Raw genomic sequence first — 72,089 nt, forward strand, 5'->3', positions numbered from 1 at the left:
GTTTATGGGAATTTACGTCCCAAAGCGACTGAGGCTATGAGGGACGCCGTAGTGAAGGGCTCCGGAAATTTCGACCGCCTGGGGTTTTTTAACGTGCACTGACATCGCACAGCACATGGGCATCGACGATTCCAGCTCTAAAAAGAATAGAAGTGCGCGATCCTCAGGCAAACCATAAACACATACAAAAAAAAGGCGGCAGAATGGCATCGGTGTATCACTGTACACGCCCCAGTAAGTGTGTCTACTGCCAGGTCCATCCAGATTGTGTTATGGAGTTTGGAACTGACACCCTGTCCCCATATTTGGCACACGTCTACCTGAACAACGTTCTTCACAGTCAGGGAGTGAAAGCTGGAGTTTCATCAAAACCACACTAAGACAAAGAGTCCGTTTACCCCACACTCATCGCTGTGAAGAGAAAAACAAAGAACTATTTTCTATGACAATCAGTGCGTACCGATCAACATCCTCAAGGAGAACTTTCACAAAACGTCGTCCGACGTCCGCTCCGCTTGTTGAGACCACAGCTGAACTCCTGTCCGGTTATAAGTGCATTGATGGAGCGCGGGGCCTGTCTAAGCAGGAGAGGGAGGACGGTTCGCGAGAGTGGAGGTAAAGTTGGGTGGGGGTGGGGCATGGGGCTTGTGCGTGTGTGCGTGAGTGTCTGCGCCGGCAAAAAGCGCGCGCCGCATTCGTGTGTGCTTGCAGAGGGCTTGCATCTCGCGTGAGCCAAGCCGGCGCAAGAGGTCCTTTCTGCCCTTCTACACCCTCCCCCACACTGCCTCCGTTGCGGAGTCTGTTTTTGGGGTCCAAAGGGTTCCGCAAAAGGCTGGTCCGTAAAGGGAGACGGGTCGGCTTGTATTGGGGAAGCGGGGGTCGAAGGGAGGGGACTGACCGTGCCGGACGGCGGGCAGTGGACGACGGATAGTGCGTCACTCGGGATATCACTCTAGATGGAGAGGTCGGAGGGCAATCGGGAGGGAATCAACCCGCGGCTGGGTGAGTGGCGAGGAATATGGGATGGAAGGCATGAAAAGAAATAAGAAAGAAGAAAAGCTTTTGGGAAGAGGTAAAAGGAGGAGAGGGAATGTTAGCGCAGCTCCGTTTGGAATGACCCGAGTGGGTGAGTGACCGGCTGCTCCTTGCTGTCCACCCGCCTCCCAGTGTGATGATTGAAGGGGTTAAAATGGGAGGAGAAGAAATGTGGACGCAGCAGCATTGGGGGGGGGGGGGGGGGGGGGGGGGAGGACACACCGGTGTGGTATATCTGTATGTGCATTTATATGATTCTTTTCTGAGCAGCATGAACGATCTCTGTGGAACTAGCCCGTTTCTACGTACATAAAGATGGCGCCATAGTGTCCTTGAAGACAGTCACGAAACGGAAAAGCTTTGAGACTGGTCTCCGTACCAAGTTCTTTTGTTCAAAGATCTTGGCAGCATGAAATGCACGCTGATAACTAGCCTGTCTGCCCTTGTTAGGTGTCAAGTTCTCTGGATGGTACTAACAAAGGTAGCTTACAATCGCGGTCAGTGTTAGCTGCAACGCACAGTACTCAATGAAAATTCACTTTGCGAAACAGCGCCAAGATGGCACCAGGGGGCATTGATTTCTTATTAAAAGCAAAGCCGCTGTACGGACATCGTCACCGTGTTGTAGGTTACACTAAGCGCGCTTATATACCTTTAGCTCGCCCAGTCAGCTTCGCCTTTACTTGTCGCAAGCTTATTTGCAGGGTCGTATTTCCCGTTTCCACACTATATGTAAATGAGCACAGTTTCACGAATGAGTTTCACGATCTATACGCTGGCCTGATATCACTTAACAATACTTCGTATATACTTCTGTGCAGCTATAGTAGCAGCTGTTCATAAGGTACACTGCGATGTGATTCAGAAAAACAAATTTATTTTCACAAATTTCGAGGAACCACTCAACGGTGCTTGCTTTTACCAACATAACGGCAAAGATATGAACAGGAAAACGGGTCATGTGAAGTGTAAAATGGTGCCTACCTGTACACTTTTCGGGCGTTTGTTCCAGCAGCTCCACAGACCACCATGCACAGTCGCTGACGCAGTCACCTTCATGAGCAGTCCGCCTTGGTGCGTAGCGTGCTTACGGGGCAGAGTCAACTTCCCGTTGTGTAAAACAGGACTTTCGCCGTCATCTTGGTATCCGCGGTGAACTGCACCAAAACAATTGAGAGATTTAGCATAGCGGAGACATAAACTAGATTTCTTATAGTGGTAATCGCGGTTAACTACATCAATACAATTGAGAGGTTTAGCATAGCGGAGACATACACTAGAGCACTGCACGGGCCTCAATCTGAGGTCCGAGCCCGGCCCGGGCCCGTGACCACAAGCCCGAGCCCGGCCCAGGCCCTCGGCTTTAAGCCCGGGCCCGGCCCGGGCCCGCTAAATTATCGCTCTAGCAAGCCCGGCCCGGCCCGTGAATCCCGGAGTGAAGCCCAGCCCGGGCCCGGCCCGTTTCACAGTAACGCTTGAGGTATACTGCTCACTCTGAGCAAGTAGACTACTACTACACCGATAAGGAACTGGCCGACAAAGGTTCTGAAACCACAGTTTCGCTTCCAGAAAGTTGTTTATTTTTAACCCAGAAGGAAGTGATTAAGAGTAGTGCTCACCAGGCCCATCATTTGGAGAGTGATCTCGTGCAGGTGGGCAACGATAAACTCGGAAGTTCCGAGTGCTAAATAAAAAGGGCCGCATACACTCGTAGTAGTCCACTTTGCGTTCCCCCATGATTTTAATCAGTTATATTCTACCGCCCGCGAAGTATTAATATTAAAGCTGCCTAGCAAGCAGTAGGATGACATTTTTTTTAGTGAGCGCGATCTCACAGGTTGAGCTCATAGCCGAACTGGTCTCCGTTCAGCAGAAACGACAAGCTAAAAGGCTTGAGAATTTCACGGTATGCATTTGAAGAATATAAGCGACCTAAGCTAATACGTTCTTCCCGAATGCATTTCTCATAGTGTATAGGTATGTTTAGGGATGACGAACGATCAATGGCGAATTAAGGCCGGATGAATTTCACTCTTACTGCAACGCGGTGTGGAAATAAGAAAATAAATCAGTCAATGAATAAAGCTTAGTTTTTTTCTTAGCGCGTACTATAACTCATAGCTCATCCGTGTCGCTGCTTCAATGCCGCAGTTGTGTACTTCACTTTGCAATAGAGAATGAAAGGTCGGACACCAGCCGTTTCTGTACGGACCCAAGCCCGGCTCGGGCCCGCAGCTTTAAGCCCGAGCCCGGCCCGGGCCCGCAACTTCAAGCCCGGGCCGGGCCAGGCCCGGCAAAACAAATCATGTCCCGGCCCGACCCGGCCCGCGGGCCGGGCCGGGCCCGGGCTTTCGGGCTGGCCCGAGCCCGTGCAGTGCACTAACATACACTAGATTCCTTCTAGTGGTATCCGTGGTGAACTACATCAATACGATTGAGAGATTTAGCATAGCGGAGACATACACTAGATTCCTTCTAGTGGCATCCGCGGTGAACTACATCAACACAATTGAGAGGTTTAGCATAGTGGAGACATACACTAGATTCCTTCTAGCGGTATCCGCTGTGAACTACATCAATAAAATTGAGAGATTTAGCATAGCGGAGCCATACACTAGATTACCGGACGCCGTCCGCGCAAGTGCACTGGCCACACAAGGCCCAGCGCCTGCCACTGCGCGTGCGCAGACGTCGTCCGGTCATCCGCTATACGTCTCCGCTAGTACGTCTCGGCTATGCTAAATCTCTCTAATATGTGCTGCCCAGAGCAAGAAGTGGAGAGGAAGGCCATGCTCGCTTCTTCGAACAGCACAGAGCTGTCACAGCTATCGTGCACTCTAAACAGTAAGGAGTGAAAAGGCAGCAAGCTGACCTCTAGCGGACACCCTTTTATGAAAAGGTGTGCGCTAGAGGTCAGTTTACTCCCTTTATACTCCCATATGGGTGTATTTGTGGTTAGGGTGTACTGCGAGAATTTCGAAGTATATGTTAAATCTTAAGTGGTTAGATCGGCTATCGGAGCTAAATATGATGTCACTCGCTCAACACCGTTAGTTAGGCTTAGCAGTGTATTTTTTTTAATTCAGAATGCCGGAAATTGTAGCTTAAAACGCCTTCATATGTGCTACTACAACGTTTTGGCTGTACCAGGCAGTTCAGGCGGGCAGTTCAAGTCGGACAGCCGTGGAGAACAAGTTCATAACGTCCAGTCTCAGTTATCTCCGCTTCGCCGAACCCTTTGCCCCCCCCCCCCCACCCCCCCTTCCGCAACATCGTAACACTGACCCTTTGAGCGGCCTAAGAGAGCGCAGTGGATTGATATTTGCCTACCCCGATAAAGCCACTTGTGTGTACAGTGTTTACAACAGCACGACATGCAGCAGTGCCGCATGAGCGTAGATGCACTCTTTCCGCGATAACACGGCGAGTTCTCTCGATAAGCAAGCCGCTGTTATTGCGGCAGCATGTGCGAGCGTCCGCGTCGTCCAAGGACGTGCCCCCCCCCCCCCCCCCCCCCCCCTGCGTTGCTGCTGCCCCAATCAGGGCTTGGCTTTCGATAGCGACACGGCACTCCTGAGGTTCGAGACTTGTCGAACACTAACCGCCTCTAACCGGCCCGCGGCTTGGGGCCCCGTAGAGCCACGAAGTCGTGTTGACACGGTGATAGTGCTGATAGTGAGGCAGGCAGCGGAGTTTCTGACCTTGAAAGTGGAGTCTTACGTGCTGTGAGGCACTCTGGGATGGAGGGAGGAGAGGGTTTTTGCGTGGACCCCGAGGCCTGGTGGCCTTATCTTTCGGGCCAAACCCAAGAAACAGTTTCAAGGACGGAACCCTCTCTCTTCCTTTGCTGATAGAGAATGCGCCGTTGGAAGAGTTGGGAGCGGCGGAAACGGGGCTTGTTCTGAGAAACTGTGTGTAGAGGGTTTAATGTTCGGACCGTGGTGATAAGATTTGCGTTCGATTTACGCCTTAGTTGCCTCTCGGACACTTTGCTTGTTATTAGGGCCATTTATTATCTTTGTTTTCAACGACGGGACTTTGGGTCGAGGCGCTGATAAGCACCGGATAGTTCCTAAGCGGCTGAAACTTGTAGATTTTGCCGCGAACTGTTTTCATCGGCAGCTGTATAGCTATGCAGCTAACGGTAAAAAAATTGTTTCTGATCCACGTTAAGCGCAATGTTTACTACAAATCCGCGACACAATGAAATGTCTTAAAATGACTTTATACAAACTGACTAGTTCCGTCAGCGGCGCAGCGACGCTGTATTTTGTAGGTTCTCGTCAGTATAAAAGCAAATGGCTTCAAATCTAGGCTTGATTACGAACAAGTAGTGACGTATAGGGAACTGGACTCGTGACTTTAAATCGAATTTGTGAAATTTGAAATTAAAAAGAAACTGCTGATAATAACCGGATAATTTTGGAATGCCAACTGGCAGCAAATGAACATCAAAGGATCGACTGCAACAAGGAATCTTTTATGTAAATGAGAACACCAAAAGGCCATACGAAGCGGTTACAAAGCAGATAAGCAGCTTTCAGTTGTACTCCTATGACAACAAAAAGTCTATTTCCAGAGAACGTGGAGGGACAGTTGCCAATACTCTGCTTCTTTTAACCATGTAATCTAAGCGTCAATAGATCCGCAGAATTTGATAATGAGAGCGGTGATAGCCAGGAAAAAAAATCTTTAGGCGATCCCCGGTGGACTGTTTGAATGCGTTTGCAGATAGGCTTTCGTTATATCCGAAGTATGGCATGAAGTTCTTTAAATCCGAGGGCGCACATTAGGTTCGTTACATTCGGGGTTAACCCACTACGTTCTTTACACTCGGGGTCCAGAAACGGAAGTTCGCTATATCGGAGGAGGCATACTAATGTTCGTTATATCCAAAGTATTACACTAAGTTATTTCGTAGCCCGGTGGCAGGTTGCCAGACAAGAGCATCCAACTGGCACTCGTTTCATGGGCCCTGAAAGTCGCCCCCACCTGGGGGCCACACCAGGCCCACCTGCCCTAAATCCCGCCAGTCTATGGCAATAAAGTTGTTTCTCTCTCTCTCTCTCTCTCTCTCTCTGTGCCACCTTACACTGGCTACTTACAGACAGCGTTCTCCATGTATGCTTGCTCAGACCCTTCCAATGATTACGGATTGATAATTATGGGAAGGGGAGCGCATTTGGCAGGTATTGTATATGGTCGCTATCAGCTGCATTACCAGTAGCCCTCAAGAGAAGAATATACGTATATAACAACTCCATCTTGCCGGTACTTACCTGTGGGGCAGAAACCTGGAGGTTAACGAAAAGGCTCGAAATTAAATTGAGTACAGTGCAGCCAGCCATGGAAGAGAAAATGATTGGTGTTATGCTTACGAGACCAGAATGGGTTACCTAAGGCCAAGCGCGAGGTAATGGCATTCTAGTCGAAATCAAGAAGGAATGGTCTTGGGCACGACATGTGATTCGAAAGAAAACATAACCGATGGTCGTTAAGGATAGATAACACAGTGTATAATCCAAGAGGAGGCAAGGCTGAAAGATAGGTGGGCGGATGAGATTAAGAAGTCTGCGGAGATATATTCGCTGCAACTGGCACATGATCGGGTTAATAGAAGAAATATGGGTGAGGCCATTGTACAGCAGCGGTCGTACTTCGGATGATCATGATGATGACGACGATATAATAGTGTCTTAGCACTTATAGCGGGTATTCCCCGCGTTTAGCCGTTTTGGGTTTTTCATTTTCATTTCATTTATTTACCTTAAACGCCCCTTTCGGGGTATTACATAAGAGGTGGGGTCATCAAAAATTTGTGCATTTTTTCACGATGACATATGAAGTTCAATGTTGGCGTTGAAGAGTGATGGGCAGGTGATAGCAGCAGCGGAGTGGGAGAGGCCGTTCCAGTCTGACGCGGCTCGTGGAAAGAAGGAGGTGGAAAAGATTACGGTACGGGCACGTGGACGAGTAACATGAAGGGCGTGACCAGTGCGATGTGATATGCGCGGCGGAGGTGCGCAGATGTATGGTTCATGGCCGAGTGAGCTGTAATAAAATTTATGAAAAAGAGATAGGGCTGCGATGCGACGACGGCAAGAAAGACTTCGTAAGTTGGACAGTGATTTCAGGGATGACACACTGACTTCGTATGAATATTGGGAGTGAATGAAACGGGCGGCGCGATTTTGCACGGCTTCAAGTGCATCGATTAGATATGCTTGACGGGGTCTCCAAATGGGGGATGCGTATTCTAGTTTTGGTCTTACCAATGATGTTTAAGCGAGTAATTTGACCTCTTTTGTTGCGTGACGTAAATGGCGCTTCAGATATCCAAGGGTTCTGTTTGCAGATGAAATAACATTAGTAACATGTTGCCGCCAAGTTAAATCATGACACACAGTGATACCTAAGTATTTATATGAATGAATGTGCTCTATTGGATTGTTAGAAATTCTATAGGTACAGGAGAGGCAGTCTGTCTGTGTGCTTGTTTGTTTGTTTGTCTGAAGCTTGCTTTTAGACATGCTGTTCACCTCCCCACAGTAGTACTGTGAGCAAACTGTCCTACGTGGCAGGTGTCAGCTCAGTTAATCGCGAGAGGTTGCTCGGGAAGAGCAACCTGGGTCTCACAAGCATCTGCACCATTGCAACGCATCTGCAACGCTGCACCATTGCGCCGTGAGGACTGCCAGGGGTCTACACTGCAAACAGAAAGGAGTAGAAAAGAAGTGCGTTTTATACGAAGGGAGTGTGCTATAGAGGACACATCACTCCATTTTTTACTCCCGTATAGGTGTATTCGTGTTTAGAGTGTATAAATGTCAAGTAGAGAATGTCCAATTTCACATATGTGGACATTAAACCATTATCGCTATCCGAACAACTTTCATCGATTAACAATGGATCCGAGCACCGCAGCCGAACTGAAAACCGAAGCGCTAGCGCATCTAATTCACATTTGTACTAACTGCGCAAATCGACCGCCAACTTTTAGTGCGAAAGCACGGCTTCACGGGGTAAAACCCAACCAAGAATCTTGTGTCGTCCCTGATCTTGAGGGTGCAGGAATAAAATGAGTACCCGTGACTGGGTTTCGAACCCGCGGCGGCGCCAGCAGATCAGCTTCGGTGGCAACTGCACGAGAGCACTATGCTATTGTCGCAGCAGATCGCGTCTCGTGTTGTTGTTGTTGCCTCAAAAACGATGGCACATACCCGCGGTGGGAGATTGGTCAGGGTTTGGTGCAGATCCAAACAGGAAAAAACTCATCCAGGTTTATCCCAAGCGGCTCTTAAATATGAATAGAGGAATCTGTGAGTTAAAAAAAAATTCGCTGTGGCTTATAGCTTGGTTAAGCCCCGTAATTGCGAAAGCAATATCCGTACCTACGCCATGGTACAGCTGGTAGTGTAGCCGGTGGTGGTGCTTGTGGTTAGACTTGTGGTGATTCATCGGTTATACAATCCAATGCAATCTAATCTAATCTAATCTAATTTAATCCAATCCAGTCTAATACAGTCCAACCCAATCCAGTCCAATCTAATCCAATCTAATGCAATCAAGGTCAAACGAAGGTCAATGGTGGTCACCGCCGCGGCACGGCAAAGGCGTGAAAGTGCAAGTAGTATTGCTTTCGCAATAAAAAACACGAATTTCGAGAGATCTTGAGGAAATCGGAACGACAATCGAGGAAAGAAAGCTGCGTGGGTTGAATAAGTAAATGTTAAAGCAATAACCAGAAATAAAATAATTTTGAAAGAAAAGTAAAGGCATATAGAAGTTAACAGAAAAAACTCCCGGTTTCAATAATATACGTGTGAGGAAGCTGATACATCTGATACATCTGCTACAAGGGCGTGCCCTTGGAGGTTGCACCGAAGGAGAGGAGCACGGGAAGAGTAAACGGCAGCCCTAATTGAGCGAGATGATTTTGCAAAAACCGAATTAAACTTCAACACACTCTCGCCCTGTGCACTGCACATCGCCGTCTTCGTCAACTTGGTTTTGTTTATGGGGTTTAACGTCCCAAAGCGACTGAGGCTATGAGAGACGCCGTAGTGGAGGGCTCCGGAAATTTCGACCACCTGGGGTTCTTTAACGTGCACTGACATCGCACAGTACACGGGCCTCGAGAATTTCTCCTCCAAAGAAATTCTACCGCCGCGGCCGGGATCGAACCCGCGTCTTTCGGGTCAGCAGCCGAGCACCATAACCATTGCGCCACCGCGGCGGCTTTCATCAACTTCCATCTGCGGCACGAACGGATCAGATCAGCTTAACCGCAATTAAAGCTTAACATGAGTATGACGTAGTCTCCAGACATGCCGACGACCTAGAAAAGCCAAATGATTACAATCCCACCACTGACTTTTTGGAGTGACTTCAATTTTCTGCTACTCTCCTTTCCCTTTCTTTTTTTTTATCCCCTCAATCCTTTCCCCCCGTGTAGGGTAGCAAACTGATTATTCTTCCGGTTAACCTCCCTGCCTTTTCTCTTCTACCTCCTCCTCCTCCTTGGTAGTGGTCGCTGAGGAACTTACAGTATACACCTGTTGCTATCACCTCACCAAGGGGCCGGGACGGCAAAAGTTCTGATTCTTTTCATCGTACCCGTGGCAGGTTTCGTATAACGCGATAAATTAGCCCATCATTATGCATGTTCCGGTCTTATTCACTTTAATAGTTTCCTGCGTGGGTCACCGCTGTCCACGAAAAGCGATAAAGCACGGCTCCACCGTTGCGGTGATTGCTTTTCCGATAAGTGCTGGCCAAGCTTCGAAGCCGGCAACGGGGTCGCGTATCGCATTTTCACGACAAAAGATGCATTTTTCGGCTTGCTCTATGGTGGGCAGTGGCGGTCCTAAGGGGGGGCGAAGGGGGCGGTCGCCCCCCCCCCCCCCCCCCCCCCCCCCAAAGCCTTTTCACGCTTTCCCGAACGTCCGTTTTTGGGCTCTCATAGGGCGAGACGTAATTGTTGACGTAGAACTGGAAAGCTATTTCGTCCGTGATGCGTCAAGTAGTCCCCTACTTTGTACGTTCACCGTTTTAGCGGCTATCTTATTTCACACAATACCACGTTCCACGTTCGTAGTTATACGAGCACAATTCGTAGTGATTGTCGAGGTATCGTGTTCCTGCCGTGCCCCCACCGTTGTCTTGCCATGCCGCCGGCGCGGTAACCACGGCGACAGCCATGGCGGGATAACTCAGCCGTCGGCTTGTTACCCCTGGTATTGAAATTAATATTGCTCGCATAAACGTTAACAAAGAATGGGAATTGGTATAACATCTGTATCGTTCGCCATTTATTTTTTAACAACAAAGCGCACAAACATTTTTGAGTAAATAAAAGAAGTAAAAAAAATCGTTCCTATTTTTTCTTTTTGGTATAGGAAAGTCCCCCCCCCCCCCCCCCCCCGCTTCTCCTAAAACCACTCTCTCGGACCGCCACTGATGGGGGTTTCACGAATATCCAATCCGATGTGCTGCATGAAAGGAGCGCATTGCGGTTATAAAGCTTATAAAGGAAATATTACAGAGAGGCAGCTGTATATCCCTGTATTCACTGTACTAGGTAACTTCATTTCATTGATTTATTATTAGCTTGTTCCTTCCTTTACTCGAAAGCTTAGCGTTCAAACCAGTTGCATTAATTAAGTTGGGACACAGTTCCTTGAAAATAATGCTACAATGTTTATTTATTTATTTATTTATTTCGATACTCTAAAGGCCCTTGTGGGCATTACATAGTGGAGAGGGGGAATTCATCAAAAAACATAACAAATTTGCAATACAAAGTAAACAGGGCTGAAAACAGGAATAAGTAAGTGAGAAGCCAGGTAGAAATTAAAAAGAGAAAGGAAAAAAATTACAGTTATTTCTAGTAGTAGTACAGCAGCAGTAGTAGCACCACCGATTATTAGTGATATTTTTGTATATTGATGTATTGTTACGCTCGTAAAGTACGCTTCGTTAAAGGAAACATTTTTATTTGACTCGACGTTTCGATCGGAGGACCACTCGAAGTGGCTGCTAGTAGTGGACCCGGGAGTTGAGCGGTCAGCTACAGAACGTGAACTGCAGTGTTGCCAGCGCTCTACTTCCCAAGTTCGGCATTAGACCAACAACATCAGCGTCATCGTGAATCAGAATACGTCCAGTTCAAGACAAAGGGCTTGCCAATCAACCTGCCTTCTGACTTTTCTTGCGCAAGACGCGGACATCTTATTCCCCAAAAATCTCTTCCCAAGTCCACAGGTTCCTTATAGCTCACTAGTTGTGGCCGATTGATTGATTGAAAGATTGACTGAAAGATTGATTGAAAGATTGATTGAAAGATTGACTGAAAGATTGATTGAAAGATTGACTGAAAAATTGATTGACTGACTGAAAGATTGAAAGATTGACTGAAAGATTGGTTGACTGACTGAAAGGTTGATTGACTGACTGAAATATTGATTGACTGAAAGATTAATTAATTAATTAATTGCCTGATTGATTGTCTGATTGATTGATTGATTGATTGATTGATTGATTGATTGATTGATTGATTGATTGATTGATTGATTGATTGATTGATTGATTGATTGATTGATTGATTGAAGGATGGAGCGACCCGTCTGCTTAGACGACTACCTAGATACAAAGATATCACACGGCACTACAAGTTAAGTCGAGCGGTTTACCCGCCGGCCGATAGATCACTAAACAAAGAGCAAGAGAGTGTTTGGAGACTCTTACCAAGAAGATACCCCAACTCCCTGCTCATGAGTACATGGTACCCAGGACAATATAAAGAAACGTGTAAAAGGTGCAGAAACACAGCAGACATAGTTCACATGATCTGGACAGGCCCAAGCATAAAGCAAACACATGACGACAGTTATGGCCGAGGATATGCCGTACTCTAGCCGCATATGCCGAGGATATGCGGCCCAGCGACGGCAGCGCAAGTCTACGAGGCATACGCGCTGACATGGCGCCGCACGTGGTACTTCCACCGCCCATAGCGTCGTAAAAGCGTGCGTGAAGTGGAACAATCGAACCGGCGAAGGAAAACTACGAAGACACAAAAAAAGAGGAGGTGGAAGTGAAAGTTAACGCCATGCACGCCAGGCCTGAAAACGAGAGTCGGAAAAAGAGAGCGCGCCTCCCACGGAGCGGGGCGAACGGGAGGAGGTTGGCCGGAAGTCCTGGTGGCAGCTTCCGGTTGCCCCGTGCCACTTCCCCCCCCCCCCCCCCCCCCCCCCCCAACACCACATCGAAACCCTCTACGCAGCAGCTCGCGTGTGAACCGGAGGGCTGCAAGCATTATTACACCGCATCAGCTTTTAGCGCTCAGCGCGTCAAAGGTCCATTTGCTAAGCGTGACCGATGGTTGCACGAACCTCCGCCGCGGCCACAGTCACTGCGCACGGCGCTGGCGTCGCTTACGTGCCGCGTGCGTGCGCGTGTCCGTACGTGAGACCTAAACGCACGCCGCGTTTTCTGAAACGTGTCAGAAAATTATACGTGAAAAAAAAAAGTGCGAGGTGATTTTTTTTTTCTTTCACGCTCGATAGTGGCGTCGGAACGGGGTTGTTTCATCGATTGTTTCGTTCGTGGTACCCGCGGCCTCTTGCGTTGCGTTAGAATGTGAAACGAAAAGATATCCCGGGTAACTTGACCCACACATGTTCGCTATTATTTTGGCATAACTACATGTGAACTCGAGAATTCTCTTTTGAGACTCAATGGTCACAATATGCACAGTAGAAGGTATTTCATGTAGTTTCGTCGTTTCCTGTAGTGGCTTCTCTGAGACAAACTTTGTTGTTTAAGAAAAAAATTGAAAGTATAGATTCGTCAAAGAACTGGGAAGGCCTCTGTGTTGATTCACTAAGAATTATTGAGGAGTGAGCGTGGGATATTATTTATCCATAATTAGCACCCAATTCTTTTCATATATTTACTTCTGCATCGCCGCATCAGCTGCAATCAGCGGCATAGTAATGAGTGATTCTTGGAGGGCGTGGCTGAGTAGGGCAGGTGATCCAACACTTAACATTTTATTGCTGAAACTTTCTTCATCGAAAAATAGGATTTCAGGTGTTTTTTCAATTTAGAACTCCTTATTTAGTAGAGGCGCTACCCATCCCTTCCCCCATCCCTCACCTCGCCCCTTAAATCCGCCCCTGGCTGCCATAAACACTCATCCAGGACTTCCGAACACATTCGTTGACTAGGAGACCTCCTTCTGTATAATATCTTGTTCACAACGATTCCACATGTTATTAAAGACAGATTCTGAAACCAACCGATGCGACTGGTATCGATAACTTGAAGTGGGAATGATAGGGTAAAAAAAAAGTGCTATTCTTGTCACACAAACCATTCGTTTCAGTTTATTTCCCACAAGTACAGGGCATGTACGAGGTGTGGCGAGGGTGACGGAATAAAAGCTGCGTCAAGGGCAGCTTGACTGGCCCCGTCTCCCCGAACAACATGGCAGCAAGCACGACAGTTCGGAAGTACATCAAATATATATGATGGGAAGAATAACAAGGAACAATGGAAAAAATATACGAACAAGATAAGTGCAAAAACAGTGAATCAGTGCATTAGTTAAAAAATACAATCAAATCTTACAGTACGGGTTAGTTAATAATCCCCGATAGCCCTCACAAACCCGTACGCGCATGTAGCGGACTGCAAAAAAATGTAAAAAATGTAAATGAAAAATGTAAAGACTGCTTCCCCCATTTGGACAGGACTAACATCTTGTTCTGTCACCCAGATAAGACCTGCAGGGAGTTAGCTGAGGCGTTTTTGATAAGCCAGGAGACTGAAACATGTGTCGCCTCGCCTTCCATTAATCTCGTAGATAAAGAGATTCGCGCTCTCGGGGATTGTGTGGCGACAGGATGATTGCAGGGTCTTGTCATGTGCTAAGATGCTGAATGGCTTTGTTGGGATGAGGCGGTTTTTGCAGTCCGCTACATGCGCGTACGGGTTTGTGAGGGCTATCGCGATGTGTCTGTGCTTTATCGTTGTGTTTGGTGCGTATATAACTAACCCTTCTAGAAATAAAACTCAGTTGTTAGATTGCGCTCGTGTCGTCTCTTAGTTAATAATGTCGAATAATTTTTTCTTGGTTAGAACCTGCAGCTGCTCTTCCGTTAGCTTATATTTGTTTAGTGTACTAGGCAGCCTGTTTCGAAGCATCTGGAGACCGTATATCCACCGCCCCTATATCCAAAGAAACTAATTCACTGTGAATTAAGTGCATAGTGAATTACTTTTTTTGCGCTTTTGTCATTATTAGTTACTGCTCGGGACGTCAGGAGTTGAGGCGAAGAGGCAAAGTCGTTCGCCGGAGAAGGCGCGACTCTGCACGGGAAAGAAGTAAAGGGATGGATCGGGGAAAAAAAAAAATCGTAAGGAGATTGGCCTCGGGTGTTTCAGCGGACACAGCCAAACAGCAAATGACAAAACACCGCGCCAAAGAACAGCACATGAAACAAAACAGTACGATGACAAAAAAAAAAAAAACAGCGCTTTGAGGGAACGACATATATCCGTTTAGCCATTCCTAAGCTTCTAATTAATTCTCTCCAAAGCCTATTGCACACAGAGGTAGCGTTGCGCTTCTAATCCCAGAATGTGTTTTTTCAAAAGTTGAGTTCAATACGACAAATATAGGAAAGCCCCGTCAGTTTAAAAGAAGGCTGCAACTTGGCCGATGGAGGTTTTATCATTTGTTGCGCGTCGGACGATACGACAAGCTGAGGTTTTGGCCTTTTTTGCTATTTATTTTTAAATGGGAAACCAAAACATGACTAGAATATCAGGCATTTCCGTGCGGAGATAACTGAGCCCTCAATGACCACTAAACATGATGCTAGAAGCATTAAGTTTCAATTCTCAAAGCCACCCTCAGCTGTATGCGTGAAGGGCGGGGGGGGGGGGGGGGGGGGGGTGAGTGCCTGTGAGGAAAACCGGCAGCGGGCTCAACTCAACTCTAATCTCACTCCAGATTTGCTTTCCTCCTCAGTTAGAACGAGACAGAATGTTGTTCCCAAGCACATGTTTTCGCGTAGGCACGGGGATCGCAGCCGTCCTGTAAAACCCGATGCCGAGGCAGCGCCCCCCTGTTGCTCAACTGGTAAAGTTGATCATTTAGTGCGAAGCGCCGAACTGGCTTGCTTGGTAAACATATGGCTTGGTTTAAGTTTGCCGGACCTCGATCACACTCTGCTAACTCTCTTCTCTACACTCACGCAGAAAGGAAGAAAAAAAAAAGGGGGGGGGGGGGGGGGGGGGGGGCTTGTAATCTTTCCGTGTCCACCGCATTCCTGCCGCGCCTTTCTCCGCATCCGTTCACTTTGTCTTCTCCCGTTTCTGTTCGGGGCCCTCCTAGGACGAACAGAAAGCTATAACAAAAAAAGAGCACTTCTCACCCCGTTAGCCACATGTGTTTCGCGTCTCCGCAAGTGGAGAATGCTTTCTACGAAGCCAGAGCGCCCTACTCAGCTCTTTGAGAAACACTGCCCATAGCCGACGCCAGCGCCTCACAGCGGGGAGTTCGGCGATTCCGCGGGACACGCCTACGGCGCTGTCGTCTGCTTGCGTTTTCTGCAGGGGGCGTTTGGAAAAACACGCCAAGACCCCCCTCCTCGGACGAATCCTCTTACTTCTTCGCGAAAAACAACTGAGCGGCGACCGGCAGAAGGAACCAACGAGTGTTAGCAGTGCTGCATGTTTTGGCACACGCAGTGGAGCGCAGCTTTTTCGCCATCTGCGCGGGTCTTGTGTGCCAGGAGCGGTGGCGCCGTTGAAGGCGGGACTAAAGCGCTGGCGCCCGCTGGGTTTCATGGGTGAATACTAAGAGCACTTGGAAAAAGAGTAACGAAAAAAATTTCAAAGGAGACGGCGATGCGAGCGTTGGAAAGTGAAGCGATTAGCGCGACGCTCTACAGAAATGACTCTCTCTCGTCAAAAAAAAAAAAAAAAAAGAGAATAAAGTGTTAAACGAACTCCGAAATTACGGGGATTGAATTGGTTCCCTGTTCACAGTAAACGCTGAATGGATTGGCCGTGACTTATAGGTTTATATTTGATAGCTTTACGAGTGTTGTGTTTATTTTTTTCGCAGCTTTAGGAGAGAGAAAGAAAACGGAAGCAAGGATTATGTAGCAGGTGAGAGTTAGAGGTGTTCTTGTTTACATTAAGGCAATTAACTTAACTTGGGCAGGACGCTATGGCGTGTAGGGCATGTAAGAGGTTACCGTTAAGCTTAAATCGCGAAGTATATACCGAGGGAAGAGTCGGAAACAAGGGTCAGATTTTTATGTAACTCTTGGAGGGAGCGGCCCCCTTTTAACCATCTGTTTCATGCACTTTTTCTAAAAAAAAAACAAGAACAAAACAGTAGGGTTCAGCATGGTCTTCCAGCCTAAAATTTTTCGCTTGAAAAGGGGTGACTGCGCCTCTCCACCCCACTCCCCCCCTACCCCCTTTTCCATAAATGCGCCCTTGCAGGAACGTTTGCGCAAAACATGATGTGTTGTGTGTTTGGCTTGCAGGGCGCTGAACAGGGGTAATTATGATGGATCTTTTAATGATGCTTTTGATATACCTTATCTACGTTTCCATATTCCTCGACTTTCGGACTGAGTGTGGTTATATCGATGTTTTTTATTACTTTATTTTTTATCATATGGTACGAGTACGAAGGTATTGTCACGACCAGAGGAGCCGTGAAGGTAGGCGTCGGGAAGAACCTAAGACTGGGAGCCTTTTTTTATTTATAGAACCAGCTTCCACGACACCAAACAGAACAAGCGCTCCGCGAGAGTTCACCGCCGCTTCGTCGTCGTCTTCGATTCAGCGCGGAGGCCGCGCGGCGCGTTAGGCGCGTGGCAATATTTCTCTGTTATGTGTGAGGTTTACTTTGTTGGCTGTTCAGTTTTGTATATCTATTGCCGTGTTATCATTGCAAATGAAACTGTTAATACAGTGTCTTGTTGCCATGGCGATAATGACGACGCTTTGTTATCGGGTGTATGGAATTCCCGAGTTTCAGCAGTTTTTCATCCTTTGTGGCTTCCGTATCTTTATTTCGTGAATAAAGAAAAATACAGTTTTTTGTTTCTTGCAAGCTATACATACTACATACGACTAGCCTCATTCTTCGGATACTCTGCTGAAGAAGCGCTGAGATGAAGTTTTCATTCCATTTTCAGGTCTACTCATCGTGGAGCTTTGCTGCTCCATTTAAGAGTATACACAGAAGCGATAAGGATACCAGTTCTACATTGGAAGGTTGTTTGGTAGCAAATATTCAGAGTATGGCCATCTATTTCTCGCCAACTTCATTTTATCCAATAAAGGAGTTCAGTAATTCCTTTTCATTACTGGGAACGGAGAATGCAAGCCAAACCATGTCCAAGGAACGGCGGCGCAAACGGATGCCGCTTCTTCATTTAAAGCCGATTGCCACGCGCTGTAAAACATCTACCCTTTTCTGTGGGCAAAAAAAAAACAATAATTCAATTCAATTAAAATTCTATTTCAATTAAAATTCAAGTCTCTCGACTTGACGCTACAGTGAAGTCGAAAGGCAGTCAACCTGTTTAATTACCGTCAAGTCGAGAGCCTGTATGGAACTTTCACTTTTGGATAAAATCTGTTGGAAGCTGGCATAGCTGCTTGTCTTCTTGTTGTCGCATCTCTATTTTATTTCATTGTTATAACTGCCGTCACACTAGAATTAAGATAGTGATGCTCCCAGGAGCTGCTTATTAATGCAAAACTCCTTTAACAAATCTAAGCACCAAGTTACAAAAGAAGCTGCTTTATTTAAAGACTGAAAGGTGACAAGCGGAGGTGTCACTCGTTACCCAGTACTGATGGAATTATGAAAGAACATAACAGAACATAGCAGATCAGTACACAACACAACACAACATAACACAACAAAACACAACACAACACTACACTACACAACACAACATAACATAACACAAGATAATATAACATAACATAACAGAACGAAGCGGAACGGAACGAAACAGACCACAACAATAATAATAGCACTAAGATAACATCGTGGGCTAAGAAGCATTAGACCACCATGTTATCGCTTATTCTTTAATGGCTGAATTAGTTATTCAGCTATGCAAGCAATATGCAGTGCACTCGCTTGGAAGCTCGCTCGTTACGTTACGTTATACTTTGTACAGTCGGACACTACTCCCAACACATGGAGCCCCGAAGATCTTATTTGTCTTTTTTGAGCATTAATTTTCTTGCCACACGATTCAGCGTTATTTACCCCTTCTTAGTTGTTTTTATATAGAAGTCATTGGTGTTACTAAAAGGAGAAAGTGAGGCCCTCAAAAGGTGGAATGAAAGGAGGATTTGTTATAACTCTACTTGCAGGAACAGAATTAATTTGTGACAAAAACTTTTCTTTCTTTTTCTGAAAATTTCAATTATTTCGAAAATCTTAACCCTTGAGATTCCTGATACTTAATGGTCGACTGGATGCTGACCTGTTTCCCAAGCCTTTCACCCTAAAGAAGCCAAGCACCAGGCAGGGTAAAGCTTGTGCCCGTTGTATCACAGATGGGCACCCGGCGGCACTGGGGATCAAACACCGCACATCCCGTATGCGAAGCGAATGCTCAAACGACTAGGCCACCGCAATGGCAACAAAAGAAAATAAAGGCAACGTTGCCACTGAAGTCGGCATCAGTCAAGTAACTATACTCTCAAATTTGCACTGAAAAGAAAAATCGCAAAAGTTTTATCTTAAAATTTATTCTTGAAATCTTATCCTTCTTATCTTGAAAGCTAATCCTTCTTATCTTGAAATCTTATCCTTTATCTTCAGGATGCCGTTAAGCCCAAGCAAGGGCGTCCGCAGAACTTTTTCCAGGGGGGTGCACCCGATGGCCGGTTATGAGGGAGGCGGCAGCTGTGTAGTTGTTTTCTACTAGTGCACAAATGATATCCGTAATTCCAAGGGGGGGCAACTGCCCCCCCCTTCCGGACGCCCATGAGCCCAAGACTCGCAAACTTCCCCTTTAACAAATACTCCTTCGTTACGCCTGTCCCACCCATGTTCATCGTTTCGGGTTTTGTCTGTTTTCTGTTATTTGCTATTCCTCTTGAAAATATCTGCTTGCAACATGATCACACTCTAGTCAGCGTCCACTTTAATACAATATATAAAACAATACATTTAGTTCCAATCCGAGACCGCAGCCTGTTTCGAACGGGCAACAGATTTGACAACACGTATAGATTCATTTCGATTTCAGCAACAAAAAAGCAACAAAAAAATAAAAACCTTCGAATAGCGGCGAGTGTGATGCATATTAAACCACGGCTGGACAACTTTTGAGCCGCGAGTGAGAAAGTCCGTATAGCGTGACCAAATACCGTGTGCGAGAGAGAAAAAGTAAAAAGTCGCCTTTTTTTGTTTTCTTTCATGTGTGTTCAATTGTTTCTGCAAACACGTTGCATTCATTTACGGGCGCCCCAAATGCTTGAATGTGTCCCTTCTCAACACTCCTACTCACTTTTTTTTGTGTGTTTTTGTTTCTATCTCTCTCTCGCTGCCTCTATAATGTGATGCCGATCGTTCGTCAGGAGCAGCGCGAACTTTGATTTTACTTTGCTCCCCCCCCCCGCATTAAATACGCGAAGGCAACTTGCGGGGCGTGGGAACCGAGACCCGTGGCGTGAGCGCGGCGAAGCCTAACAACGGCGTATGCCGGTCAATAGTTCGTGCTTGCCTACAGCTTGCGCGTTTTGTGTGCGTGTGTGGTGTACGAGTTGAGAGCCGTGAAAGAAGGAAAAGGCCACCGGAACTTTGACATATGCACGGCCTGGGCTCAAACGCGGCGTTCCACTCAACCCTGGAACACTTTCAGCGCATGCGCAATTAGACGCGTTCAAGTGCGAAATGCGAGTTAGATCAGTGGTGCCCATATAACGACGCAGTGTGAAGTACTCAGGTGTGGCATACTCAAGTCGATGTCGTCGCTGCCCAGATCTTGCGCAACCATTCTCCGTGTCTGCATGAGGGAGCGACTTTGACGTTCCAGTGAGAAAAGGTAATGTGTTCTTCGGCCTCAATGTTTTTTTATATTGTCACGAAACCAAGGAGCGAGTCACCGGTCACCAGCAGCGTTTCCAGAAAAGCTCTCAGGGCGCGTGAGCCAACCTTCACCTCCTTGTCTTCTGATCCTACCTGGGGCCACCGGATGGCAATATGCTTTATGAAGAAGAAGGCAGAACACCGAACAAAAAAATAGACTTTTAGATGACGTTTCGGCTCCCGCACGGAAGCCTGTTCACAAAGCGGTACAGACGTGAAAGGCTGGCTATTTTTTAAAAAAAATAGCCAGCCTGTACGTGAAAGTATAAGCTGGCTATACTTGCGCGTCTGTACCTCTTTGTGAGCAAGGCTTCCGTGCGGGAGCCGAAACGTCATTTAAAAGCCCATTTTTTAGTCGGTGTTCTGCCTTCTTCATGTACACCCCGACCAGACGGGTTTGCGTTAAACCCTCGACTTCGTCAATATACGCTTTATGGTTGCTGAAGAGGGGATTCTTTTCTACACCCTTTATGATTGTTTATAAGTCGGCAAGCCATGCATTTTGACCAATTTATGCGCCTAATTATTCTTTCGTTCACTCTGACAGAGAGCGACCTGTAATGAAACCGCTCGGTATAAATCTTATATATGACCTGTTCCCAAGCACTTCCGGCGAGAACTTTTGCTTCAATGGATTGTGTAAACAAGATAATGCTATTTTACTAATAGCTAAGGATCGTAGAGATAATTCTCGAAGTCTGATTAGTAGGATACAACTTTAAAAAACAGCAGTTACTAACACTGGGCCGTGGTCCGCGACGTCCTGCATTACTCCGCTGGCCAATCGCAACGGTAAACGAAATTAGCTTTTTAATGTTTGACTGTATCAAACAATCCACGTATCAAAATTCCAGAGCGCATAATTTTTTTTCTTGTGACAAGCTTCTTGTTTAGGTAACAGAAACGTTCAAGCAGCGGAGGCTGAATGTGGGCGGAGCTTCACTGCAGACTTCAGGTGTATCCGACTTCAGTATGCATGAAGGAGCACAGTGGGTTAAGTTAAGCATTTCTTTCAACGAGGTTCTCCTATCTATTCTTGTAGGAGAAACTTAAGCCCTTTATATGGGGATGGAAATGTTTGGATGATTTATATGGCTTTCATCCAATTTTATTGGTTTGCTAGCTGTCTTTGGATTCCACTAGACTGCTGTTTGGTTCTTTGCGCTTCTTTGTATTATGCTATCTTCGGTTTTGTTTGGTTCTGCTTGGATTTATCAAGATTCCCCGAGAGTTATGCAATCGTTCCACTTAAAAAGCTCCCAGTCGAAACTCGGGCATGTCTCACGGCCAGTTTCTCGAGGTTAGGCGACGGTGGTGCCTCCTGTGAACTGTGCATGCAGCTGATAGTTTCCTGTCCGATGTTTTTGAACAGCTGCAGCAGTTAATTTGACTGCCGAAGGTGGCGTGATAGACCACCTCCGCGTTTCGGAACAGTTAGGGTGGCGAGTTATCAAAAAACTGTTGATTCTTTTTGTTTTCGGCGAGAGCCCTTACCCCATTCCGAGTGGCCTTGTAACTGAAGCCCGTTGTGGCTGTCGTAGAAATGGGCATGGCAAGGAGAGCAAATCTAAGAGCCAAGTCAATGCAAGAGAGAGAGGAAAAAAAAAAGAGCAAGGAGAAGAAAGAAAAGTGAAGAAAGACACAAGCCAAGCCAAGAGAGCGAAAGGCGGAAAACGAAGGGGTAAAAAGTAGAGGGACATCACGCATCTCGCTGAATGCAGCTCAGCTAAGCCGCAACCTATACTTGAGGTTTTTTTATCCGCCATTCTCGGTTTAACCCAACCTGGTGCCCACTGGTTATTTACAGACCCACCTGTATAAAGATTCCGCGATTTTGAAAATTGATTATCATCTGGTGTGCCATATCCTAAACTAAAGCATCGCAGATAAGAGGAGAGATAAGGACGAGGCTGAAGTTGGCCTTTCGTAGAATAACCTGACGTATACCTTCAAGCAAGACGCCGCGGTGGCTAAGTGGTTATGGCGCTCGGCTCCTGACCCGAAAGACGCGGGTTCGATCCCTGCTGCGGTGGTCAAATTTCGATGAAGGCAAAATTCTAGAGGCCCGTGTACTGTGCGATGCCAGTGCACGTTAAAGGTCCCCAGCTGGCCGAAATATCCGAAGCCCTTCACTGCGGCATCCCTCATAGCCTGAGTCGCTTTGAGACGTGAAACCCCCTAAAACAAACACCTTCAAACGGTTCTATTCGTTCCAGATACAATAAGGGAACAGACACTTAACAGGAACTTATGTGCAACCCACTTAGCCTATGTGGAACCGAGATTAAGGCTGATATAAAAAGAGGAGTGGATGCGAATCATTCTCCTAGCGGATACAAGATTCAGCCCATAAGTCACGGTCATGCCATGACTCGAGGAAGAGCTATAACCAGCCACGCTATAAAGACATCGCATGTGCGAACGTGGCTTGCTCTTTCGTGATGCAAGCAAGCGCCATGAGTTACGGGGAAAAAAATGAAACTCTGGTCTCTCCCCCACTTTCCCTTTCTCGGTGCTCTATTCGGATCGCGTCGTACGTGAGCACACGTGTGTGTGTGCCCATTGGATGATGAAACGATGGCGCCAGATTCGACACGAGCAGCTTCTGGTCAAACACAGCTGACTGACCTATATTCCTGCTGTGCAGCCCATGATTTATCTCTTATTTGTTGCGAAAGCGGATTTTGTCCACTGCGTACGCACGTTGGACATTATAAGGCGTTACTTTAAGCGCCTATAAACGGAGTTATGTACGCTGTCATGATATATACTAGCTGGCCCACATTCCTTCCCCGGGCATCATATGCGCAGCGACGGAAATGGTACCATTCTTCATTGAAACAACTTGAATCTCATTGACTGATTGACTGATTGATTAATTGGTTTCGGTTTATAGGGTTTAAATTCCTGGAGCGACTCAGACTATGAGAGACGCCGTAAAGAAGGGCTCCGGAAATTTCGACCACCTGGGGTTCTTTAACGTGCACTGACAACGCACAGTACACGGGCCTCTAGAACTTCGCCTGCATCGAAATTTGACCGCCGCGGCCGGAATCGAACCCGACTCTTTCCGGTCAGCAGCCGAGCGCCATAACAACTGAGCCACAGCGGCGGTCCCTGATTGATTGATTGATTGATTGATTGATTGATTGATTGATTGATTGGCTAATGTACTGGTTGATTGATCGACTAAATTTGACGCATCGAAGTCACAATATGGATTACGATGCAGACCGCAGTGAAGGACTGCAGATTAATTACCACCGCATGAAGTTGCTGTTTCTAATGCTTTTTTTTTTCCGAAATGATAACAGTGGTGTATATGAAGTGGTCAGCGGGGTGCGGTAGCCTTGGTATTCGTCAGTTACAGAGAAAACGCTTATTGGCTGGAGGGAAATCCACCGTCACTGGCCTGGTGACAGGATGGCGTGGTGCCACCAAATATTTGGTACGTGGCGTTCTGGACACACAAAAAAAAGACCAACCAGATCTGGCTTCATTCGAGCAGGAACTGTTCTCGTCCTCCTAATTGCAAATTTACGCTATCATCATTAGCAGCCGCAGCCCCAATCAGGGTACACATCCGCTGCAGGACAACTGCCTCTCCCAGTAATTTCAGGTTAGTTCCGTCCTAATGTGACCTGCTTCCCAATTTGCGCGACGCGTCTGCAGCCAAGTCGCGACTGCGCCATCTATCTACAAGCGGTGTGACGCTAAGTGGAATTTGCGTAATGTGTCCCCCATCTCTCGACGCCTTTCGCGCTTGTCATTCCTCTCTCGGTCCCGTTTTCTTTTTATCTCTCCCGTGTTGCGAAAGCACGATATTTAGACATATTGTGCGCCCGACTTGACTCTGCACTGACGAAATCCTTCGTCGCAGCGTTGACCAACACCAGCGTACGTCCGAATTGAACGGTGAAGCCATTAGAGTTTGCCTTTACAGCTGCAAGACAATTTTAAGAGTGAATGTACTGTAACACATAAGCAGCGATACCTGGTTTTTGCTTGATTAAGGATAGCGGTTCTTTATTGTTACCGATTCCTCCTTCCCTCCCTCCCTTCCTTCCCTCCTTCCCTCCTTCCTTCCTCTCTTTCTCTCTCTCTCTTTCTCTCTCTCTATTTCTCTCTCTCTATTTCTCTCTCTCTATTTCTCTCTCTCTCTTTCTTTCTCTCTTTCTTTCTTTCTTTCTTTCTTTCTTTCTTTCTTTCTTTCTTTCTTTCTTTCTTTCTTTCTTTCTTTCTTTCTTTCTTTCTTTCTTTCTTTCTTTCTTTCTTCCTTCCTTCCTTCCTTCCTTCCTTCCTTCCTTCCTCCCTCCCTCCCTCCCTCCCTCCCTCCCTCCCTCCCTCCCTCCCTTCCTCCCTCCCTCCCTCCCTTCCTTCCTTCCTTCCTTCCCTCCTTCCTTCTTTCCTTCCTCCCTCAATTCGCCTTCGCCTTTTCATTTCTGCTTTTTTATTTCCGACTATTGTCGTTTCTTTCTTTATTTATTTCTTTCTTTCCTTCGTTCTTTCCTTCTTTCTCTCCTTCTTTATTTACTTCTTTATTTCTTTCTTTATTTCTTTATTTACTTCTTTCTTCCTTTATTTCTTTCTTTCTTTCCTTCTTTCTTGGTTTTCCTACTTTTATTGTGTCTTGCTTTCCTACTTTTGTTGCTTCTTTCCTTGTTTCCTATTTTTATTGTTTCTTCCCTTCTTTCCTACTTTTGTTGCTTCTTTTCTTATTTCCTATTTTTATTGTTTCTTCCCTTCTTTTCTACATTTGTTGATCCTTTTCTTATTTCCTATTTTTGTTGTTTCTTTCCTTCTTTCCTACTGTTGCTGTTTATTTCCTTCTTTCCTATTTCTGTTGTTTCTTTCTTTCCCTCTTTCTTTCTTTCGTACTTTTCTTGTTTCTTTTTCTTTCCTACTTTTGTTGTTCCTTTCCTTCTTCCTTCCTTTCTTTCTTTCCTACTTTTGTTGTTTCTTTACTTCTTTCTTTTCGTTTCTCCCCCTATTCTCTCATTTCTTTCCCTCTTTCTCTCTCTCTCCCTCTCTCTCCCTTTTACGTTCCGAGATTGATTGCACAACTGGCCAAGCGAGGACGGCGGAAAAGCGGAGCATGTGTTGAGCCGGAGCTCACAGAGATGTCACGGCGGACTGGCAAGAAACCGAGTCATCCGCCACGCCGTCCCACCAATCCAACATCGGCGATGTATGGTCGCAACGACGGCACGCTGCGCAAAGTTTGTTCATCGAGATGGAGCGGCAGTGGACGCGTGCACAGCGCGCGCCTATCGACGTCTCTGTCTCCACCGTGGTGAAAGTTGCCCTCCAAAGTTCTTGACTGAAATCGCGAACGTCCGAAAGTGTGATCGATTAGTTCCCGGACTTCGTGTCACTAGCGTGTACACGACTCTTCAACTATACTCCTCTTCATGAATAAGTCATCTCTGCTTTTTAATTTATGTTCATGTGAGCGTGTAAACGACGAACATTGATCGTTCCATTTTCGTCAGTTTTTTGGGCTTCTGTGCGTCGGAGGTCTACTCGTGTGCTTTCAAGACACATCGCCGATATGCAAAGAGTGGCTTCAGCAGTGTCACGTGTCACGCCCTTGGTGAACTGCCGCTGGTAACCAGAAGGTCGAACTAGTTAGCCAGAGGGTTCCCTTTACGACGAGGTAAGTCTGCATGACTTTAATCTGATCAGCTTAAGTAAGTAATGCAATCCTGCGTCCATTTAATAACGTACAGGCCAAACCTTCCGCGCTCTTCTCTTCCAGAAACTCGTGAGCGGTATAGGCTTGCGCGTGATTTCATAGGCGCCATGACAGGCAACTAATCACAGCTCCCATGGTGCAGGCTGGAGTAGATTACGATAAGCGGATAAGTACATTAAGTACTGGCTATGCTTCCAGTTCGCCATCATGGCAACTGCTGTGACGTATCTACCAGTCATCTATAGCATTATTAGATGTCGCACAGAAGCTTCACTGCCAATGACGTGGCAATCACGTGAGCAATCTTATCCCTTCCAGCTTTATGACTATATAGTCATAGTATATGCCGCCGTAAACGTGTGCCAGCCTAAGCATTTGAGCATTTTCTCGAAAGAACCTCTGTCAAGTTCAGGTGGCATCTGCGGTGTGGAATGCGATGGTCGCTTGGCGTAGCACATCTATCGGTGAGTGGAAAGTTACTTCACCAAACGAAAGATGCTTGTCTCATGTATGACGCGTTCAGTAGGAAAGTATGACACTGTTTTCCATAGGCGAGTCACTAAGTCGCTGTTGCGTGGGCCACGTATCTCGAACGGCTGGAGAGAAACGGATTGCTATTTGTCAGAAGATGGTCACGTGAAGTTAAGGCGTCACGTGTCTCTAGGTCGCTAACGCCGGCGACGTCGCAAATATCTGAAATCCTTGCAAATACTACTATAGTCGATGATTTCCTCTTTTGATCGCGGTTGTCTTCTTTTAAAAAGCCGAGATGACATCACGTACTTTCCTTTCCCCTCAACGCTACCATAACGATGACAGCAGGAGAGAAAAACGGAGAATCGATATGGCGCCTCTCCGTTCCGCACGTTCGCTGTTTTTCTTGGTTTTTTTTTAAGAAAACAAATGTACTAATCGTAGACGCACTAGCCGTTTCTGTCCGACCGGTCGGGTACCAACTCGGCGTATCTCAAATTTTGGGGGGCTCGTAACGTCGCTGCAAAGCGGAGTAACCTGAAGCGTCGTCGGGAGTAACAACGCTGGCTCTGTGTACGCCTTTATCCATATTTAATGCAGAACGATTGTGAATCTGGACCTCTGATGACCTGTTCGACCCCCGTCCGGAGGCCAATGCGTCCTGGTCTGTGGTGTAAGCAAGATGTCCGCGATGTTTCCCGATTTCTGTCCCCCCCGCTTATTCTATCTCTCTTTCACTGTTTCAAAATGGAGCACCAACTCCAGTACCGGATGGGCTTCCCTTCCTAATTCACCTCGAAACTGCGTACCACATTTGCGCAGCATTGCTTCCCATCCGTAAAACATCGTCATGAAAGCTTTGATTGATATGATTTTTATACCAAGTTTTTCTAATAGTGAAGCTGTTAATTTGTTTTATTTTAGGCTACCTCAAAAGAAGTCTATCATTTTGTTTTCGGAGCTGGTTTATCATAATACACGTAAGAGTCATGTGCATTTTGTGAGAACTATGTTTCTTGTGAAAACAGGCATCGTGCTCTGTGAAATCAGTTACTACGCCAACACAGCTGGTAACTCAACATAATTCGAACCAAAACGCAAGAACTTAGAGAATTAATTTACGAATTTTGCGCGAATAGGTTTTGGCCCTCGTATTAAGCGCATTACTGCGGAAACCCTATGTACTAAAGAAACATGATTATTTCTTAACGCTCAAATACTCAAGGAAATGATACACTTCACAGACAGTGTAAAGCGCCAAAGAGACATCGAAAAGAAAAAAAATTGCCACAAATTAAGCTTGCTTGGCATGGCCTCCATAGTTACTGGAAACAGTATAGGATCATAACGGTTAGAAGCACATCTGTGCACACTATGGTGCACAAAACCAATTCACCTGACGGTCGGGCAGGTAGGACGCAAATTACGCAAATCACACTTAACATCTACGTCTTCATTGCTAGAGAGCTTTAGCATATGGCTAAGACGTGCTAGCGTCGGCATATACTTTACCGACCAGGAGCCGTTTGCGCAGGCGCAGTGGCTTGGTAGGAACGGACACTGCTACTGCGCATGCACAGATGCCAGCCAGCTAGTTTGGAATAAGTTTACACTAGGGCATCTCCGCAGTGCTAACTCTCTAATAATAGAGGCCTTTAGAGCAAGGTGACCCTATCGGTTAGGATGACATGTGAATAACGGGGCACCAGTGTACAGGCGCAGGACAATAACGTCCCTGGATTATTGTTTTGCGCATTGCCACTAGCGCCACCACCATTCCCTTACTGCCCTACAGACAAGGTAACCCTATTCTAAAGGTGTCTATAAAAATAGCTGGATACAACTCAAGAATAAAGCGGCTTTTTCCGTCAAAGGACACTCTTCCAGCCAATGGCGTCGGCCGATACTCGTGAACCTGCTAGCTTGACAGTGCGGGGAGCGGCGAGTCACTGCAAGGAGGGGACTATCCCTGACCATGGAAGGAGCCTGGTATCTCCTTTCATCTGTCACCCCCTGCATTGCCCCGCTAGCAGGTGCATGAGAATTGGCCGACGCCATTGGCTGGAAGTGGGTCCTTAGACGGGGAAAGCCGCTTCGTTCTTGAGTTGTATCCAACTACACTAAGTTTTAGTACAGGGGAAGAGTACCATAGTCGAATACAAATCAAGAAAAAAACAGCTCTTCCCTCTCAAAGGACCCCTTCTAGCCAATGGCGTCGGCCGATTCTCATTGACCTGCTATCCTGACAACGCAGGGAGTGGCAGATGAAAGGGGATAGTCCCTTTCCTGCATGGTCTGGGATAGCTCCTCCCTGGATTGTCAAGTCACTCCCTGAATTTTCAGGCTATAGTAGGGCCATGAGGATCGGACGACACCATTGGCTCGAAGGGGGTCCCCTGACAGCCGCTTTTTTCTTGACTTGTATCGGAGAATAGCGTAGGCGTATATACATATACCCGCATTAACACTTCTTCTTGGGCGAGTTGGTGCATACTTGATTTGAAGAAAATAGCGCCAGAGCATGCAAACCACGAAAAGACAAGGACGAGACACAAAGCGCTAACTCACAACTAATTTTATTGAAACCAGGCAGCGCCTTTATATGGCGAAGTTTCACTGAAAAAAAAGAGGGAGGAGGGCAGGAAAGGTAAAGATTTCAAAGCGACCATCACAGCGAGCACACATGAGCAGGCGGTAACCAAAACAAAAACAAAAAAGTTAACAAAGATTATTTAAGGGCGGCATCTAAGAATTCGAACTCGGATGAAACAAGTGAAACAGATGGGGTGCTGACACACCTATTGCCAAGTTTTCCTATGTGAAAAGCCTCCAGACATTCACGTGCCTTCTTATCTGCGCTTTTGCCAAGAATCTTAGTCTGACTGAATCGTGCCTCGCATCCGTCGCACCCCATAATATGCGCTACCAAATGTGCATATTTATCCTTTAAATCTGATAAATTTCGGGCATGTTCCCCCAAGCGCTCGTTGATGCAACGCCCAGTCTGGCCGACATAGGTCTTCCCACACGTTAAGGGGATAGCATAGACCACTCCTGCGGAACACACGATGAATGGAGAGTCGTGCCTTATCTGGCAACCCCGCTTTCTTGAGCTGCAAATACGGGGGCACAGCTTTTTCAGCTTGTTGGGGGCGGAAAAAACGACACTCACCCCATGCCTGTTGGCCACTTTCTTCAAGTTGTGAGCAGTTTTGTGCAAGTAAGGCTCCACCAACGGCTTCTGTGACCTGCAACGATCCTCTCCGGAGATTCTTCGTGTTCCTTGCTTAAGTTTCTTTAGAAGGGTCTCGCAGACAGCAGTCAACACTGAGCAGGGGAACCCAGCCGCCGAAAGCCGGCTCACCTGATTGTGGAAGCTATCCTGCAACCGATGCGGGCACGACTTTTTCAAAGAAGACTCCAAGCAATGCGACGCTATGCAATGCGACTTTCGCTAAGAAAATATCACAAAGGATGGGGGCCACACAGGAACCTATGCACACACCTTTGCGCTGCAAAAAAGGCAGGTTGTCAAAACTTATAAAAGTAGAACTAAGATAAAACTGCAATAATGCGATAAAGTTGACCAGTCTTTGGACATAGTTTTTAATGGGGGGGGGGGGGGGGGTGGGGGGGGTTTAAAGGTTTTTAGGTACGTGGACGATTTTTTAGTGCTTTTAAAAAAGCAGACTTCCTTCACCTACCCCTCTGCAGTAGGTGAAGTTTTAAATGCTTTTAACAAATATGGACTTGGGCTCACGTTCACCCATGAACTTCCTGACACTAACGTCTTACAATTTTTAGATCTGAAACTAACCTTTCTTGAGAGACATGTTTGCTGGGGCTATTACCCGCGCGCGAAGAAAGACGGTGAAAAGAGCAATAGCGTCGCATTGCTTGGAGTCTTCTTTGAAAAAGTCGTGCCCGCATCGGTTGCAGGATAGCTTCCACAATCAGGTGAGCCGGCTTTCGGCGGCTGGGTTCCCCTGCTCAGTGTTGACTGCTGTCTGCGAGACCCTTCTAAAGAAACTTAAGCAAGGAACACGAAGAATCTCCGGAGAGGATCGTTGCAGGTCACAGAAGCCGTTGGTGGAGCCTTACTTGCACAAAACTGCTCACAACTTGAAGAAAGTGGCCAACAGGCATGGGGTGAGTGTCGTTTTTTCCGCCCCCAACAAGCTGAAAAAGCTGTGCCCCCGTATTTGCAGCTCAAGAAAGCGGGGTTGCCAGATAAGGCACGACTCTCCATTCATCGTGTGTTCCGCAGGAGTGGTCTATGCTATCCCCTTAACGTGTGGGAAGACCTATGTCGGCCAGACTGGGCGTTGCATCAACGAGCGCTTGGGGGAACATGCCCGAAATTTATCAGATTTAAAGGATAAATATGCACATTTGGTAGCGCATATTATGGGGTGCGACGGATGCGAGGCACGATTCAGTCAGACTAAGATTCTTGGCAAAAGCGCAGATAAGAAGGCACGTGAATGTCTGGAGGCTTTTCACATAGGAAAACTTGGCAATAGGTGTGTCAGCACCCCATCTGTTTCACTTTTTTCATCCGAGTTCGAATTCTTAGATGCCGCCCTTAAATAATCTTTGTTAACTTTTTGTTTTTGTTTTGGTTACCGCCTGCTCATGTGTGCTCGCTGTGATGGTCGCTTTGAAATCTTTACCTTTCCTGCCCTCCTCCCTCTTTTTCAGTGAAACTTCGCCATATAAAGGCGCTGCCTGGTTTCAATAAAATTAGTTGTGAGTTAGCGCTTTGTGTCTCGTCCTTGTCTTTTCGTGGTTTGCATGCTCTGGCGCTATTTTCTTCAAATCACATATACCCGCGTATAAACGAAGTACTCAAGTGCCAGTCGTAGGCTTTTTACATATATGATAGTACTGTCCCTCTCTTTGTAGAGGCGGATACAGTACCCTATCAAAATCAAAGCAGCAATTAGAACTGAGTTGGTAGGAAAAATTGTACACAAAAAAGCACCTTAATGGAGCTGACTGAGACTGGTATACTGAGATCCATAGTCGAGGCATGTTTTTTGATGTCGGGAGAGTATAGTGGAGAGGAGGCTAATTGTCCACGGCAGCGCTGCGCCACGCTCCTTATCGGTATCACGGCGCGCCGCTCTGCGGCCGGCGTCGAAAGCACTACTGCATGCCAAACAACCACGCCAGAAGCAGCGCACATTGCGAGTACAGCGCTGTAATGACTTACTTAGTCCTGAGCGACACAAAAGACAGCAAATAGGGAGGTTTGGGGAGGGAAAGCAGGAAAAGGGGAGTTAAAGGGAGATATAGGGAAGAAAGACGCTTGTAGAAGTTTTGAGTACTCTCTCCCCAATGTCGGCATCGAGAGTGTATACGCACACACGCATTATGGAGTCTGCTTCAACAATCGACTCTTGGGTCGCAAGTTGGGATAAGTGCTCGTTCCAGTGTTGCGCCGGCGGCGATGTCATTTCACGGCTAATCAGTATGCCGGCGACAGGGCAGCGGTGACGTGTCGCGCGTTTCAGATCTGGCGACGGATCGTCGGTGGTGGGCTGCGTATACGGCGTACACGTACGCATTTGGTCGCTGATTTATTCCGATGATCGAGCTGCATAATGGGGGTCGCGGGTTCGGCGTAAGCCTTGGGTAGATACAGACGGGGTCTGTGTAGAGTGGGGTCAACAGTGAGTGCGTGACAGCAGGATATTTAAGCGTTTCGTCGTAGACCGTGCGCCCGGCAGTGCCGGGTCGCGACATGTTCGCGCGGTATGCAACGAGCTATACATAGATGGCGCTTGCCTCGGCAGATCGACGTCGCGTACGACCGCCGCTCCCTGGATATATCTGCGAATGTGATTTTTTTTTTGTTGCTATTCTTTCCTGTAGCCATTCGTTTCCACCTCTCTCTCTCTCTCTTGTTTTATTTTAACTGTATTCCTGTTTCTGAGGGCAACTCGCCTATTTGTCTGTCTTGTTCCATAATCTTGGGTTTGATGTATGGGCCGATGGTCGGTCTGGCTTTGCGCTTTCCTATGAATGATAGTTTTATTTTTAATTAGTTAAATTAGTTAAGCTGCTGTTCTAAGTGTCTCACTGTTGAACACTATATCTACCTCTCCCATCGGGCGTTATATGAGCGTGTGCGTGACGCGCATGCGCTACGGACGGCATTAAAACGTTTGCCGAAGAATTGGGCAAGAATACCGAAATCCACAGTAGAAGAGAAGATGTTACTGTGCTTAGGGAGCGCTTACGCTGTAGGACATTTCAGTTCGTCGTTGTAGATTTTGACGTCATCTCCTGCATGTCTACTGAGAGGTACAGACTTTGTAGAAAGAACAGAGTCCGGGAGGGAAGGTTGCATTCTAGATCACGCTGAGTGGCTTGTATGACGTTTCGCCAGCGTTTCAAATCAGGGTAATAGCTTGCATTTGAGAACGAAGTCCACTTAGTGGTATAAAGCCGCATGAATGGGATGGAGCAGTGCACGTAATGTGGAGTACAAATGTCCGATTCCCCCCGAGGCTAATGGAGTGCGTTCCAAAAGAACGCAAGCGTAGAAGGAGGCGACAAGGAATCAGATGCGCTGACGAGATCCAGGAATTTGAGGGAGTATAGCATACTCAGCTTTCCTAGCCATTCAGCTACTATAGAGGCATCTATTGACGGTAGTAGTAATAGCAGTTTAATAAACATAGTAAATGGAAGGAAAAAATTCTTGCTAGCCCCGTCATTTGCCATCGCTACGGGAAGCACTTGAGCTGGGGCAGCGGAAATAAAAAGGATAGCAGACAGGGTAAATGAAATGACAGAGGTGAGAGGACAGTTAGAAAGGATAGGGGGACGCGAACACTGCGTTATTCAATGGAGATACTTTCAACGGGTGATTTTGAGAAAACTGGAAAGCCCCGAGAGATACTGCGCTAATATGTTGGTTACTGCAACACGCCCAAATGCTCCATAAGCAAGAAGTCTCTACGCACGACAAATATGGCACTTGTTGTTACGCTAACGCAGTGCTTCATCGAGAAGAGTTTACGCCTTTACAAGGACTCGCCATCATTGTCTAATAACAGAGCATACGCGTACCGCTCTGTACACGGAAAATGTACATAGGCCTGTCTTGAAAGTAAAACTTTTACGATCCTGTTGAGGCCACCCTGCGTGCGATATCGATTACCGCTGTACATAATATTGCGAAGCGTGCGCAATTTTCAGTCGTCACCCCGCCTGCTCGCCAATGAAACTTTGAGCCGGTGCCAGGCACCACTAGCTGGCGCCGGTCGCAAACGTCCACGGGGTGACTGGTGGGCGGTACTGCCGGAAACAATACAAATCTTGAAAAAAAAAAAGTTGAAAGCTAGAAAACACGAAAATTGAAATGCAAAGTCGGGTCACGCAATTACGACCATGTCAGTCGCGCTTACAAGAAAAGCTCTCCGAGCTGTAATATAATATGCGTATATATATAACGGACGAAGCGTGAACAGCACGCAGTATATATTAACACGCACCAGATTGCGTGTGGGCCATGTAACACGCGATGCATTCGTGTCTCATGGGCTGAAACGCGAGAATCACGTGCCAAACAGTGGCCGTTGTGAATATGAAGGTGTGTGTGCGTGGGAGGTTCGGGGGGGGGGGGGGGGGGGGGCATGTGAGGAGGACGCCCGTTCTGATTTGATTTCCCTCGCGATCATCGCGTCATTTCTAACAGGCTCTCCGCGCTTGCATGGCGGCGTGACTCGGGTCAGGCCTATGCACACGCATTACACGCAACTGCAGAATAAGCATTCTGCTTTGCACGCCATGCGCGTTGTCGCTAGTAACGTGCAGTGTATGGCGTCGTGGTTTGCATAGGAGAGAAGACGACCGTGGTCCAGTGATCTGCGGATGCGCAATGCACTGTGCCACAATATACAGGGTGTTTCACCTAAGACTTTACCACAATTTTTAAAATAGACTTTTTGAGTTAGAAGCATAGCATTGCCAGCGGTATAGCGTATCAGAATACAGCCAAGACGTGCTAACTAGCAGGCTGGTTAGCCAATATTGAATAGTTAACTTTTTAACTTCTGTTAGGCTCCTTAACTAGGGAGAGGCGTGCGACCAACCGTAAGTAATATTCATATTAGTTTTTAGAATTTCAAAAACGCGGTTACCATCGCCGCTGTGGCCCAACAAATATTGGCTATTTCGAGGAGTTACGTGCCCTGGAGAGGTTGCTTTGCCTGCAAGCATCTCGAAAGCCATGCATTTTGGCGCGATGTAGCCAAAATTTGATGGGCCACAGCGCCGAGGGTAGCCTCCTTTTCGAAATTGTAAAAACTGATATGGAATTACTAACGGTGGGCTACACGCTCCTCTGTAATTAAGGAGCCCAACAGTAATGGTCAAAAACTTAATTCAATATTAGTTAACCAGCCTATTAGTTATCATGTCTTAACCGTATTACGATCTACTGCACCGCTGGCAAGGCTATTCCGCCAAAAGCGCCCTTCTAATTTAAAAAAGCCTACTTTTAAAAATTGTTTAAAGGTTTAGGTATATGTCCCTCCGTCAGATTGAATTAGAGCCGACATGCGTGAAACATTTACCTCGCTCGCGAAAAAAGTGTCAGATATTAGGAGTTAAACAAATGTTTAATTTTTAGTACAGTATTGTCCACATTTAGAGGGAACAGTTAGTTTGTATCCATGTTACAGAGCTGCACCATTCGAAAAAAAAAAAAAAGTGGCGGCTGTGACGCTTTTTAGAAAAGGTGTTTATTGAAGGAAAGTTTGCCTCAACAGACTTTTATGTCGAAATTGACGTGCTAACAGTGCTCGGAAACTAATTAGCTGTTCCCTTCTAATACGGAGGAGACTGCCCGTACTTGTGGCAGAGATCCAGAGTACACTACAGAGAAGGGACAATATTACTAGGGGGATGAATTGATCACTGCGCCCTGAAGCAGGCGTGGCTTTTTTCACGAGCTCATCTTTGTCAGCGTAGCTGCTGCACGGAATTAACGAGGCTACGGTTCCCGTTCGTGCAGCCTTGCAGGTGGGTCAACGCGACCTGTTTCAGACTCGGATCAACGGAAATGGTTTCGCAGGAAAGCGCCGGTCTATGCATGCAGTAAGTTTATAGCCTTACAGCGATGTGCAATGGCTTATTTTGACGGTCGATATTATGGCGAGTTGAATGAGACGCAGTTGCATTCTTTTTCGCTTCCCGGATTTATTATTTCCGTTCTTGAGAAAGTCGCCTGGTCTTTGGTCGCCCGTTGCCACGTTGCGAAATGGACTCTCTCTCTCTCTCTCTTGGCCTCGGCTTTAACGCTTATTGTATGAATTTCCAATCATTAGAGTTCACATCAGGACTAAAATCCGCCATCCGATGTCCCGAAATGCGCTGATTGGTCGAAAGAGGTCACGTAACCTTGTGACGTCATCACAACCTGCCCTTATGGGCCAGCCTGATTGGAAAGAGAGGCCATGTGACCTTGTGACGTCATCACAACCTGCCCTTATGGGCCAGCCTGATTGGAAAGAGAGGCCATGTGACCTTGCTACGTCATCACAACCTGCCCACCGCGGCAGGCGGCAACGTAGCGACTGGATTGTGAGTAACCTGCCCACTGTGGCAGGTAGCAATTCCATTAATGATTTGCCGAGAGGGGTCACATGACCTTGTGATGTCATCACTACCTGCCCATTGAGTTGTGAGCAGTTTTTTTTTCTAGACAGCAACCGATACAGAGAATAGAAATCAAAAATCAGAAAAAAATGTAATATACGCAAATGCCGGCACCATCGCATCATAGTGGATACCGGCTACTGCAGCTATAGTCGGATACAACTTGAGTCTGCAGTGAAGCTCCACCCACATTGAGCCTCCGCGCACAGAATTCCTCCACGAGGAAAAAGCAGTCCACTGCTTAAACGTTTCTTGTTACGTGAACAAGAAGCTTATCACATGGAAACAAATGATAAGCTCTAGGATTTTGATACGTGGATTGTTTGATATAGTCAAGCATTAAAAAGCTGATTTCGTTTACAGTTGCGATTGTCCAGTGGAGTAATACAGGACGCCGCGGACCGCGGCCCAGTGTTAGCAAGTGTATCCTACTCTAGTAGTCCGAATATGCCGCTTGAAGAAGCGACAACTACAAAGCAACGCATGCCATCAAACACAATAGTTGCATGTAGAAGCTGCGACATATGTGAAATCTCATGGTATCGCATTCCACTCTTAAGGTGTAAGCGTTCCCGGAGTTTTTCATTCTGTTTCGGGGCGAGCTGCGAAGTGAAAACCCCATGTTTTCCGTGTAACGAAATCAAAGCAAATCCATTTAAATTTATTTTAGAACCACACTTCACGTTCGCGGCACAGACAGAAAGCTGAAAACAATTTCGATTTACCGGGAATGTGCCCCTTACACATTTGTGTACGTTCTTGGCGACCCTAACAATCGGGGACAGTAATCTTGACGCGAAGATAAGAAAAGGAATGTAATTACACAACGACCAAAACTAAGGTACACTTACTGCAGCGTTTTGACGAAATAAAAGAAAACAAAATTTCTACAAAATTATGCTGTTTGAGCGCTTCGGTGACCGACAACATGTGCCTCAATTTTTTTCTCGTTAGACGGGAACGATATGCACGCTCATGTGTGCATTTTGAGGTCGCTTACCGGTTCGCTCATGAAACGATGCTACTTAAATAACCACCCACATGTAACTGTATTAGCGATTAAGCTAATACAGTGCAACTATTCAACGCTCATTTCTGGGTTGGGCGCCGAGGGCAATGTTGTAACCGTGAGATCGTGAGGGGGAGAACGAAAGGAGGAGGGTAAGGCGAGAGCAGAGGAGACGATGGCGCGTAGGCTGGGAAAAGCAACGTTTTTAGATCCCTTTCAGTTTGAAAGCTGCGGTGCGCGGATTGTCGCCTTTCCGTTTCCTTCCGTGCGGTGGCGCTCGTCACGCTGTTTGCCTGAGGAAATTGGACGATAACAGATGGGCAGCTAAGGTATTTAAATATTTATACAGAAAGAACGTTGACTCACAGTGGCGGAAAAGAACTAGAAAACTAACCAGTAAGTATGCCGGTCATGAGGACGGAGAAAGAAAGAACATTAAACGACAGGTTAAAAACACGGAAGTTAAAAATTGGATGAATTCAATGGAAAAGAAACATAGTGTAGAACTATATCGATTCTGGAAAAGGCAGATCAGGAAAGAATTTTTCTATGATAACTCAAGAGGCAGTGCCCTACTTTTTGAAGCTAGATCAGGGTGTCTTAGAACGCGCAGCTACAAAAAGAAATTTAACGAAGAAGATGACACATGTGCAGTGTGTGGTAGATCTGTGGAAACAATTGAACACCTCATAATCAAATGTGATGGTATCCATCCGGATGTCGATGCAGGCACAGTCACTCTTTCTGAGGCCCTAGGGTTTAAAGATAACAATGGTCATGTAAATAAATCTGCAGTGGAAGTCAGCAAAAAGCGATTGGAGGATTGGTGGCTGAAAAGCAGAGATGTGGCATAAGGTTAGAATAGTAGGAAACCGTAGGCAAAGTTGATGGAGAATCTTAATGAGAATTGCCAACACAGTAAACAAAAAAAATAATAAATAAAGAAAAGCTGAGCATGGTGGCAATTGCCACCACCCCGTTTCAAAGGGGGCGCTCCTATCCATCCATCCATCCATCCATCCATCCATCCATCCGACCAGCGTGGCCCTTCGCGTCTACGCCATGGTCACCGCCGCCTGATTTGGAGCAGCCAGCAGATATCAGCATGGAAGATATCAGCTGTCCTGTGCCAGTTGTTGGCAGTGACGCTTATCTTACAGTATAAAAAGGCTTCAAGCAAGGGTGCTTAAAGCATCCCACCAAAAAGATGCTAGAGTTTACCAACATTGTAAACAAAGCAATCCCGATTTCTTTGAAGGAAGGTCCCGTTTTTGAAAGGGACGTTTTTTGGGAGCTGCTAGACGAGCTTGAATTGCAAAACCTTGTTCGGCTTGGATGTGCAGAGCATATGGCCACTTTTACATGCCAAGTGCTGCATTTTGTCATAGTGACACGCATCCACTTCTAGGCGAGAGACGTGAACCGTCGGCTAGAGAACAGAGAAATATTGTCATTGCAAATAAAAAAGCTCGCCTTCAAGTAGCCATTCCCTCCGTGCTTCCGACTTAGTGGGTCTGCATTTAATGCTTGTCTGTGTTCAATGAAATTAACACTCTAAAAATGAAAGTGCAGTACGCTGCTCCTGTCTGTGCTATCATTGCAAATAAAAAGCTCTTCTATAGTTATTCCCTCCCTGCATCCAGCTAAGTGTGTCTGCATTTATACTTGTGTTCTCTGAAATTGGAATTCTAAAGAACGTGCAAAATGCTGCTCGCATGTGCGGTGCTTCGTTGATAATATAGCGCGGAATTTCGTGACTGATCTAGAAGCGGAACATCGCTAGTTTTATCCTTTCATTAATGTTTCGTGCATTCTCCCGAAGAAATATTGATAGCTCTACTCCAACATACGCATATCATCAGCGCTAAACGTCGCAAACGTGATGCGATAAAGCGCAATGCAAACGATTGGTTTTTTGCGAACTGGCATCAGCCTGCTCTTTATCTCACCCTTACTAGCCAGGTGAAACATTTCTTTAACCATGAGGCTGAAGTTTCAACGTGACAGCTCCAAAAGTACAGCAAATTTGAGTTCGACGTGTTCGCTCCCAATGTTATCGCGGATGAGAACAGGCTGTCACAGCAACTGCCAAGCGCGAGCGCTTCGGCGCCTCCGGGCCGACAGCGACAGCAGCGCCGCGTGGTGAGTGGAAGCGGACGGGGGCTGCTTTCTCGGGCGCGGCGCGGGGGAGCTTGCAAACTGAAAGGGATCTAAAAACGTTGGGGAAAAGCTTCCTTTAACTCATTAGCGGCCGCCATTTTGTTCTCTATGAAGCGCTGCGAAATGCCGAGCGCCTGTACCGCCGACTGCTCCGGCCGGCACCGCTGAATTCGTACCCTGGGCAACAAAATGGCGCCCGTAACGTCACGTGCCTGCCTAGTTCCGAAGATGGCGAAGTAAGCACACCCAAACATACGCACGGAAACCGCTGGGACCTGCTTATTTCCGAGTAGCAATCTCGACCAACCCAATTTTCGAGAAAATTCGCGAGGTGCAAAACGTAGGGTCTTATATAATACATATACTGCGCTAACTTCTATACAAACAGTACAACTGTGCAGCCAAGCAGAATGTATTGCCTCAACCAATAGCCTATTAAGTGAAACGACTATAGGAAGCTTCTCGGCTAAAATGCGAGGCTAAAACTGAGAATGCCTAGTAACAATGGCTTTATTTAAATCCTGAAGTAATTTTAGGTCGCTACTGGAATCGAATAGTTGCGAACATTAGAGCGTAGATTTTAATGACAATAAGGCTTTGTAGGGGGTTAGTTTGTCGTGCATACAGAGACTGAGGAGCGCTAGGTTCCAGACAAAGGAACAACACCACAAACGAACAGCACGAGATACGAGCGCAGCAGTGCGCTCGTGTCTCGGGGTTGAGCTCGTGTTGTTCCTTAGTGGTGTTCCCTTGTCTAGAACCTAGCGCTTCTCAGTCTCTGTATGCTAATGTCTATGTATCGGCTGAGCGTTGCCATTGGTTACGTTGTAACAAGGCCAAATGACTAGAACGAGCGCTCCTCAGGCGCCTGTTTACGCTTCGTTTTCTTGGCTCAGACCGAAGGATGCGTAGAGCGCTCATAATCTTCCGCACAGAAAAACCTCGCATGCTTGCCCTGAATGTGGATGTATCTGATTTCTTAGTAAACACTACAGTGGAACCTTGACCGCTTTCGGAGAGTTGGAATCGAACGTTATATAACAGTCAAAGTACGTAAGTAGGCAGACCCCAAGGCAGCCTTCGTAACACTCCAGAACATTTCTCAAAAGGTAGACGTGCTTCTGATATAAATATAACAGTAATTAAGATATGCCCAACATTTTTGAATAACAATTTTGAATAGTGGAAAATCATAGCGTACAGTTATGGTAATATTGAAGGCCCATGCGTTCGATTTGTAGCAAAATCTTTCTTTTAAAGTCTTTGCATCACTCGCATGGAGCAGTTAGGACTCGAGTAGAAATCCAATGGGGAAAGCTTTTGACGACCGCAAAGGCGTTATAGCAAAAAAAAAAAAAATGCAAGCCTTTCGACGGGAGATCTGCGGTAAATTGATTGTTGTGGTGAAATCTTACAATATATGAAACAAATGCGTTCATAAACCCTTTTCCGTTCAAAAATGGTTCAGTCCAGAATTGTTGGGTATGAATGTACGATAAAGCATGTGCAGAGAATAAAATGTGATGAATCCTTCAATTAGCGTAAGAAATAACAAACTTCGTTCAGGCGCAGAAATCACCCGCAACAACTGCTCTGTAATAACGCATTACCAATTATAGTATTCGTCCTGTCAATATATTTCTTCAGTATAAGAAAAAGAAGGCGATGATTTGGGAGAGGCGTGCACTGCTCAGGGCGAACTTCACGCTCTGCCAAAATAGAATTTCCGCAAATTTTAGTGACTAATTCAGGAGGCGTGTCTACTCCGCGGGTGCGTCTTTCATGCGAGAAAACATGGTAACCGTATGTGCACGTTACAGAATCCGATCTGGGTAAATAGTGTACAAAGCTCTCTCCTGTCCTTTCTCGCTGTCGCTCCCCTCTATACTTCTCCTCACTATCCTCTTCCTTTCCCTTTCGTTTCCGCCGGCTGCAGCTCGGGTGCTTAAGATATTAGATAGCAATTGCCGCGGCCGGCAACACTCTTTTGCTTCACTTTTTATTTTTATTTTATTTTTTTATTTTTTTAAATAAACCACTACCACCACCTCAAGAAAACGCTTTGCGATAGCTCCCTAATTAGTTACAGCAAGCGGACGACGTTACAGGAACGCCGCCGGCAGCCTCACAGCCAGACGTCGGGGCCAATGACCTGACAAGCGTAAAGAGGAACCCGACAAGTGTTCGTTCACGGAGCTCTTCGGTATGCGCTGCGTGCAGGGCTTCCCAAAACATGGTTTCCCTTATCTCCATCCATCTGCGTATTTTCCAAAGCTGGGGATACGTTTTCGGAAACGTTCTCGTTCGGATTCCTGCTGAGAACAGACGGAGCATGCGGAAATAAAAACCTCTTGGACACAGTCGCAATGACTTTCGTCATTACGCTGCGCACATCGTTATCTTCTCCTCGCATCTCCTCCCCCCCCCCCCCCCCCTTCCCCTTGTCTTTCTCTCTCCTTGAACACGTGTTTCCACTTCTTTCGGCACAAGTCTCCTCCTTCACCAACTCTTTCTAACCTTCTTTCTCTCTCACCACTGTCACTGCATTCCCGCGCGCTACCGGTGGCTCTCGACAGTCGTGTCTAATGTGCTGTGCTCGTTTTGCTCCCAGCTTGTCGTCCACAGCTTGCTTTCTTCTTTTGTGCGTCCATTTTTCGTCAACTTTCTTGCCGCTCGCTCTCTTTTGTTCAGCAAGCACTACGCGAAGCAGGAGGCGAGCGCTGCCACGGGCTCCCTGTCTTGACGATTCTCCGAGAGCCCGCCGGCAGCGCCCCCTTCAAAACCGACCCGCGCTGTCCTTTGCGCATGCGCGGGGAACGACCGCTTTCTTTTCCTTCCGGGAATCCAGTGCGGGCCCAGCTCGGGAAGAAAGGCGGGGGAAAAAGGTAAAAATACAAACGAAGATGAAGAGATGGATGACACGACCCTCGCTTCAAGTTGTTCAGTCCCTGCGCCCGCCTCAGCCCGTGTGTACTGCGAGTTTGTTTTTGTTTCCTTTACAGTTCTTGAAGGAAATGCGCGGTTTTCCTTGCAAGGTGGTCCTCCTTGCTTTCACATTCTTTCCCTCTGTTCCCTTGAAACCCTTTTCCTACTTTTCTTTTTAGTTTTAACTCATTGCCTTAACCCGTGCCCCGCTTGCCAGCCGTTTTGCCCGTTATGGCTGGTTGAGCGAACGTTGAACCCCGCTTGCGCGTTGTCTTCTGGTCTTCGCTCGCGGCTTCTCGGGGTCGGTAGCACCGCTCTTGTTTCTAGGAACCGATTCCTATGGTGGTCATTGCCCGAACACTTCAGCGAACATACTGGGGTCCCAGGTTTGGGACGGTCAGCGCCTTTCCACCGCCCGCGCATTGTTTGAAAGTTGAAAATAAGCTGACGCCCTGGCCAGCGCCGAGCAGAGAAGCTGTGTACTGCTATCCTTTGCCATTGAAGCTGCTAATTCTTCCTTTCGCAAGTTGCGTGGCCCTGTTGCTAGATGTGTGCGTAAGGTGTGCGGATATTCGGAAATTTCGAATACCGAATCAAATGTCCGCCTATTCGATCATTATTCGGAACGAATTGAATATGTCCTCAACGTTTCGAATACTTTTCGAATAATTGGCGTGAACTTCGAACAAGGCCTGCCGAAAACAGGGACCATGCATGACCTCAGAGACTGGTTGATGCGGCAGAGCCCACGCAGGTTCAGCTAAAGCGGCCTTTATGCCTGACCCTCGGAGGCCATGCATGAAATGTAGCCGTAGCCCGCATTATGCACTGAGATGTGGTGCTAGTTTATTATTGCAGTAACGCAGTGGTTTGAGCTAGTTGGTTCATGTTCGAAACTTTTACCAGCGCTGCAGCAGGGGACAGTGAACAAGAAGAAACGGAAGGACAAGAGCTTTTAACAAGAAGAGACGAAAGTTTATTATATTCCGTTATCAACAGCAAAATGTACTTTTCCTATCCACATAACATGACAATGATGAAGTTAAGACTGACTTCATGTTGCTACTCCCCAAATAGAAATCAGTGTTGCGTCTTTTAACAGATGCAGCTATAACTGCGAAAGCGGCGCTTCGCTGTTCTCCACGATTGCTGACTTAATATCCGCTCAAGTAGCGAATATTCGATTCGTATTTGATTCCTATTCTTTTCGTACTCGATTCGTATTCGATTCAGCAGCACAACTGTACTATTGGTATCCGATTTAATTCGAAGAAAGTACTATTCGCACACCGCTATTGATATATTCTTTCTTTTCGGTAATACATACTGCTTGTGAATTTTGTGTATTGTTTTTTTTTCTATTTTGGCTGATGATTCGTGGCCTTTGTGCTCTGGTTCTCATAAGAGCCTGTTAATGCCTTATGAAAAAACGAAATATGAATTGTCAAGGATTAAAATAACCGAACTTGCGCTTTGGGTCTCGATACGTAGGACATCCTATAGACGTAGAATTTGTTTTGGCTACTTCGTAACAATGAACAAGGCATATTCCAAACGGGTGTCAGCGCTCTTTCGATAATTCTTCTCAGGCAGCCCCTCACCGGCTCCTCAAGTCAGCGCGGGAACAGCATGCATACCTCAGCGCTTTGTCCGCGTGCTCGTCTCGTCCCCGTGTTTCGCGCTGCGTCGATAGTGTCCAACCAACTTGTCCAAGCTTCCACCATGCCGCCTCGCTCATCCCTTGGCTTCGTCGTTTCGTTTCGCTAGCACTGCAAGATGCGGAGCTACAACGTCGCACTCATTACGGGTATACCTTGAAGCGTTGTCGGGAAGATTACTGCATATTGCGTTCATGTCCTTCACTGCTAGTCGTGCGCTTTGGCTCAGGTTCTTCGAATGTCGAGACGCACACCGGATGGAATAACGCATAGCGGAGTTCGTGTCTTAAAACAGGTCCGGTACTAAATGGAGCTCAGACAGCACAGCTGAAGTCTCATTACAGCATACAGGCGTAGTAGTAGTGGGTTATTCAAAGAATACAGAAACGATGGAAAAGATGTGTCCTGCCACGGCAATAACTATCTAATATCTTGAGCCTCTGAGCTGCGGCCGGCGGAAATACAAAGGACAGGGAGAAGATAACAAGTGAAATGCAGAGGGGTGCGATAGCGAGAAAGAACAGGATAGGGCTATGGACACTAAAAAATTGCGCATCTTCTACTGTGTGTGCTAACGCCTTGTACAGGGGGAATATCCATCGCCAAGCCTTCTCTTGGCTTTTTGAGTGTCCCTCAACATCACGATGTTGAAAATAAGGATTCATTCCTTGATTGAACTCAAGAGGAGTGTAGTTGCACAATTTACTGTGCGACATATCTGCGCTACACACCGGCACCCAAATTCAAGTGTACCCAGATATGTATGTGTGTCTCAGTGACCTGCACCAATCAGTTTGATTGATTGATTGATTGATTGATTTATTGATTGATTGATTGAACTCGAGAGGAGTGTAGTTGCACAATTTACTCTGCGACATATCTGCACTGCACACCGGCACCCAATTCAAGTGTACCCAGACATGTATGTGTATCTCAGTGAGATGCACCAGTCAGTTAAGAGTATACCTTAAAGGTGATCACCTTCGTGGTCTGTACGTTTGAATGGCAGAAACCGGAAGGATGTAATTTTGAACTGAACTGTGGTGGAGGGGCTTTCAAGCTTACGTTTGCCACGTCGTCAGCAGGCAAAAATCCTAAATTTAAAAGGTACGGCCGGCCCCCAGCTTCCTATCTTCAAAGTAGGCATTTTCCTCGTATCTTACAATTGAAAAACGTCGCTTTGACATTTTGTTTTGGCTACCGGAATGGGTACCACGCTTAGGTCAGAAATCTCCTGTTCGTGACGTACACAGGATCTACACGGAGAAAAACGTACCCGCCTGCTGTTTCAATGCATTTCAACACAGCGAGCACCGAAAAGAACCACCATCGCCGATACAGTTCTCAGGAAAGGATGCCCTCTCATTCTAACCTACTTTGGCACCCTAACTTCAAGGGAAGCTTCAAGCTTTCCAGTTTGTCAGGGTTTTACTGCATTCAAAATTAATTCGAGAATCTGAACGCTTACACCGATTGGATTTAGTTGCTCTGTTGGGACAGTCACACAAATACTGCGTCTCCAGTCGACCAAAAAGACAGTTGGTTTTGTGCAGAAAAAATGAAATAGCGAAAGGAGGGGGGGGGGGGGGGGGGGGGGGGGGTGCAGGATACAAACCGTTAGAAATTCCCGCCGAGCAACGCAAGCAGGTTGACTCTTTTCAAGAACAAAAAAAAATTAAGCCAAGAAGATTATCAACTGAAAGCTACACTGGTGGGAGGTACTGGGAAAATGACAGAACAAAAGACTGCAAACAAGTCATCCGCATATACAGTGGTCTCGCAGAGACGTACGCTATACTGCTGCCATGTCGGAGTCTTTTCGAGAACGCGATAAAAATCATCAGGATTTTTTTCGTGGTCTGTTTGGCATCTCCTGTTCTGACCTGTGCTGTGAAAGTCATTATGACCGAGCTATATTTTGGCGCCCGTCAGGTCACGGGCAAGCTGGGCGCAAGTAGAATGTGTTATCTCTTTGGCCTTCCCAAGAAGCATGATCTTCAGCACACTGCGCTGGCATTGTTCGAACCCAGCTTTTTCCAAGAGATTTCAGGTCTCAGAAAGGGGCGGATGTTGTATTCTTGGAAAGAGAGAGGGCGGCGAGGAATGTACTACCGCGCTCAATATGAGTTGCAACGCGCGGTCATCGACCGGGGTTCGTTCCCTGGTGTGCCTCCTTCAAACAGTCGCTCGGAATTCTGGGAGAAACTTTTTCCTGAGCGGGGGTGCTGTTGCTTCCTGGAACAGCAGTTTCTCCCAGAATTCCGAGCGACTGTTTGGAGAACGCACACCACGGAACGAGCCCCGGTCGATGACCGCGCGTTGCAACTCATATTGAGCGCGATAGTACGGCAACACAGCCTCGCTGGGGACGGAGTTTGCTGCGTTTTGCAATCACAGTGCTACGGAATGCGCTCGAACGGCCACCTTTCCCGTGTATGGCCTCGCCGGGGAGCAGCTTATCATGTCACGCGTTGTCATCGCGGGACACCTTGCAACGCAATCTTCCATTTTAGTCATGCTGCCCGGACATTTGCCACCATCTTTTCGAAATGTCCTTCGCCCGAAATAGGCGCGATGCCGACAGAAAAACGCTGGTTTCATAGAACTATAATTCATATTAGTTTTCGCCCATGGACCCCTCCAAATCTCTCTGTACTCCAGGTGTCGACAGATTAGCGCCAGTAATGAGAAAGCGTCAGATTCATTCTGCGAACGGCATAAGTCTTGACAAGAATGAAAGAGAACTGGGCAAGTTTGAAATGCGTCCATATCATGTAGAAAGCGAAATGATCAACCAAAGATAGGCACGAGAGCTTACTGACTAACAAATAGTTTTTGAAACACGGAGCAAATTCGTATCGATGCAAGAACTTTCAAAAAGAAAACAGCGAAATACAAACACACAGGGCACTCTGTGAAGCTGTCTTCTTCGCATTCGTCTTTTTCAGCGTCCTTGCATCCGGGTTATGTCTAACTACTATAAACCAAACGCTGCGCCTCTGAAATTTATACATTTCTTATCACGACTGACAACACGAACAAAATAAAATGATCAGTAAATGAACAGGACTTAACAATAAGGCGCATATCATGAGTAATACCGCATGTACTCAACATCGCTAAGAAACAGTCATTGGTCAGAGCCTTGGAAGCATGGTGCTGGGGAACCATGGAGCCTAAAACCATGGTGAACAATGGACCATGGTAGTTAGTAATAGCCATATTCTAAAAACTGATATGGCTATTGCTAACGACCAGCAACCAATCTCTAATTGCATCTAGGTGCCTAATTTTAATAGTTAAAACGTTAATTATCAAAAATTAGTTAACCATCTTACCACTCAAACCCATTAACCGGTTTTGGGTTGTCCGCCAACACTGGTAATACTGTGCCGCAAAGCCATATTTTTACCCCCAAAACCTATTTTTGAAAAACACTTCAGTTTGCCCTGAAACGCCTAGATTTGAAGCCTTACCAGCCTCCTTTAGACGGACATTGCTGTAACGCGGCGAAGCCACCCTACCAGGATCCTGCGATTCCGTTCGCAACTTGAAGACGACGAAACCTCAACTTGCCAGTCTCACAACGACAAAACTTGTAGTTACATCGACCGGAACTGCAAGTTTTGCTTAGCTCTCAGCTACGGGGCTCAAAGAGCCCTACAATTTCCGAGTTCAACAGGTGGTGGTGGTGGTAGTTGTTTATTTTTATATAACCCCTACCGGAACCGCCACCTGTTCTGCCAGGAAAGGCTTCCAGGAGGGGGCGACGAACAATGCTCAGGAATGCAGGAGGACGCAAAGAAGCTTTTTCGAGTTTCTGTGGCTGTTGGCTTCTCTCAGAAGCGGTACAGCTGCCGAACTGACAATTGAACTTGACAGGTTAGTTGCTTATAGATTCGGAGAAGAAACTGCCCAAACCAGAAACGGACATCGATCACGTGACGTATGCAAGCTCAGGTCGGAGCTACCGCTAGATCGCTGGCACAGATCTTCGAGAAACACAGTCAGAGAAGGTCGACGCAAAGCGCGGCTCAGTCGCGAGAACTCTCGGTCATTGGAAGCAGCTATCCCGCCACGTCAGCAATCTACAATTCCACAGCCATGTCCATCTTCAAGCACCGGATTACCGCAGTGTTGCCTAGAAGCCGTCACAAGATCACCGGGTGAGCTGGGGCGTCTAGTGCCTGATTAAATATGCTATTGGCCTCATTTATTGCAAGATTCCTGCTCCACTCGAACCCCGAAAAGAGCTTTATAGCTGGAGCAGCATCTCAACTGTTTTATTAGTTTTTTTTGCAGTGATGTACGTGGATAACCACGTTATTCGCCTATGGTCGCTAAGTAATTTAGAATTGAAAACTTTCACTCATGCTGTTTCGGTTGTTTCCTTCATTGCAATGATGTCCAAAGCATTACTGTACGCGGATCACCACGTTGTTCACCAACGACCGCTAAGTAATTTATAATTGAAAATTTTTTGTCATACTGCTTCGGTTTCAACGTCCGAACGGTGGCCGTGGCGACAAAGGTCGAAATAGTACACGTGAGGCAGGTTAAAGTTGCATATATATGCATTGCTCCTTCGTTGTTTGTCTTTCTGGTTATTGAGTCAAGCTGGCTTTAGCGTTGCGTATTAAAACGACGAAGCAGCGATTATATCGTGCCTCAAGTGGCCTGTAATGACTTTTGACGTTGCAGCTATCGTTCGGATGTTAAAACCGAAACAGCATGAGAGAAGGAATTGAATTCTAAGTTGTTTAGTGGTCATAGGCGAAAACCATACATGTGACCCCCCAAAATATCGCACATATGTAAATTACTTTACCTGTTCCCTCGTAAAACCTTTCCAACCATGTATTACAGCTTCATTCACCATTGTTTTAAGTGTTTATGGTTTAACATATCGTACTAATCTTTCCCCCATGGAAGTAGATTAATAGCTTAATTGACAGCGCCACTGTTTGTCCTTCAATAGAGATAACAAAAAACAGCAGAAGTACTTAATGCGAAGAACATTTACAGCAACTATGACCGTATACCAATAATGATAACAAAACTATGAATCCTTTTTACTTTCTTTTGTACTAATCATTCATGGAACAAGTTGTAGGATAGTATTACATCATCATCTTTCCATTCACCCGGAGTGAACTTACAAAAACAGGCTTTCACTTTATTTCAGAATTAAAACAACAATACCTAGGCTGTACTTTCTTTTACTCCGACAACTTTGTGTTTGAATTTTTGTTCACTCTTATGCGACATTTGTACTTTTGCATCGCCATTTGTGCGCAGTACTGCTATTCGCGTTTGTGTCGCTCAATTTAGCGTGATTTTGATGAAGGTATGTATGCATATTGCCGCGGAATTTCGTAATTTTGTTGTTTGCTCAAATCCACCGGAACGCGGCCTTATAACTTATATTAAAACGCAAGAGGCGACCGGATTTATCTCGAATGATTCTAACCGAGTTGAACCGCTTCTATAGCGTTCGAGATTGCCACAAATGTCATGGCGCCTTATGTGGAAAAGTCGTCGCGTCCTCCCAACTCAGCCCGGCCGAGAGCGGCGGCCATTTTGAACCCAACAACTCTCCAAAGCACTTTTCTGCCGTCGCTGCCACCCGGGTTGTTTCCTGTGACGCCGTTGTGGTAATTTATCCCCCCTCCCCCCCTACCAAAAAAAAAATTCTGCCTGAGTGATTGATTATTTGAAATATTGACACGTTTCCAACAGCCCAACATGTTCAAGATGGCCGCGCACACCAGCTAAGAACTTTCATGTTTTATGAGCGTAATGTGCCCGAGTCATTTGCCCTAAGAACATGCACTAATTACAACTAGAAAGAGAATTATATAAGCCAGTTTGATTTGCTGCTATCGCTGAAGGCACGGGAACTTTCTAGTTTTTTTTTCTCGTCTACTCAAGCCATACAATGTAAGCCTGGGAAATGCTTCAGCAAGCCGAGTCGGGCGAAAGGGTAAAGAAACATGTCGCATAAACGCGCCCAACTTTTGCTCGTTGCCATGGAAACCGGCCAAAGAGTGACGGCCTGCGTCGCTGTTCGCGCGCTCGCCGCGGCGGTGTACAATCCATCGCATTCGTCATACACACGGCTTGCGCTGCTGCGGAGAGCGAACGTCAAGGAACTGGCTTTGGAGGAGGGGGTAAGGAAAGAGTTTGGAGGAGTAGTTATAATAACCGTAGCGAGCCTTCGTGGAAGCGGGAAAATACCGGGGGCGAGCGCCTTTCCTCAGCGGCCGAGATGCTTTCTTGCGGTGGAGGTGCGCAGTGCCGGCAGCTGGTACGCGCGTTTGTTGGCCAAGAAACGCAACACTGCATTCGCGCCACTCAGTGAGGGGTAGAAGGAGATGGTTCGAGGAGAGCTTAGAGCGGAGAAAAGTGGTTTGAAGAAACCTCTGCTCTTTGCTATCCCTTTCCTTTCTTACTTCAGTGTTTCGGTTCTCGCTGCGGCGTTTTTCGCTCTGTCTTTCCGTTTTATTTTTGTTTACGCGTTCCAGCTGCCCGTCATACCTGTACCCCTTTGTAGTTTTCCCTGCGCGCACTCTGCTCGCATCATCTTTCTTCGCCCCTTTCTTTTTTCCTCCTCAATTTCTTTCTCCCTTCCTTCGTTCCTCGCATTTGCAAGTTCTCGGAAAAGCCGACCACCTTCTTCTACGGCTTCGTCAAGCCGAAGCCGCCGCAACGCACGCGCAAGCTTCCCGCTCCCCCAACCTTAGTCCCTCTCTTCTTTCCGCCATCTTGAGGAAAAATGGTGTATGCATAACCGGCAAGAGCCAGCGAAGGAGAAGCACCCACGTTGTGCGGGATGCCTCGAAGATGAAATACGGCCGCTTTTGCGGAGCGCAGGGGGGGACGAGGGGAAGCGAGGAAATGGCTTCCGAACTAGCGGGGGAGGTACAAGGGAAGTTGAACGCCCCCCCCCCCCCCCTCTCCTGCGCGCTTCCCGCCCTCTACCTCCGTTTTCCTTTTGTTCGAGAGTTCGCGTGCTTCTACTGGCCCGAGACCCGTTGTTGCGTTTGTCCCGTAACCCTTTTCTATCTATTTTTTTTCCGCGTCCTTATCTTCAACCCTTCTCTTCACTGCCCCGTCCGTTCGAAGGACGGACCGTGCCATGCCGCCCCCACGAACCACCGAGACCCGAGGACTGCTGCAGCTACTGCCGTTGCTACCGTCCACATGCAACTCTCTTCTTCGTAGACGACTGCTTGCGAGCACGGCTTGTAGTTTAACCCATTCGCTCCCCTGCGCTTTTTGTTGTTTGCTCCTTTATTCCTCTCCCCATCTTTCATCTCAGGTTGTCAAAAAAGCCTATTTTCTGCCCAGCTTCCCACTACCCAACTCTCCACAACGACCACGTCTGCCTCCCTTGCTTTGCACACTAACAGCTTTGGACCAGCCGGCCATTTCAGTAACCCTTTCCACCGTGGTGGCGGTCGGTAGTTGTGCATTGTCAAAGGGATGCATATGCCGTGCCTCTGTCCTGTGTGGCTGTCGGCGACTATGCTCTTCCTCACAGAACGCAACCTTCTTCTACCCCCCCCCCCCCCTCCGCATCCCCGCTTCAGCTTTCCAACGCAGCAGGGAAACTGTCTTTGCTCGCATACGTCGCGTCTCCCCTTTAGCCTTCTTCCTAGATGCATCGCGGGGAACCCAATCCTGTTGCGTCCGCTTGCCCGAGCTCCTTGTGCGAGGTTTCGCGCTTGGCCTCCACGCGGGAATATGCTCCTCAAAAAAGGGACGTCAGCAGAAGGGCAGGTTGCGTTCTGCATCTATTCTATGTTATAAGTTTCGCCACTACCCCCCCCCCCCCCCCCCCCCCTCTTGTCGTCTGCTATGAGCTTCGGTGACCACCATCTTGGAGCTGGTCGTATTGTGCGCGTCTGTCCATCCCTTCTTACGTTTTTGTGAATCCTCCGTGTCTTTTTGCATTTGTCGTGCATTTATTCTTATCGTATGCGCGCGGGTTTTCCTCCATTCAGGTTTCTGTGTTAAGCGTAGAGCAGCTGCTCGCGATCGTGTGGCATATGCCTGCGTGCGTAGTACGTGTTCTCGTGGGCCCCTTCTTCGAGATGATGGATATTTGGGAGACCGGCCCCCGCAATCCGACTGGACTACGCTGAAACCGGGGTTGCTTTCTTGGATGTGGTTTTGCATATCTGAGATAAGCTGGGTTTTCCCGAGATACGAGGCTTAGGGAGGCGATTGTTGGATTGCTGCAGCTTTATCCTACCGTGCGCACACAGGACTATACGGCCACAAATACTGATACTCGATTAGCCGTGCCAAACAGTTACCTAAGAGATAGAAAAACGGGTACTGCAACTCTGGTATCACTGCCATGGCATAATGTTAGTTCTGCATAGGACAAAACAAAATGGAATGGTTTCAAGGTGATGTGTAGCGTCGATTGTGAAGCAATTTGAAGGACTTTTTTTAGTGTGCTGCCGGAGCTGCGCTCAAAGCTCGCCTTTAGAGTAATTTCGATGTTCGTTGTTCATGCTTGTTACCATCTGTTACCATAGTAACCATAGTACTCTATAAAGTCAGCAGTAAAACCAGCCACCCTGTATACGCATTGCCTTGTGACCTCGAGCGTACCAGGAGCTTGATGACATTCCCTGATGACATTGCATTTCTAAGTCGCTCAGGGGATGAACTGCAAAGCATGATCAATGAGTTAGAGAGGCAGAGCCGCACGGTTTGTCTAAAATTAACAAGAAGCTAACACTTAGGCTGCTTTATCTACTGTACTTACGCTGGGCAGGTCCCTGGCTTTGTCCATGATGGCGTGCATCTTTTTCACTCGAGCCAAGAGGTTGAATACGCCGTAGTGCTTGATATCTGTCCGGGCCAGGTCGATCATTTGTTGTTCGACTTGCGTATTTAAGCCGTCTTTGGACGTATATCTGGAAATAAAAGCAACGAAGAAAAATGAAAACGATGGTTTTTCGAGATCTCAAAGACATTAGGCAAGTTAACAGTCCCGCAAGGGAACAGCAGTTCAGAATTGGCAGCGAGATGCTAGAAGCGGTAAGGGAATACGTCTGCTTAGGGCAGGTAATGACCGCTGGTGCGGGTCATGAGAGGAAAATAACCAGAAGACTAAGAATGGGGTGGAATGCATATGGCAGGTTCTCTCAGGTCATGAAAGGCAGTTTACCAATATCTCTAAGAAAGGAAGTATACAACAGCTGTATCTTACTGGTACTCACCTATGGGGCAGAAACGTGGAGGCTAACTAAAATGGTTCAGCTTAAGTTAACAACAACGCAGCGAGCTAAGGAAAAAAAAATGATAGGTGTAACGCTAACAGATCGGAAGCGGGCTGAGTGGGTAAGGGAACAAATGCGGGTTAATGACATCCTAATCGAAATCAAGTGGAAGAAATGGGCTTGGGCAGGGCATGTAATGCGAAGGCAGGATAACTGATGTCCGTTAAGGGTAACATAGTGGATTCCGAGAGAAGGCAAGAGTTGCATGGGGCGGCATAAAATTAGGTGGGCGGATGAGATTAAGAAGATTGCGGGGATACGGGGGCGGCAACTGGCGAAGGACAGGGCTAATTGGAGAGACATGGGAAAGACCTTTGCACTACAGTGGGTATAGTCATGCTGATGATGATGATGGGGATAAGAGTTAATGGAGCATACTTAAGTAATGTGCGATTCGCTGATGACATTGGCTTGCTAAGTCGCTCAGGGGATAAACTGCAAAGCATGATCAATGAGTTAGACAGACAGACCAGAACGGTGGGGCTAAAAATTAACAAGAAGCTAACACTTGTGCTGCTTACACTGAGCAGGTGCCTGGATTTGTCCATGATGGCGTGCATCTTTTCCACTCGAGCCAAGACGTTCAATACGCCGTAGTGCTTGATAACTGTCCAGACCAGGTCGATCATTTGTTGTTCGACTTGCGGATTGAAGTCGTCTTTGGATGTGTATCTGGAACTAAAAGCGACGAAGAAAAATCAAAACGATGGTTTTTCGTGATTTCAAAGACCTTATGCACGTTAACAGTCCCGCAAGGGAACAGCAGTTTACAATAGGCAGCGAGATGCTAGAAGCGGTAAGGGAATAAGTCTACTTAGGGACGTCCAAAACTTCCTTGTTCCAAATAAAGTTTTCATCATCATCATCATCATCGTCTACTTAGGGCAGGTAGTGACCGCTGGTCCGGATCATGAGAGGGAAATAACCAGAAGAATAAGAATGGGGTGGAACGCATATGGCAGGTTCTCTCAGATCATGAATGGCAGTTTGCCAATATCCTTCAAGAGAAAAGTATAAAACAACGATATCTTACCGGTACTCGTCTATGGGGCAGAAATGTGGAGGCTAACAAAGAGGGTTCAGCTTAAGTTAAGGACAACGCAGCGGGTTACGGAAAGAAAAAATGACAGGTGTAACGGTAAGAGACCGGAAAAGGGCAGAGTAGGTGGGGGAACAAACGCGGGTTAATGACATCCTAGTCGAAATCAAGAGGAAGAAATGGGCTTGGGCAGGGCATGTAATGCGAAGGCAGGATAACTGATGTCAGTTAAGGGTAACAGTGGATTCCGAGAGAAGACAAGCGTAGCAGGAGATGGCAGAAAGATAGATGGGCGGATGAGATTAAGAAATTTGAGGGAATACGGTGGCCGCAACTGGCGAAGGACAGGGTTAATTGGAGAGATATGGAACAGGCCTCCGTGTCTCCGTCTCCGCTATGCTAAATCTCCCCATTATCCGGTATATGTATGCACTGTAGCCGGACGAGGTTCGGATACTTTGCGTTTTACTATAAACAAACAGTCATGATTTCGACCTCAGCCGTTTGTTTTCCATAGCGTAGTTCGAAATTCCCCAAGCGAGGCACGCTTCGTTTATGTCATTTTCTCTTCAGCGGATTGTCTGTATTGGTAATCAAACCGTGATCAGGGAGAGGGTTATCGAGTTCTGCACAGCGTCACTCAATTCCCGAACGGGACCATCGGGAAGGGCATAAAAGAACGGCCTCCAAAGTGCCGTTGATCGTGCGTGGAGACCCAGGAAGGAAGTGCGGTACGTTGCAGAGCACCGGGGTCAGTGCCCCCTCCTCACTTCCGGTTCCCGCGCCAACCGGGTTTTTTGAACCCTTTGGACACTATTTCCCTTCCCGTTCTAGCCCTCTCTCCTAGGTGACCTCGCAACGTATTTAGAAACACGCAAAGGTAGAAAACGGGAAGGGTGTGCTGCAGGCCCGTCAACACCCCCGCGGAAGAAGAGACAGACATCCATACGCATAAAAAAAATCCCTCGCTAACCCTTTCATTCAGACATTTGGTTTGCTTTCTATCCCCAACTTCGCCCCCTGCATTCGGATATTGTTATTATTTTTTTCTGCTTTCTATACCTACCCTCCCTCGGTCACGTGCGGTACGAACTCCTTGTGAATGAAGTTCCGTTTTTTTTATTTTATTATACTACATTTTCTACGCGATTGCATGCTCTGTAGAGCAGCACATCGGCGATATGTCGAAACCAAGCGCAAATTGCGGTAAACGGTGGGACTGGCGCGGAAAAAAAATATAAATGTGCAGTTCATAACAAAATGCAACGAAAATGCCCACAAATCAATTGACGCCTGAAGCGATGCTCGATACAGCATGAAATGAAGTTTCGCGGACATTGGACGACCCGACGTCGACATGCAGTTCACGTAAACGAACCGATCAATCGACCGTCATCCCTGCGTGCGTGACTCGCCAAAAGCTGCACAATCCGAGCGTGGCAAAAGTTGAACGTACGCTATACCGGCTCCTGCAGCTGACGTTGCATATGGCTAGCAAAGAAAGCAGCGATCGTCGTTTTCCGTTATAGCGTATGATCCGCTATAACAACGCAAACGCATGAGTGATGATCGGTTGTTTGGCTGACGTCCGTGTCACGATCGCGTGGATTGTGTTTCTACGTTATCATTGTGTATGCAGGGGAAAAAGGGGTACGGTTGATCCTGGTGACTATTTTTGGAACGTGGTATAGGCAGATGCACAGACGTCAAAGGGGTGAATTATTGAAGCAAACCCGCGAAGCCACAAAAAAAAAGTTTGCCTCTGTTTTGTATTCTTTTTGTAATATTTATTCGGTTGTCCAAACTGAACGTTCGTATCGCTACGATAGTGTTCCGTGCTTTGAACACATAAGGTATGGCAGTTCTTTTCACCTATGGACGTGTTGTTCGCGTAGCACGTGATTGGTGCGTACGATTCTGCCAGCTGCGCGCGCTCGTGCAGGAACGATCCATCAGCAATGCTTGTTATCCGATACTTGCGTGCCTCCCAGGGGAGTACAGATCATAACGTGGATGAAATGATTGGTTTGGTTCGGTTTATTGTGGTTTAACGTCCCAAAGTGATTCAGGCTCTGAGGGACGCCGTAGCGAAGGGCTCCGGAAATTTCGACCACCTGGGGTTCTTTAACGTGCACTGACATCGCACAGTACACGGACCACTAGAATTTCGTCTCCATCGAAATTCGGCAGCCAAGGCCGGGATCGAACCCGTGTCTTTCGGATCAGCCGTCGAGTGTCGTAACCATTGAGCCACCGAGGCAGGGCGTGGATGAAATGAATAAAAGGCCGAAATAGGCAGTCATGTTAACGAGAAAACACTTATTAGGCCACGCAGACCAGAACGTTTGAATTTATTTTTTGAATTGCAAATGTTAGTGCCACGAATTTTTGTAGTGTTTGTTCGTTCGCGATCAAAGCCACCCCCACTCGGCTTTATAATTTGCTTGTGACGCGAGATGCGACCATAAATATATTTAATAATTGTGGCCGTCCGAAAGTGCGTCCATTCTGTTCGAGATAGTTGTAGTTGCTTTGGCGCCTCATTTAAATGGTTCCGTGGCAGCTTTAAACAGAGCGTGGCCGAGAGCGGCAGGCATTCTGTTCGACGAATGCTGAGCACGCTCGTTACTATCACCGCCAACGAGTCATTGTGTTCTTTGAGGGCGCAGGTCAACCCGATAAAGAGTTTTCGATGCCTTTCCGCTCTTTTTCTGACTCCCGGACAGCTGTTACCACTGCGTGACAAAATGATTTAAGTTTCATGAAATTTAATGTCTCAAATTTACCCTGAGAGCTACGGATAGCTTCGACCACCTGGGGATATCAAGCGTGTTCTGACATCGCACTGTACACGGGTCTCTAGCATTTCGCCTCCATCGAAATGAGACCTCTGCGGCCAGGATCGAACTCGTGTCTTTAGGGTCCACAGCCAAGAACCATTACTTTGAGTTTCTGAATATTAACTTTAGACCGCCCGTTCTATTCGGCCTGTCTAAGTAATTCATCATGCCTTGCAGTTCATCCCCTGAGTGACTTAGCAAGGAAATGTCATCAGTGAATCGGAGCTTAGTAAGGTATTTTTCATTAACTCTTATCCCCACCTGTTCCAACCCCAAGCCCCTGAATACATTTTCCAAACAGGCGGTGAATAGCATTGGAGAGATCGTGTCTACCTGCTGACACCCTTCCTTATTGGAATTTCATTTCCGACTTTCTTAAGGACTATGGTAGCTGTGCAATCGTTATCGATATCTTCCAGTATTTTTGCATAACACTCTTCCACACCCTGATTCCGCAATGCCTGCATGACAGCTGAGATTTTCACTGAGTCAAAGGCTTTCTCGTAATCAATGAAGGCTCTATGTGGGGGTTGGTTATATTCTGCGCATTTCTCTTACTTGAAAATGTGAATACGGGCCATTGTCGAGTATCCTTTACTAAAGCCTGCCTGATCATTTGGTTGATTGAAGTCTAAAGTTGTCCTGACCCTATTAGTGATTTCCTTAGGAAATACCTTGTTGGCAACGGACAGTAAGCTTATCGGTCTGTAATTCTTCAAGTCCTTGACGTCTCCTTTCTTATGGATTAAGGTAATGCTAGCGTTGTTCCAAACTTTCGGTACTCTCGAGGTCACAAGGTATTGCGTACACAGGGTGGCTAGTTTTTCTAGCACAATCTCCCTATCGTCTTTCAACAGATCTGCTGTTATCTGATCCTCACCAGTTGCTTTCTCCCTTTGCCTAAGGCTTTCTTTACTTCCTCTTTCGAAGGATCCCTCCAACAACTCTCGCTCAAGTTGTAGGCTCCATATTTATAACAACATCCATTTATATGTTAGCAGTCAATAAAAAACGATTTAAATTATTGATCGTCGCTCTGCAAGGCGTTTATGTAATACGTGAGCAGACAAACGCTCAAAGTTGTCACAGAAAGTGCGTATACTCTTGATCCATGAACTCAAAGACTTTTTTAAGCCCCTTTGCGAAAAAAGACAGCGGCGTGTGTTAGTTTGTGTACTCGCAGATAGTAGAGAAAATCCCAGCGATGGCGAAAAAAAATAGGGTGACATCATCAAGTGGCCGTAGGACGCACGCAGCAAGCCGATCGTCTGAATTCCAGACAGACGTACAAATTTAATTCGCCTTGTATATCCCCCACATGCCGACCTCAATGTGGTGCCAGTATTCCCGACTGCATTCGTACTAAAATTGGGAGCAACCGTTCGTCTTGCAGCGTTCCGGGTGCTGTCAGACGAAACACGATAAAACACTAAAACTGGGAGTAAACAACAACAATGAGCAACGAAAATACAACCGGCAAAAACAGTATTAATATCCTAAAAAAAAAATAAAAGATCACTGTGGCGACCCGAATTGGGTGAATTAGAAAGCATTGACGCCTCCTCGGCACTCGTCGCCTCTCTTTATCATTTTCTTTTTGCCTGTTAATTAATCAACTACTGAATTAGCCTAATTTTCTTATGCTCTAATTAAATATCGATTTATTTACTCTGAAATACCTTTTTATCACAATCAACCATTTTGGTTTTTCTAATTTGACGCCGTGGTTGCTATCCCGTCCACTTACTTAATCCCCGTCCCGCCTATTCAACCGTCGAATGGTTTTTGCTGATAATTAATTAATGTCAATGAAACTATTCTGTTCGATTAATTTTCACCCGTCAAATATTTCAACTCATTTCACACTTTATTTACGCTCCTTTGCCTATTTTTGCCCTGTTTTGCCGTCCACGGCTGTTTTCCCATCCAATCACTTTATTGATGTCCGCGCTATGTCGACGTTTTTTGACATTTCTGGCTCTTATTAATTAACTAATCATCCTATAGACATATTTCTTTCTTGCGCAGCATCCTCACACCATCCTCTATCGATCACAACCGTTCGTTTGATGCTACCTCTTCCGAGAACGTCACAACTGCTGCGGACACGTAAAAACAAGATCTTGATCAATGAACAGCTTGGTCCTGGTTATATTTGCAGCTGCTAAAAAAAAGCGATTAGCGCATAATTGTTTTCACATAGAGAGAGTTTTTTCACCCAAAACGACATTCCGCACCGGCCTCTTGCTAAGACTCCCATTACTTAAATTTTTGATGGTTTTAGAAGATACGGTCAGTAAGGTATCGAGATGCCGCTTCCTTTAATATGTACGAGATAAATCACATAATGTAAACCCTGTGGGAAAATCCAGGCTGCTACAGGTACGATTTGTTATTGAAAAAAAAAGAACAAACGCAAAAGCGACTTCTCCAATTCAAATGCTGTAAACGGCAAGACAGCGACGCTGGCTGGGAGCTGTTCCGAATTCCTGGTAGCGGATGTCGGTAATGGATCAACGACGGGCGAAAGTTTTGGGAACAGATGGCTTTTGGTTTTGGGGGGTTTTAACGACCCAAAGCGACTCAGGCTATGAGAGACGCCGTAGTGAAGGGCTCCGGAAATTTCGGAAATTTCGACCACCTGAGGTTCTTTAACGGGCACTGACACCGCACATTACACGGGCCTCTAGAATTTCGCCTGCATCGAAACCCTACCGCCGCGGCCGGGATCGAACCCGCGTCTTTCGGGTAAGCGGCCGAACGCCGTAACCACTGAGCCACCGCGGCGGCTGGGAAACAGTGATCATTTCACGTCTTCTATCGCAGGTAGTGGGACGCAACTAGTGATGCAAAACTATCGATAGTTGAGTCACTATCGAACTATCGATGGCAAAAAAGACTATCGATAGTTATTACTTTCGATAGTAGTTTTGATAGTTCTGTTTATAATACTATCGATAGCCGTATCGATACTACTTGTTATATATAGCACTATCGATTCCATAAAATCAACCGCGCGTACCCACTGCATCCTAAATTTGGATTCCCGAGTGTGTGGTATGGAGGTGATGATATGAGTAACTGACAGGACTCGCCCCCTTTCGCGGCCTACGCGCCACCGAGCTCTGCAGACGCTCCCTACGTAAAGTTGTTGGATAAAATATTAGTGTGCGAATGTCCTAGTTGCGAAGCATGTGTGCGAAAAGCATTTCTGCAGCGGTTACGTCAGCAAGAGGACGTCTGCAGTGCACGATAGTGTCGTGTAAGCAAGCAGAACTTGTGCTGTTTGTTCTTTCATCGGAAGCAGTTCCAGGTATTTTTCCGAACTGCCCCAGTGCACGTTAAAGAACCACAGCTGGTCGGAATTTACTTACCCGGAGACCTCCATTACGACATCCCTTATAGCTTGAGTCTCTTTGGGACGTAGACCGTGAAACCAATCAGGTATCGCAAATGTTTTGGTTATAGCGCTGGCCAACAAATGCAGAATATCAATGTTGTTACTATCAATAGTCTTACGATCGATAGTTTCCCTATGGATAATCCTGCTATCGGTAGCGGTACTATCGATAGTAATACTATCGATGCTACTATCGATAGTAATACTATCGATGCTACTATCGATAGTAATACTATTGATGCTACTATCGATAGTAATACTATCGATAGTAGACTATCGATAACACTATCGATAGTTTTTTTACACTATCGATAGTTTCCAATAAACTATCGATACTATCGATAGTCTATTTTTCGATAGTTTTGCATCACTAGCACGCAGCGCGATTTCGTGTGAATGCATTTTCTAAGATTGAAAGTCTGTTTTTCCTCGTTCAGCTACTTGGCAGGGAAGGGTGTACGAACGAAACAACTACGACAACAAAAAAGAAAATAGGGGAAACGCAAAGGCAGCTGCAACCGCTAGCCGCGCGCGCTTCCTTTAGCTTCGGCCGACCGCGCATAAGTCCTCCCATTTCCTGCAACACTTGCTCGGTGACCTTGTAAAAAAAGACGGAGACTTCGTAAAAGGGGTTGGACGGTGTCCCGCTGTTCTTGTACTGGGAAAACTTGCAGGCCAACCGAGCCCCACCCCTCCTCTTTCTAACCATCCGTTACTGCATCTTTTTTTTCTCTCTTTACAAACTTCCACTCATTCTCCATCCTGTGTATCCTTTGCATTCGGTCGCTCTCTCTCTTTCTCTGCTTCTGTTTCACTCTTTCATCCTTCACTGGAGCGGACTTCTGGCTCTCAGGATGTCGCATTCCGCGCTCCAGGAGTCGAAAAGGGTTAAAAAAAAGAAGAGCACATTTTCCGCCCGTTTTTCTTTCTTCTGTTCCGTCCTCCCCTCTGAGCTAACCCTTTTTTTCCCTCTGCCCAGCTCAGCGTGCTTCGATTCCTGCTTACCCGCGTAGAAACCTTTTTCTTTTTCTTTCTTATCGTGACTCGCTCTTAACTAAGCGTTCTTGAGTGACCAAACAAGAAAAGTGGCCTCTCTATGGCGCGGTGATTTTTTAGAAGCGTTTTTTTACGAGGCGTTCCCTTTTTTTTTTTTACACCCTCTCGGTGTGTGCTTTCAAAGGGTTGAGTTAATTCTTCCGAGCTGCGGGTGACCAGGCGCGCTAGTGGAGTTAAAAAAAGTAGGGTCTTTTTTTCTTTCTTTTCATAGTTCCGCCTGCCTGTTCATTTCCACAAAAAAGGGGGCTACAGAGGCCAGTTTGGATGCGTCTTTTTTGTATTTGTATCTTCTCTCGCATCTGCTCTTTATCTAGAAGCAAGCAAAGCCGCCTAACCAACAACGGGTATCGCTTAGGAGGCTGTAATGAAGTGTCTCTCTTCGAACTCCGCAAAGAAGTTTTTGGGATCGTTTTGACCGGCTTTCCATTTTCTTCCTCGCTTTTGTTATCCTCCTTTCTTTCTTTCCTTTTTCTTTTTTCGCTATTTCTTTCTTTACTTTCTTTCTTTGTTCTTTTGTTTGTTTTGCCTATGAGCACTGGAAGAAACATTATTCGATTCGAGAAATTGTACGATGTGTGTGTGCATGATACAAAGGAATAGAAAACTATCAAAGCAGGACGCGTTCACACGGCGAAGGAATACACATGGACAGTGCTGGAACACAACTGTTCCAGCACTGTCCATGTGTATTCCTTCGCCGTGTGAACGCGTCCTGCTTTGTTGGTTTTTCTATTCCTTTGTATCATCCACACACTGGCCCAACAAGCTACGCTTCTTCAATAGTGTGTGGATGATATGCTCTGAAGTTTTACATAACGACGATGTAAGCGAGATAGGCGTGCAGTTGTCAGGATGTTGCTTATTGCCTGATTTAACTAACGGTTAAATAATGGCAGAACTTTTGCCAATTTCCAGGATTTAGGTACAATGCCAGCAGGAAGAGGTTTAACGAATATAACATGTAGATAACTAGATGTCGACAATGAACATCTAACAAGGAATGCAGTGGGGATACAATCAGGCCCACCCGATAAGTTCACATCTAAATTCAGTATCATCAGAACAACCTCCAAGGCAATTAGTCACATAACAAATTGAAGATAAGCCAGCGTAGCGGAACGATGAAGTGATTAAATTGCCATGCTTGAAAACAGACTGAAAGAATGAGCTAGAAGCGTTTGAAATGCCTCTCGTGTCCTGAGTTAGTTTGTCGTTAATATTCAATAAATTCGATGCAGTATCCTTTGCAAGGATCGTGGACCAAAATTTGTTTAGCTTGCTGATCAGTAAATTTTGCTGTTGAACCCGAAAATAAAACATTTCGCAAAAGTAGTCAAACACGAAGCACTTCTTTTGCTTTGTCAAGACGAACAATGCTTTCAGGATTAAAACATGATCTCATTGATTTTAATCTCTTTATCCGACGTGACAGATGCAAAATGTCCCGATTAATCGAGAGAGCGTTTTAGTTTTTCTTCATAGCTTTAACAGGGGCAAAACGATTACTGCAGATTTTGAGAGTATTGAATAATAAAATCCAGCTAAAGTATCTAAGCACTGAGGATTTATTGAAACGATCAGCAAGACCCTCAGTGATAGAAACATCGTCTGCACTATTGAAATCTAGAAAGCACGAAAAGACATATCGCGCCTTATGAGTAGTACAAGTAATCGAAGCTAGCACCGCTTTGTGATCAAATTACCGCCAATTATTTCCCATTTGTGACCTTTCGCTGCGAGATCAGAACTTAGAAAAACTGAGGCCAGCAATGTGATAATTCGAGTTGCATCGTAGACAATCTCTGAATGACAGAAGGTTGTAGAAATATTTATTATCTCCGCGCAAATGGATATGTCCTTTCCCGAAGCGCTTAGGTAAAGCCAATGAATACCTGGGTCATGAAAATCTCCCATGCATACGAAGCTAGAGGCACGGAAGTAATTTTATAATATGAATTGATTCAGATTAAGCAAATTGCCGATAGGAGAGGCGGGCGGGCTTAAAACGCAAAAGTAACGATGGAGCAGTCCGAGAAGCTGAATCTTCAGCAAAAATATTCCGTATTCGGGGGGTTAGGCAAAAGACTAACCTGAATTTCGATGGATGCGAAATTCTAGAGGCCCGTGCACTGCGCGATGTCAGAGCACGTTAAAGAACTCCAGGTGGTCGAAATTGCCGGAGCCCTTCAACGCGGCATCGCTCATAGCTCGAGTCGCTTTGGGTCGTTAAACCCGAATAACCAAACCAAACCTAACCTTAAGATCTGATCGGATAAGCAAAGCAACGTCCCCCCCCCCCCCCCCCTTACCTATCTGCCTATATGTCTGCCGTTTGTTTCCTTTAACATCATAAGGGTTGATAACTTATACAAATATCGATTACTCCAAACATTCTTTTTTTTTTCTCTCTACTGAAGTCAAGAACTTACTCTCATCTCTGGCATATTTAACACTACGTAGCACGGATATACACACAAGAAGCAAAGATGTCTGGGAAATCCCCCACTTCCGCCCATATTATAAATTCATACTGAAAACGGCGCAAAAAATGAAGACACAGAACGAGAAGGCACGACACGGGCGCAGACTATCAACTGAATTTTTATTCACATGAAGAGGCCTATATAAGTATCTTCTGCCCACAGTGAGACAAGCACAAAAACACAACAACCGCGAAAATCAACCCAAAACACAATCACTCACTATCCCTTCGCGTGCACCGTGATGCAACCGTCAATTACACTTCCAAAAACTGCGCACAAACAAAACCACGACAACCTTAACGGTCACGCTGAATCACGCCAAAGACCCATATCGATTGCTCGCCTCAAGAAAACTGGCCAAAAAGGTTATCTCCCTATCAAGCAAGGCCACAGATGGTGATGCCACACAGGAATCTGAATCTTTCTTGATTAGGTAAGCCTCCACCATCTCCCTGCATACCTGATCGCTATGTTTGAACAAGACGCTGGTCCTGTTCAAATGAGGGTAGCATATTTCGCAACCCTTGCAGTGCACGGCGAGATTGGAGGAAGCCGCGCCCTCAACGACCTACGATGCTCCGCCATCCGCTTGTTTACACAACGACCCGTCTGGCCGATGTACTTTTTTCCGCACGAGAGCGGCACTTCGTAAACGACTCCAGTGTTACACTCTGAACTTAGTTTCCTTCCTGTGCGCTACCGAACAACCAGTTCCAGCACGACTGCCCTCAGACTCTAGCTTTTTACGCACAGCACTACAAATCCGCGCAAGCTTATTTTTGGCCGTGAAAATCACGTCCACTCCGTACCTCGCCCCCACTTTCTTGAGCCGGTGTGAAATTAAATGGATGTACGGAATTCCCACCACACATCTCCAATAACAAACAGGACGAGGGACGGAGACGTGTGGTGGGAATTCCGTACGTCCATGGAATTTCACACCGGCTGAAGAAAGTGGGGGCGAGGTACGGAGTGGACGTGATTTTCACGGCCAAAAATAAGCTTGCGCGGATTTGTAGTGCTGTGCGTAAAAAGCTAGAGTCTGAGGGCAGTCGTGCTGGAACTGGTTGTTCGGTAGCGCACAGGAAGGAAACTAAGTTCAGAGTGTAACACTCGAGTCGTTTACGAAGTGCCGCTCTCGTGCGGAAAAAAGTACATCGGCCAGACGGGTCGTTGTGTAAACGAGCGGATGGCGGAGCATCGTAGGTCGTTGAGGGCGCGGCTTCCTCCAATCTCGCCGTGCACTGCAAGGGTTGCGAAAAATGCTACCCTCATTTGAACAGGACCAGCGTCTTGTTCAAACATAGCGATCAGGTATGCAGGGAGATGGTGGAGGCTTACCTAATCAAGAAAGATTCAGATTCCTGTGTGGCATCACCATCTGTGGCCTTGCTTGATAGGGAGATAACCTTTTTGGCCAGTTTTCTTGAGGCGAGCAGGCGATATGGGTCTTTGGCGTGATTCAGCGTGACCGTTAAGGTTGTCGTGGTCTTGTTTGTGCGCAGTTTTTGGAAGTATAATTGACGGTTGCATCACGGTGCACGCGAAGGGATAGTGAGTGATTGTTTTTTGGGTTGATTTTCGCGGTTGTTGTGTTTTTGTGCTTGTCTCACTGTGGGCAGAAGATACTTATATAGGCCTCTTCATGTGAATAAAAATTCAGTTGATAGTCTGCGCCCGTGTCGTGCCTTCTCGTTCTGTGTCTTCGTTTTTTGCGCAGTTTTCAGTATGAATTCCTACCAACTAGCCCAGTTTACCGTTCTTATTAACTACATATTATAAACATCAATCATTAGCACATAACCTGCCATCAATGCTTAATATGTACGAAAACACAACTCGTCTAAACGCCAAGAATATGCGCACGTACTTCATAACATTGCGAACCACATTGGATGTTATACTTAGTTTTTTCTACTGTGCTTCCTTTGTTTACAATTTTGTACTGCTATTTATGTCAACTGGTACTATATTTTACTATTTTTGCTCATTTTGGCGAATATGATGCATGACAGACTGTATTATGTTGCCGCAACTAGTTTTTTTTTGCGTATGTTGTACATTGCTATATATTCACATTATTTTTTGTCTCAACTTCACTGTTCTGCCATGGAACGGTCTCCTGGGCCCCGTCAAGCTGTTCACCCAGCTTTTAGCCCAGGAGACCATTTCAGTTCTTTCTCGGAAAAATAAAGAATGATTGAAGAATGATTGATTGAAATGCTGTATAACCAGAAGCAGTGAATTCACAGCCAAGTTTCATTGATGCAAACATAAGGTAGATAGACAGAAATGATCAATAGTATATAGGCAGGCAAATTTATTGACGACCTTTCTTGCATCAACATGCAAGACATGCATTAACATGCAAGAGGGTCAGATTTCTCTCAGAATTACAAGCGAGTCATTCGGAGCAGAAGGGTTGATGAGCGGAAAGGACTTCGATGAAGTTGATGGCGAGGATGATGGATGCGCATCTTCTACGCAGGCGTTGTCTGGGTCATTTGGGGCACAAAAAAAGCTTAACCAAGGAATCTGAAGCGCGATACCAATTGCACCTAACGTTATCAATAAGCAAATGCTCAAAATACAGCCGTACACGAGAACCGTTACTGTGAAAAAAAGCCGAAGCGTCCCACAGCTTTGTCGAACAGAGCGCACCTGAGGCAGTAAGGGATCCGTAATGTAAACTTTAGACCCTCTTAGTTCTGAGACATCAGTACATTGATATTTTTTGCGAAAATCAAGGGTTTCAGAACATGCAACTGGACGAACCTGACCCTGGCACCTTCTGCGTATCCGAACTGACCGCATTCAATACTCAGTTTTTCCGCAAGTAACTGAGAAACATTGGCAAGCAGAGTGTCATCGGTTTTCTCTTGTTCCACACTATAATGTTATTACATCGTAAATGGCTTTTTAAGTTACTAATTTTATTAATTTTGTGATTGTACCCCTTGTTCGCGGAAATTCATAACGGACCTCTTCAATGTTGTGACCACACGACGACGATTCTAGCACTGATATGCGACTTTCCAAAGCTCAAAAACGTGATAAAAGTTCTTCCTTGGTATCAGATACATCACGAGAAATTTTCTTCCGATTTTCTTTCAGTTCCGAAAAGATTTAAACGATTTAGGCATTTTCAGCAATGTCAGCTCCAACAGTGCCTACAACATCGTCTGCTGCAGGCAGGCGCCGAGACAGAAGAACCTTTTCTAGAGTGTTATAGAGGCCTGCCACCAGAATGGCTGCAAGGCCCTGAACTGGTCGAAGAGTTATTTTAGTGCGAAAACGCCATTCCAGTGGTTCAGAGCCTAGCAAAGTCGTCCCTTGTCGATTGTATTTCAGAGAAGCGTGAGCGCTCCATTCCGCGGCACTTCTTGATCATCGTCGTCTTCTGCATAGCACAAATCCGTGCATTCGCAGTGATTCGAATGCAGTAAACATTGCCCGTTCTTTTCACAAGGGGCCCTGGGTTAGGCTCGACATCGCCACTTTACAAAAAGCGACCCAGACAAAACAAAGGATGTAAAAATGAGGCAAGACTACGTGGGCAAGGTAACAGGAAGAGCAGAAAGCGATCGTCAGATCGGACACAGTGCGCACGAGGAAGACAACATACCTTCATAAGAAACAAGCATCCACTAAGCATTGCGTTGTTGCCGCTCCCACCAAGCACACTGAAGATGAACGCCCGAGTCCAGTGCTTTTATACCCCTCCAAGGAGCTTCTTTGTCGATGGCCATGAAGACGGACATATCTGCATAGGATAGTACGAGCGATAGGATAGTACGAACAAAGAAACGTTCCTAAATCCACGAGCTCTTTGCTCAGCGAAGGTGAAACTGCAAACGCTTCCATTCACACTTTTTTGTCGTCTTTTACGAGCTCTGGCCTTTTTCTGTTCTACATTTGCACTCTGTTGTCATCCCTTATACTCTTTTGCTGTGTTGTGCACACGAGCCGTTCTTTTATTTTGTTTGCCTTTGCCGTGTTACCTATATTTGGGCCGCACGGGTAACGATGTTCTTTCTTGAACATTGGTCGATGGCTGTCTCATCTTTTCTCGAACGTTTTGAACGTGCTCTTCGCGTTATCATTCGACCGACTGCATCACGTGGTCTAGTGTGAATGGTATTCATCGTGCTGTTTTTTTTTATTATTATTAAAAAGTTGGTAGTCAGCGCCCATCCAGTCTTGTTTGTTCATTCTTATCCACGTTCTCTCGCGATGTGTTTTCCTTCATTAACAATGCACGAACTAGCCCAGACAACAGACTCAACTTAACAGGGAATACATGTGATTTTAGGCAATGTTTCCGGGAAGCTATGGAACTCACAGAATTAAACCGGCTCGTAGCGGTAAGGCATTAGTAATGCACTGTTCACTTATTAACGCAACAAAGTCACAAGCCTCATCGAGGCAAAAGAAGATTTGATGATGATTGATCTTTATGGTGCAAGTGTGCCTATGGCCAAAGAGTGCCATGGCATAAATATTTTTCGTTTGACTCAAGATGGGGTCAATGACACTATTCCCAAGTATTCCACCCTAAAGAAGCCGATCGCCATGCAGGGGAAAGCTTGTACCCATTGTGTCATCGGTGGGTACCCGGTGGGGGATCGAACCCGGCACCTCCCGCATAATAGGCGAAAAGAAGATTTGTTGTCGGCATTAAAATCTGCCTAATGACTGGGAGAAGTGACGTCACTTTTGATAACGACATCAACAGTTTCTAATGCTATTAATGTAATTATGCGTCTCTCTTTATTTTTCATATACGTGGCACTGTTTTAAGGTTACTTTTTGTTAAGAATTCAAAACACCACCTCAACTTTTTTAGGGGCAAGTAAGCTGCAATCGCCTTCTAATTTTTTCTTCTCAAATTTGTTTGCATTAATATTTTTCGAGTACGCATTCAGTTCACGGTGAGAAGTATCGCGAAAGGACGAGGACGACCTTACAGAAACACAAGGACAAGTTGCAACTAGCAACTATGGCGTCATAATCTGACTTCTGTTGTCAAAGATGCGCTATTACCGTCGGCTGTTGTTTCCGAGCACTGGTTTTACGTTTCGCGGCGATGGTAGTCTTTAACGTGTGCTTCTTGAAATATTTCTTTATTACTTTGGTTGCTTGTTTTTTATTCCTAATATCTTAAAGGGCCCACAAGAGCAATGAGTAGGGGGGACAAAAAACGTCATAAGTACAGTATGAGCGATTAAACAATGCAGCGCGAAATGCAAGGCAGAAAGGATAAGTCAAAACAATGTACAGGGTGAATTTATAGAAAAACCATGCGCAGGGGCAAGATACGTAGCGTTATAACATGAGAAGCAGCACAGATATAACATATCTGGCAAATGCACATGTAAAGAAAAAGCAATGGTCGTATCGGATGCCTGAATCTTTCTGTAATGCACAAGAAACTAAAACATCAATTAATTAATTAATCAATCAATCAATCAAATAATATCTGCAGGCACGTGCGTCGACGAATGTTTACGGGGACCGATAGCTGATATACCCGCAGACTTATAAATGAGCTCGGTTATAGGAATTGCTTTGGTTTGGTTTATGGGGTTTAACGTCCCAAAGCGACTAAGGCTATGAGAGACGCCGTAGTGGAGGGCTCCGGAAATTTCGACCACCTGGGGTTCTTTCACGTGCACTGACATCGCACAGTACACGGGCCTCTAGAATTTCTCCTCGAAAGAAATTCAACCGCCGCGGCCGGGATCGAACCCGCGTCTTTCGGGTCAGAAGCCGAGCACCAAAACCACTGAGCCACCGCGGCGGCCAGGAATTGCTTTGAACTCGCCATTTCTTTCTCTCCGTCAACTGAGTGCCTCAGCACGAGCCCATGCGCTCGTCACACGCGGAGACAGGAGGGTTCGAGCTATAGCTTTCGTAAGCACTGGTTCAAGGCATAAGCGATCGAAGGAATGACTGCAGCGTCCTCTATAGTTTCCTGTCGCCGTTTTCGATCGCCCAACGTTCCGCTTCGCACATACGCACGTCATTCACCTCGTTTTTTTTTTTCCAGATGGCGCACACGTTTCCGTTCGGCGTGCTGCAGCCACATGCATTAATGACGAGGCAAGTTGCAAATAATCGCAAGGAGCCGAATACGAGCGACAAGATAATGCATCCGTGAGGTGTGAATCGGCGAGCACCTGTAATTATCGCTGAATTTGGACACGAGGGTGGCGACCAAGTTCTGTACGAGGTTCCTTGATGGAAGTACCCAAGCCTCGTTAACGAGGTTGTCCTTGCTGTTCATTAGGCTTAATAATCGATGTTGCTTTGTGTATTGCGCTCATAAGGGAACGACAGTGATGCTGCATGGCATCGAAGACATTACTCCCTTAAAGAGAGAATAGAAAATGAAATGGAGAGGAGGAAAGAACGGCGCCAAGCAGAACTCTATGCCACGCACACCGAGCTTCCACGGTGATAGGCGTCCGTTATTATATGGTCCAGAAATAAGGCAACGACTACCTCTACACTAAGCGCACAATGGCTTTTCGAGCGACGCAGCCTTTGACGCATATGCTTCCGGTTACAGCGAAAAGCCTGCCTACCTGACGTCATGTATAGCCGCTTTTGAATTTCATCCGTGGTTCTTGTTGTTCGGCTGACTGCGTTCAAAGTGCTGCCTCAATCGCTCCTCGATCAATGGCTGTTCCGTGGCAGCTTTTAAGCACCCCCCCCCCCCAAATCACCCTTAACGCACCTTCCAATTTCCTCACAGGAAACGAGTCGGGTTGTTGCCGTGTAATCATGTATCGAGCTACACACGTCAAAACGGGGCGTGGCCTGCAGAGGACGTCTTGAAGCGTGTGAGAAACACCGTGCGGTGGCGCTCCGATCGATAGCGTGGGCTGTGTTTTGTTGACACAGAACGACCCTGCTGCGTAAATGTGTTCGAGCTCCGCACTTTGTCCGAAAGCAGAGTGAAAAGGAAAGTATGAGTATTAACGATTCGATCGATGCTTGGAAAGCGTTTCAGTTGCCGCCTCTTTTATGCGCACACGTCAACACACTGTGAATGCTCTTGTTTGGCAACGGGCACTTGTATTCGCAAACGGCATAACATGGGCGCCAAAACGGAGGCGGTCGAATAGTGTGTGGGGTTGTTTAGAGAAGCCTTTTATTGGATCTACCTGTGGCCGAGTTGCGTGATATTAATGTAGGAGGAACTATTCTGCTGTTTGTGACGGTCGGGAGTATTTCAGTAATAGCATAGTACAGCTAGGTTTTAGTGGCGCAGCGCCGAGTCCACATCGAGCCAAAAACACGCTGATGATATTACTTAATGGGTAATAAATATGGAGAAAAGTTTATTAATAAGACCGTCAAGTTGCCTGCAGTTGTCTAAAATGTAGCAGCTTCAACGGAAAGAGAGGCACACGGCTGATTGCACAAAATATATTTAAGAACTAACGAGCTCAGGATCTCGGCATTTGTGAAGTTTATACTACGCTTCAAATAGTTGACAGTCATCGACATTCAGCTGAATACACCGTGAATATCCAGTGACTCTGATGAGCAGGAGCAAAGCTGTGACGCGAACCCGTGATCCACTGCTTGAGGACGTGCACACATGCATACGCACAACGCACAGCCACACAAGTATTAGGCCCGCAATCAAGGGGGACCAGCCCCCTTCTCCTTCGAAACCAAGGTCAACATTCCTGTTACCTTGGCAATGTAGTTGGGCGTTAAGAAGCCACCCCACCCCTTTCCTCTGTCAATTCGAGAAAGTACTTAAAACCACGCGCGAAAAAATTCGTGGCTACATGTCTGAAAAGCATCATAAATATACAGGGTGTTTCACCTAAGACTTTACATAATTAAAAAAAAACGTGGTTTTTGATTTAGAAGAGAGCTTTTTCGGCATAACATTCTCAGTGGTGTAGTACATCAGAATACAACCAAGACGTGCTAACAACCAGGTTCACTAACTGCATTTTAGTAGCTAACTCTTAACAACTACTGTTAGGCTCCCTAATGGTTCAGAGGCGTGTGTAGCCCACCGTAAGTAGTATCTATATCAGTTTTTAGAATTTCGAAAACGCGGCTATGTGGCCCAACAAATTTTGTCTACATCGCGCCAAAATACATGTGCTTTCGAGAATCCTGCAGGCAAATCAATCTCTCCGGTGCACTTGACTCGTCGAAATAA

The sequence above is a fragment of the Amblyomma mixtum genome, chromosome 8, assembly GCF_055824585.1.
Source record: "Amblyomma mixtum isolate Tamu chromosome 8, ASM5582458v1, whole genome shotgun sequence".
In the NCBI taxonomy this organism is placed as follows: Eukaryota; Metazoa; Arthropoda; class Arachnida; order Ixodida; family Ixodidae; genus Amblyomma; species Amblyomma mixtum.